Consider the following 72,089-nt stretch of genomic DNA (forward strand, 5'->3'; position numbering starts at 1 on the left):
GGAACGTGAAGATTGAAGTTTGGCTAGAAAGGCTCTCGATCTCGCGTTCAAGCTCTCCGATCTCCAACACTCAGGAGTTCAGATCTCACAAGCTCTCACACTCAGAACTCTCAGTGCTCAGATCTCTCTCTCAGATGCTCTAAAATCTCAACGTTTCGAAGTGTCGCCCAACGCGGCTAGCACCTCGTTTTATAGCCAAGGAACCTCACTGTGTCCACAGTTCCGGTTATGCATACCGGAACCTTCAATAGTATCGGTTAAAAAAAAAATATTGTAGTATGCGATTTTTGCCACATTTTGGGAGTATGAAACATTCAAATTAGAGAGGATCTCTTGCTATGTGAGTAAGTGTAGATATGACCTGATTTTGGTGTGAGATGTGATATGTATGTTGACCCAGAATTGTCTCCTTGTATGAATGGTGGGAGTTTTCCTGATAAGCTCTTTGAGCGGTGGGAACTGTCCGGATAGGTTTATTATACAAGTTGTGGGAGGCAACTCTACTAGGAGTTAAAGGACGAGGTAAGATAAACTTACCTCGACTTGTTCTGGTAAGCTTAATTTTCGAGGACGAAAATTTCCGTTGTTGGGGAGAATGTAAGGACCGAATTTTTTAAAAAAAAAAAAATAAAAAAAAATGAAATGATTGAAGTGGTAGGAAAGAGCTTCACGTGGGTGACTACCTAACATCAAAAATGGTGCTGCTGTTAGTGGTGGGGGGCTCCATTCTTTCAGCAGCAGAAAAAAAAAATGGGTGGTGGGTCTTCCCACCTTGGAGTGCTTCAACCACTAAGGAACGCCATCATTTTTGATTGGTAGACGTAGCACTGAGGAATGATTGTGGGGAGCACCATTTTCTTCCTCCTTAAAGGTAAAGGCCATGGATTCAAGGGGTATTGGTTCTGAATTTCGGGAAGAGTAGAATTCTTACTGCCATGTCTCTGAGAGGGGTGTTCGGTGCTACATCTAGAGGAGTGAAAGGCTTGCTGCAAATCTGGGAGAGGAAACGTGGAGAGTTGTTGGAGTTTGAAGGAGATCAAATCTTTTGGAGAAAGATCCAAGGAAGTCTTCAAGAGGTAAGGGGAGTTAGATCTTTTGTTTGATTGTTGAAATATGTTGTATTTGATGCAAATCTGGGAAGAAGGGATGAAAATTTGGAGTTTCTGGGTTTCTGGAAATCTGAGTTCGATTCTGCAGAATTCTGTAGAATCGCGCGTTCGTCCCAAATGGCTCGACCAAGTGGTCGGCCAAACAGTATGAGCGTTCGGTCTTGTATTATAATGTACGAACATGTACGTTCGTCCGTGGGCAAAAGTTAATATTGTATACGTTCGTCCTTAAGTATGGAATTGACCGTTCGTCCTTAAGTATTCAATTGAGCGTTCGTCCTTAAGTATTGAATTGAGCGTTCGTCCTGAAGTATTGAATTGAGCGTTCGTCCTTAAGTATTGAATTGAGCGTTCGTCCTTAAGTATTGAATTGAGCGTTCGTCCTTAAGTATTCAATTGAGCGTTCGTCCTTAAGTATTGAATTGAGCGTTCGTCTTTAAGTATTAAATTGAGCGTTCATCCTTAGGTATTGAATTGGGCGTTCGTCCTTAAATATTGAATAGAGCGTTCGTCCTTAAATATTGAATAGAGTGTTCGTCCTGTCGAGTGTAGCATTCGGTCTTATTATGGATTCTTAAAACGGTCGGTTTTGATGTCCTAGTGAAAATAACGTTCGGTCTTAGTAAATTAGTGATTATACGTTCATCCATACCGTATACGTTCGTCCACACAGTGTTTATTCGGCCTCCTCGTATTTGATCTGTATAGCGTTCGTCCCAGTGAGCATCCCTAGGTATAGGCGAGCGTTCGTATTAGTAGCAATCAGTTTTGGAACGTTCGTTCAATAAGTATTGAGAGTTAGATCTTTATAACGTTCGGCCTTATTGTGTTTGGTAAATAACGTTCGTCCAATAGTGTTCAGTGAATAGTACTCGTCCAAATAGTATTTTACAAATATGTTGAATTTTAAGTTCCTTTGCTCTTGGGTTGAATTATGTGTACCAATGTTTGGAATATTGTCTGTGACATGAATTATGTGAAAATATGTAAATGTATGAGATATGTTGGATTTGTTGTGATAATATGGTGGTATCTGATTATTCATAATTGTGGTTAAGGTTTAAAGTAACAATATGATTCATGAACGTAATTCCATGATCCTCAAGGAGAGGATACATGGTGGTGTTTTGGGGTTGTATAGAATGATTACATGGTAGCTCAGTTTTGGGGGTCATCCTGAAACTCCAATGGTCTTTCTTCTCAGGTAGAGAGGATTGAACCATGTGGTGAGGAGTAGCAGGAGGTCCTAGTCTTGGGTGCTTCCATATGATCCAAGGTGAGTGATAACGGATTAACCTCGTGACTGTGGCCGGGCGGTAGTGCCCAAAGTTCCACCAGGCGGTAGTGCTAGAGCGGTAGTGCTCAAGTTCCATAAAGCCACCACGAGTGCAAGACCCGCCATAGCTCGGTAATCATTCTAGTCCGGACGAGTCAGGGTATAAAGTAACAAGTCTTGTGATGTCAGTTTATCATGTTTGGATGACTTCTGTATGTCGTATGGGTGGATGAATGGTGATTTAATGAGTATGCCCTAATTGTTCTTTTATACGAATCTAAGTATGATAACATGAATTAATTGTGCTTTATGTATAACATGCTTTTTATATCTAGCTCACCCTTGCATTGTTTGTGTTGTGTGCTGTATGGATATGTCTCTTTGGCGATGATCATCCACTTGGATAGGAGCAGATGTTGTTGAGAAGATTCCTTTGGGGCAAGAGCTGGAGGTTACTGTTGTTGCGGAGTAGTCTTCTTAGGAATTTCCTGATTGAACACTTGTAGTGTTCAATCCTTTCAACTGTTAAGTTTAAATTCCCGTTTATTTTATTTCCGGATGACTGTAATTTCACAATTAATTACACGTCATACTCCGATTGTTCTCTATATTGGTACGTTAACGTCTTTATTATGTAATATTCGTTATTATATAATCGGGATGTTACAATATAAGCATTCGTCAAAACTAAAATTGTTTGTAAATTTAACATATTAATGCTAACAATTATAACATATGCACCCTTTAACAACTTGTTCTACTTTAAGTTTTATTTCATAAAATCATTTTAAAATAAAAATTAAATACGTGAAACCTAATAAATTTTTCAATTCAATCCCCATTTAAAGAACTAAGGACTGTATAAGATGAATAGCATGTGAATTGAGAAAAAAATTTAGACCTAATTAAATTTTAACTTTTGATTAAGTTTTAAATAAATTATTTATTTTATTTAAAATCAATATTTTATAATTTTAATTAAGTTTTATTATTTCCTCTTATTTAGTTTTAAATTTTTCATAAAAATTTAGATATATTTTATTAAATCTATATTAAAAGATTTTATCTATTAAATATCTAAAATATTTATATCTTGTAATTATATTTTTATCATTAATTAGAGTGGCTTAACCATTTAATTTTAAAAATTCAAAATATAATATCACAAATTTAGACAAGATAAAAACAAATAAAATCTTCCTTATCTATATCTGTATATAATAGTGATATTTATTTTTGTATACACAATTTTTCTTTTCTATTTTACCTTTTATAATATAATATTTTTTAAAAATATAATTATTATCTATTTTTAAAAGTAAAACTATTTTGAAATAGTTTCTTTTTTTTTTTACTATATTTATAGTTTTTACTGTTAATACTAAATTACTTCTTATTATTTTATTATTATTTTATATATTAACTAAATCAATTTATATATATTATTAACTTATAATATAATATAAATATTTAAAAAACACAGATACATACACAATAACACCTATATTTATGTTATTTTTATTAAAAAAATATACTAATTCGTTTTTCAAAATTAAACAATAAACCAAAAATCAAATAATATTGACACAAACAATGTGTAACAAATGTCATTTGGATCACTTTATTTGATAAGTAACAAGATAAAGACTTAATATAAAAATTTTAGATATTTAATAAATGAAAAATTTCAATACACTTAATTAAAAATATTACAAATTTTAAGAAAACTTAAAACTTAAATATCTCATTTAATAAAAGTAAAACTTTTAAAAAATCAATCAAACTAAAATTTTAAATAAAAAAATCAATTAAAATGTTTAAATATATTAATGATTAAAGAAATTGATCTAATTTAGGTAACCCAACCTACACCTAAGCCCAATTCTAAGTCAGAATATTAAGAACAGTAATGTTGAAAGGTGTTTTTGAAGATAATAATCCAAATGTAAGAGAATATTAAAAATCGTAAGAAGGTTCATCAAGCATCATGAAAGAGAAGGACACGTGATGTTGATGTGAGAAAGCCACGAAAGACAAATTTATTAAGGTTGATGCCACTTCACAGATTCGTGGAGGTTTCCAGAAGTGTTCTTAGTTACATATTACAAATAAATATATTAAAAAATGTTTTAATGACATTATTTAAAAATGGATACGAAAAGTTGTTTGTGAGTTATTAAGATGAAAATTTCCTAATTTTTTTTAATGCCGTAATAAGTGGATATTTTGAGTACTACTTAATGCTAATTTTATAATCATGAATGATTCTTTTATATGCTTTAAATTCACTCATACAACTAATTAATAAAGTTTACTACTTAGTAGAAAAACACGTGTGTTTTAACGTTACAGTTTATAAAAGTTTTGCACTTTTTATGACAAAGTGGATAAATATGTCATAATAGTAAAGTATATTATAATATATTTTCTGACCTGACATAATATATTAAATTTACTGTGACATAATTTTCGTTATTAATAATAATAAGTACAATTTATTCTGACGTAAGTCATAATACATGTTATTTCCAAACACTCTATCATATATGTCATATACTAACTTGATTGTTTTTTTTAGCTGTTTGTCTCTTTTTATCATCTATCCATTCGATTTTCTTAAAAATCAACGAACTCAACCAAACAAATAATTTATGAAAATCATTTCATATATTAAATTATCTAATACCATTTTCAATACACAATTTGAAACAAAGAAGCAAACAAACAAAATACTAATCTACACCACTTTTTTTACTGATAATATAGGGCAAACAATATCACTGAAGTTTTATTTAATATATTTTTGAAAATTAATATAAAAACTAATATTAATAATTTTTTATTTACTTTCTTAACCCTTTCACACATCTATACATACTATAATTAATTATTTAATATCACAAAATATAAAATATAATAAAAAATATTTTTATCTTTTTATTATATTAAAAATTATAATAATATACTTTTATATTTTCTTATATTTGTTACAATTTTTTTTATATTTTTTTTTGTAATTATTAAAAGTTAAATAAGAAATAAAAAATTTACTTACAATTCAAAAATAAAAAAATTTTAATCAGTTTTGAAAAGTTCAAAAAATAAAAAAGTTAACTTGATTTACTATTGAAAATTATTAGTTATATTATCTTTATTTTATATTTATCTTTTATCTTTATCTTTTATTTTAGTTTGTTATTATTTGTATTTTGAGCTTAACCCATGTTTATTCTATTATAAATAGAGAATCCTATGTGTATATTTAACACAAGAGAGATTAATATAGTTTTTTCACTATATTTAACATGGTACCTGAGAGCCTAAGATTCTTTGAAGGAAAAAGTTTATGGTGCATTTACCACTAAATCTGTCGCTGCCAACGGCGATGCCATCTACTGCTACCGGCGGCGATGCCATCTACCGCTACCAGCAACGATTCCATTACCGAAGTTTTAGTTTTGATCGACGATCACATGGTTTTGATCGTCTTAGCTAGGCGACTACCATGTCATTAACGACGCCTTCATCGGAGCTCTTACGCGCTTTCAGCGCCTTTTGAAGTTATGGATTTGCTCCCTTTTTTGTCGTGGCATGTCTAGTAGTAATTCAGAGCGTCGAGGTGGCTTGTTTTCTATTTTCAGGTTCATCGTGCGTTGTTTCATGTCCTGTCTCATCTAAGACAGTTATTCAGAGCATCGATGTTGCTCTTTTTCTCTTTTGAGGTGTCTTGATTGAAGAATCTTTGATTTTTATAGTTTCTCTCTCGTGTTCCTCCATGGCTTCTTCCGATGTTGTCTCTTTTGACCTCTCTTTTCTCACCATTCCGTTTGACCCGTCCATATATGTTTTTTTCCCATGAAAAAGATGGTTTTTGTTAGTTTATTTATATCCACTAGTAACATTCCTCAACGGCGATTTGCAAGAAGAGATTTACATGGAGCAACCTCCCAGATTTGTTGCTCAGTGGAGTCTTATGGGTTGGTATTTCATCTTCTATGTCATCTTGTAAATCATTAGTAATTTGGTGTCACTCGAGTTCATAAGTAGATATTTTCACTGAGTCTTTGCGGATTATATTAGTAACATACAATTCTGTATGCACTACCTTGAGGAAGAGTATTATATATATTATCTTTATTTTATATTTATCTTTCATGTTTAGTTAGTTTGTTATTATTTGTATTTTGAGCTTAGCCCGTATTTCTTTTATTATAAATAGAAGATCTTATGTGTATATTTAACACAAGGGAATTTGTCCCATATATATTTTTTCATTATATTCAACAAAAATTATATTTATAATTTTGGAGTTATAGGTAGAAGAAAATGGAGATGTGGGGAAAGCACTCAAATTTCAAAAGACTTGTTTTAGTTTTTTTTAAAATAGATAATCTTAAAATAACTATTAAGAATAATAAAATAATTATCTTAAAAGTTATGGTGGTGCAATTATAAGTTATGTAAGTGCAGGAAGAAAATACGTACTTGAAATTGAAAGTAATTTGGGTGGCCCAAGAGCCTAAACCCAAACACCATTGAAAATAATTTCATTTATTCAACGATAAATCCTATTCATAAAAACGCATAATGTACATTACAAAACTTATAATAAAAATATATTAAATAATAAATCAAGTAACTGTGAACGATCGGTGAGAGATTAGCTCATACTATTTTGCTATTTTTGCAACAAAGTTCTCTAATCGCTAATTTGCATCTAAGTTGCACGACAATAATCCAATTGTTTTGCACGACACTAATCCAATTGTTCATTCACGATATATGAATAAAAAATAAATCTCTCACTGTATACAAATTTTAATTTGATAAGCCATACATTTTTTTTCCTGGATCTATCAAACAACTAAATTTTCTAGTTAAATATGAATTTAAGGATTTACAAAACATTATGATTTCATACTTAAATGGTAGTTATTTAGTTATAAAAATTCTCTCACTAAATTTCCTCGAAAAGTCACTTTATTTTTATAGTGAAAGTGAATGATTATTTATTTAAGCATTTAAAGCATGTCAGTATATGCTAAAAAATTTCATATTGGTCAACAAAAAGCAATGTTTAGAATTTAAAAATTTGAATTTGTGAAGATAGGATTGGTTGGTGAAATGTGGTGCTATGTGTTTGTTGATTTTGTATTGTATGTATGTGTTGATTTTATATGTGAATCTCACTCACAAATGCACAATTATTCAACGGAGATTGCGCGCCGCCTCGATTTCAAAATTTCAACCATTATTATAATATAATAATGTTATTTAATTTATAGAAATAATAATAATGCATTGATGGTATAATTTTTTTATGAATAAAAATATCTCTTCATATATAACAAATTTATTTATAATAACTATTTCAAAAATATTATTGAGACAGTATGTAAAAAATTGTGAGAACAATATTTTATCATTATAATTCAGTCATTTTAAAAAAATTATATACACAATTTTCATAATATAGCATAAAAGGATTAAAAATAAAATTTTACCAAAACAACATACACATACTCGCTTAAAATAAGGTAAACTACACGTAATTTATATCATTATTATTTCATATTCAATTTTTTTTTCAACAATAATGTAACAATCACATAAAATATTATTTTACTATAATACTCTATTTACATTTATTAGTAATAATATTATTTCAATACAATCTTTAATCTTTAATAATCTTTAATGTGTCTACTTATATATAAGAAATTAATTCTAGTTATAACCTAAAACTTTATTATAATAGATTACTTTTATTAATTTTTAGATAATATGAAACTTAAATTTAAATTAGATTTCCAATAATTTTACTAAGTGTGAGTTTCTTCCATATTAATATATTTTTTCTTAAACGAAAATATTCACAATTAAGTGTAAATGTAAGTTTCTTCCATATTAATATATTTTCTTAAATATTCACAACTACAGATATTCATAAAATTGTTGACACACTTACTTAAATCATTTTGTCAAAAAAAAAAAACTTTAGATATAAAGATAATGATATACTCGTATCAATTAATTATCAAATTACACATATCTAATACTTTTTATGAACATCCCGCCGTGTATGGAGAGGATGAGGATATATGTATCTTAGGTTTACGCTAAATTCGTCGACGAAATTGATGAATATTTGATTGTGTTTTTTTTTTCTTTCCAATTTTCCTTCATCATTCAACAAAAGGTACCGTTTATTTTATTATAACACTAATCCAATTCTGATTGCCTTACTCAGTCATAACATGTTTGGTTTAAAAATGATTTTTTGACATTTCCAATGTAACATTTGAAAAGTTTATATATAGTTATAATTTTGATATCTTAAAGAATCCAGTATTAGGAGGCACCACCCACCAAGCAATTCGAGACAGTATTATTCGGTGTTTCTATGTTTGTTTTCTATGTGGTCCCTGTTTTATTTAATGTCTCTACATAGACCATGCTTCATAATTGCTTTCTCAAAACATAATTAAATGCCTATACAGATAACCATACACATATCATGTGATTTTTTTTTTCATAAAGTACGAAGCAAGAGAGTTTCAATACTTTCATTTTATAACTTAGATTCAATTGAGATAAGTAAAATTTGATTAAGGATTGTTTGTTCAAGAGTTGAACTTTAATGATATTCAAACAATCCCATTTTTGGTTAAGAGATTAACTATTTGTACCATTCTCTTGTGTTTTTTCTAAGTTACAAATTTCAAAATTTTCATAAATATTAGTATTTTTAACTTAGTCTCTATTAAATTTTTAAATTCAAAATTCTTATATTTTTTATTAAAGTTTTTTTACTTAGTCTTTTTACTAACTAAATAATCTGATTATTATATTTTTTATTGTTTCACTTATTTGTTTCCGTGTATTAATACATAATTGTCATACTTAAAATACTTTTCACCATATAACTTATAGCATTTAAGGAATTTGTTCTGTCATCAATGTTGGTGAAGGGGAACATATTTGGTATGTAACACATTTTAAATAAAAAACAATAAAAACTACTCTTCTTTCTGCATCAACTTCAGTATATTTTCTATATCAACTATAAAACCTCATATTATTTAAAACGTTACGACGAGTAAACAAAATATTAAAAAAATATATAATCATGTCATATAATTAATTAAAAAATTAAAATGCTTAATAGAAAAAGTACAAAAAGTTTAACCTCCTTTTAATATAATTTTTTTAATTTTAATTTAATTAATTATGATTAATTATTTATACGCTATTTCCTTTTAATGGGAGTGTGTTGTGAATTATGTGCTTTACACATGTAATATGTAGAAACAACTCATATTTTTCTTTGTAATTTTGAATTATTCAATTAAAAAAATATATAATCAACACTCAAATGAGTTAGAAAGAATATAATTCAGATGAAGTAATTATAGAAAGACATAATTTTATAAAATTTATAATAAAATAGTTAAAATCTGAATTTATATATTTAAAATTTAATATTCATTGTTGAAGATTACTAACTTAAAATCCATGTTTTATGCTCTTTTCATGTTTAAAATTTGGTAACAAAATATTTGAGATTTGTCCTTTTCATCTGTCCAACTCAATCTCTTCATACTTTCTTCCAAAGAAGCAAGTTAATTTTCTGTTCTATGCATTTCAAATTTAAAATGATTGAGGTTACAGCGAACACTAACACATAATAACTAAAGGACAATAAAAAAATATCAAAAAATAAATAAATGAGAGAGAAGTGCTAAAATATTAAATTGAATGAATAATGTGCATGAAAAATATACTCTTGGAAATCGAGATTTCATTCGTAAATATTTTCTGGTAATAATATGAGTATGAATGTGTTTGGGTGATTTTTATTTTTATATTTAAAATCAAAAGGCAAAACAAAAATGGTCATAAACTAATATTAGTTTATGTGTATATATAAATTAAAGATAAAAAATTTTAAAATTTTAATTTATTTTTGCATATTATTTATAAATAAATAAAAAATGATTGTTTATGAAGAAACTTGTAGAGATTGATGATTGTGTGTGTACATTGATACTCAGAAATGTAGTGTAGATGCAAAGTTAAGTATATTTGCACATTGATGGAATATCATACTCTCTAACCTTCCATTGTAAGATATTCTCTCCATTTTGCATAATTTTTTTTTTCATGTGCCATTTGCATCTTTCTTTTTTTTTTTTTTTAGCTTTGTTAAGATGAATTTCACAAATTTTGGCTTTTTAGTTGTTTGTTATCTTTTCCTTTGGGGTTAGATAAAGTTTTACAGTGATAAATAGTTACTTATCAAAAAGTGAATTGTTTTTTTTCTTTAGTTACAACCTTTTTAAATATTATGCTTATTTTAAGTACTCTATCTAAATTTTAAAAATAGTTTTCATAAGTATATTTATTATTGGTTGAATAAATTAAATATTAATTAAAATTATCAAATATAATAAATAGAATATTGTTTCTATTATGTCCAATCACATCATTTAGAAATCGAAGTTATTTTTTTTTACTTTTCAACGTGTCTTTTAAAAAAAAATTGTAACGAAATTTTAAACTTTAAAACAAATAATATACAAAACATCCATCTTTTAAATCTTCCACTAAAAATATCAATCATTTTCTTTATACTTAGAATATAGAAATAAGACTTTGATGTAATAAAATAAGAATAACACATGCAAACTTTTTTGTTTTTAAGAGTTTAAATATATAGAAATAGAAAACAATACCAAATTTCAATAAATTGATTAATTAGTTGATGTTCACAATGCACTTTATGGATATACCCACAGAAAAAAAAAACGAGTTGTTTAAACTCACTCCCACAATTTCATTTTGACATGAACAAATATTGATTATTTTCTTAATGTAATATATAATTTTTAGTAAAAATATTACACTTTGAGTTAATTTAGATTAATACGAAAATTCGATATTAACAAAACCATTAAAATAACACACCTAACTATTCATTGAAGAGATTAAGGATGAATAACAAAGAATGTTTGGTACTAAAGAAATGCTTATAAAATGATATAGACATCATCTAACTAACCATAATACACAAAAACAAAGAAAAAGAATGACTATGCAAACTTTAGCTAGTTTATTATATCAATTCTCATGAATCGTTATTTCATATGATATCATTATACATAGAATGAAACTGAACTTTTTATTAACGAAATATGTTGTTTTTGTTGGTATAACTTTGATTAAATTACTAGTTTAAACATTCCTATTTACTCTAGTAATATATAAATATAATAAATCACACTAAAATTTAATGTATTGGCAATACATATATAAATTTTTTATCAACAAAATTATTTACTAATGTGATATCATCACTTAATCACATTTTGTGTATCAATAAGTTAATGTTGGCTATACTATAGATTATTCAATTCAATGTTAAATTTTGTGATGTCCTTTCTAATTACTTATAAAAGTTAAAATTAAGGAATGTTGATTAATGAAAATTAAGACAGAGCAAATGTTGAATTTTTACTTATACCAACATTGATGTTTTATGTAAAGTATTACGAGTAAAAGAATTTAAATGTTAGAATGTTAAATGAATGGCATCACTTACAAAATTGTCTTAAATATTCACTTTTAATAAATTTAGTGTTGAAGTAAATAGTTATATAGTGTTGTGAGATTCATGCAAAAAGGAATTTTTTTATTCATCACCCAAAATAATAAATAGTATTATTATCACAGATTTTGACTTCATATTAAATTAATATATTTTTTAATCAATTTTATTCCATGTTAAAAATAATATTATTAGAAAATATGAACAACCAGCGATTACCGTTATAATTACGAAAAGACACAACTAAGATGCACATGCGAAGAGGTATCAGACAGAAATTTTATTTCTTTTTTGACAGAACCAGAAAGAATTAAAATTGGTAAATACTAATTATTGGGATTTTGGGAAAGATACGCGCATGAAAAAAATAGAATAATATATATTAAAATTATTATATTATATTATTTTTGTTTCTTCAATTTCAACTTCAATTCTTTGGTTTTGAAAGAGGTAGCGGCAATTCCTAGAGAGAGAAAGAGACAAGAAAAAGAGATTGGACATGAGAAGATAACAAGTTCTGCTGACAAATTTTGAAACTTCTCGCATGTTTCCGTTTTCTTCTGCTTCTTCTCCATCTTATTCTTTTAATGACCTGTGACTGAACAAAATGGATTCCTTTTTTGGGTTATAGAGTTGCAGTTTTGAATTTAAGAACAAGGGTAGGTGTCAATGGATTGGGTTTGCTGACCTAATTTTTTGCGGTTGCTTTGGTTTCATCTCCAACACTACTTGGTATGCAATCTATTCACTCTTTTTGTGATTTTGTTTTTAAGTTTTGCTATGCGGTTTAATAATATCCCGTGTTTGATTTATATTTTTTCTATAAAAGAATTTGGTTGGGTTCTGTTTCATTTGAATTCACTTTATTTGTTTTGTTGGGTAGAAGAGGATGTTGTCGAGAACGGAGGCTGGGAAGAAGAGTGGTGGGGGTTCTAGTGCCCCGAAGAAGTTGTTAAAGGATGTTGAAACCATTAACAAAGCGTTGTACTTGGATAGAGGGTCTACAAGGAGTTCAATACCTGGTGCAAATTCTCGATCTAAATTCACTGGGAAATCTCAGTTACCTGATCCCAAATCTAAGTCTAAAACCAGTGTTAATAATAACAATGATGATGGTGTTCAAAAGGATAAGAAGTCCATTTGGAATTGGAGGCCTCTAAGGGCCCTTTCCCACATCCGAAACAAGAGGTTTAATTGTAGTTTTTATCTGCAAGTTCACCTGATTGAAGGGTTGCCTCCAAGTTTTGATAATGCCAGTCTTGCTGTGTACTGGAAAAGGCGTGATGGGGTTCTTGTGACTGGTCCTGCCAAGGTGATTCAGTCTGTGGCTGAATTTGAAGAGAAGTTGACCTACACTTGCTCAGTGTATGGCAGTAGGAGTGGACCTCACCATTCTGCCAAGTATGAAGCAAAGCATTTTTTGCTCTATGCTTCGCTTCTGAGTGCCCAGGAGATGGATTTGGGAAAGCACCGGGTGGATCTGACAAGGTTGCTTCCTCTCACTCTGGAGGAGCTGGAGGAGGAGAAGAGCTCGGGGAAGTGGACTACTAGTTTTCGATTATCGGGAGTGGCTAAGGGTGCTGTGATGAATGTCAGTTTTGGCTACACGGTTGTTGGTGATAATGCTAGTACTACCAGAGACAGCCATAATGCTTCTAACGTATTGAGTTCCAGGCAGAATAGTTTTGCTCTGATGAAACAAGATGTTAAACCCCGACAGTTTGATGGAAGCAGCAGGATGAGGCGAACCACGAGTATGCAGTTATCACCTCGAGCTTCAGATGAGGTAAAGGATCTTCATGAGGTGTTGCCATTGACTAGGTCTGCACTAGCCAGCTCAATAGACATCTTATATAAGAAATTTGATGAAGAAAAGGCTAGTTCTATGCTTAGCGAAGCAGAACTTGATTCGTTCTCCGAAAATCTTGGGTCAATCAAGCCAGATGCATATGCCTCTGATTTTGGAAAAGAAACATTTGACGAGCATGTGAGTAAGGCTGAAGATAAATGTCCAGTGCACGAGGAACCTGAACTTTCAGTGTTTCAAGAAAAACTGGAGATATTTAAACTAGATGACAATCCTTTACCTGATTCTACAAATGAAAACCCTGAACACTTTCAAGGTAATGAATTTTTTGTTGTTGATAAGGGAATAGAACTGTCATCAAATGAACCCGTTATAAGAGAGGAATTCATTAGGAAGGCTCCTGAGGATGCTTCTACAGTTGATACTGCCTATACCCTTGACATATCAGGTACACAAGAACCTTTTGAAGACAGTGTTAAACATGATTTTCTTGATGAGGTAAATGATATTTCTAAGGACCAGGTAGTGGTAGAGGAATTTGCTATGAAAGAGGATGGCTTTGACAGTGATACTAATGAGCTGCTCCTGCAAGAACTAGAATCTGCTTTAAATAGTGTATCAAATTTGGAGAGAGTGGCACTAGAATCTCCAAAAACAGCAGAATTTAAATCTGAACATAAGATGACAAAGTCACATAGCTTGGATGATGTTACAGAATCAGTTGCCAGTGATTTTTTAAGCATGTTAGACTTAGAACGTAGTCGTCCAATGGCCTTGAGTTCTGAAAGTGAACCCGAATCTCCAAGAGAGCTACTTTTAAGACAATTTGAGAAGGAGGCTTTGGACGGGGACTTCTCCTCTTTGTTTGATTTTGAAATGAACCATGATAATGAAGCAGATGGTGGCTATGATGGTTCCGCTGCATCTGAGCAGTGGAACTTTTCTGAAGATGTCAGGTCATCATCCCTTTTGCAAGACCTGCAGGAGGAGCATCTAGCCGAGTCTCAGGATGTGAGAAGCAAACAGAGGGCTCAGACACTAGAAGACTTGGAAACAGAAGCCTTGATGCGTCAATGGGGTTTGAATGAGGAGGCTTTTCATCATTCTCCACCAAAAGATTTTACTGGTTTTGGAAGTCCAATTCCTTTGCCACCTGAAGAGCCTCCTATATTGCCTCCTCTTGATGATGGGTTGGGCCCATTTCTTCAGACAAAAGACGGGGGTTTCCTACGCTCTATGAATCCCTCACTTTTCAAGAATTCTAAAAGTGGTGGGAGTTTAATCATGCAGGTATCCAACCCTGTCGTTGTACCAGCAGAAATGGGTTCCGGGATAATGGAGGTTTTGCAGTGTTTGGCTTCAGTGGGAATTGAAAAGCTCTCAATGCAGGCTAAGGAGTTGATGCCTCTAGAAGATATCACAGGGAAGACAATGCAACAAGTAGCATGGGAAGCCATGCCTGTCTTAGAAGGAGCAGAGAGGTTAGCCTATCCTGTTTGTACCACTGGTGTTGGCTGAGTTTTTAGTAGTCATTCTTAAATGTTTTACTGATTGAATTTTGCTTTGCTTTATGCAGGCAAAGCCATTTGCAGCATAATCCAATAACAAGGCAGGACAGTGCTCATGTGCAAAGGGACTTGAAAGGAATGCCGTCTGTACAAAAGTCTGGCAAGTTTAGTTCAAGAACAGTGGCCAACCAACCAGGATCAGAGTTTGTTTCGGTTGAAGACCTTGCTCCATTGGCTATGGATAAAATTGAAGCACTTTCAATGGAGGGTTTGAGAATACAATCTGGGATGTCAGAAGAGGAGGCACCATCAAACATCATTGCACAGTCCATTGGGGATATTTCGGCTCTGCAGGGCAAGGGTTTTGATATTAGTGGGTCCCTTGGCCTGGATGGAGCTGCTGGTTTGCAGTTGATGGATGTAAAAGATGGCGGTGACAGTGGTGATGGTGTGGATGGGATAATGGGCCTATCATTAACTCTTGATGAATGGATGAGGCTGGATTCCGGTGAGATTGATGATATAGATAATATCAGTGAGCATACTTCCAAACTTCTTGCAGCCCATCATGCCAACTCTTTTGACTTCATTCGTGGGAGTTCCAAGGGAGAGAAGAGACGAGGCAAAAGCAGAAGATGTGGTTTGCTAGGAAACAATTTCACAGTAGCATTAATGGTGCAACTCCGTGACCCTCTGAGAAATTACGAACCGGTTGGAACACCAATGCTTGCTCTTATACAAGTTGAGAGAGAGTTCATGCTTCCAAAGCAAAAGATTTTCAACAGTGTGTCTTTGATGATGAAGAACAATGACGAGGATGATGATGATGATAGGGAAATCCTTGCGAAGGTGGACGTGAAGGACACCAAGAACGAGGAGAATACTTCCGAAGAGGAAGAGGGCATTCCTCAGTTCAGAATCACAGAAGTCCATGTGGCAGGTCTGAAGCCTGAGCCTCAGAAAACGAAGTTCTGGGGCACTTCAAACCAGCAACAGTCTGGTTCTCGCTGGTTGCTTGCAAATGGAATGGGGAAGAACAATAATAACAAACTTCCATTGATGAAGCCAAAGGGTTCATCTAAATCTAATGCTCCAGTTATCTCAAAGGTGCAACCTGGTGACTCCTTGTGGAGCATATCATCTCGTCTTTTTGGCAATCGAGGGAAATCACATGTAAGAAACCCCGATGTCGTTATGCCAAATGACACTATAAGGCTCAGCTGAAGTCCACAACTTAGATTCTTGTTGTCTTTCGGAGTTGTTAATGTCATATCAAGGCATCTGTTTCTGAATGCCTTGTCACTCAAGAACCTGTGCTAAGGGCATTGTTTGGTTTTGTTATAGCAGCATCAACGAAATTGGGCTCATCCTTTAATAATGCAAAGTACTACGAGATACATAGAAAATATGAGGGATTTTGTGTATTTTGCTGTAGGCACAGTTTCCTATTGTAAAGTCAATTGTAACTTGTGCATGCATATGCTGTATTTATGTCCTCAGGAAGCAGTGTTTGTATGTCACATGGGGTAAATTATATTGCAGTCCACAATTAGAGTATTCTTGAAGATAAATGTTGATTTTATTTCAATTGCAAATTTAAGATGCACACTTGTGGTATTGTCCATTTGAGAAAATTGAAAATTAAAAGAGATGTTTGGGACAATCCTTTAGTCTTATGTTTTTTCTTTTTCAATATAATTTATGGTTTTAAAATAATGATTTTATTTTAGATTTCCAATAAAACAGAAATAAATTTTTATATTAATTATATAATTCATGTTAATTACAAACTTAGAAGAACGAAAGAATGTTACAAATTTTAAGATTATTTACTCCTGTAATAAATTAAAAACACGCAGGTGAAAATCAAAACCACAAAAACAAGAGAGTGAGCTAATAAAACAAACAAAATCTAAATTCTAAAATTAGCTCATATCAATCATCCTCTGAACTAACCACTCTAGAGCCTAAACCTCCGCATCTCCACCAATTCAAAAAGAGTTACTTGTCTAGTGGGCTTCAATCGTCTTCTGAATTAACCATTCTAAGAACCTAACATCCACATTCAAGCACACCCAAATATAGTTCAAAAAGTTATCTTCCCAAAGGGATTCAGTCATCCTCTAACTTTGACACACTCTAAGAACATTTAGTTGAGCTACGTGCCAACAGATCTACTTAAAGCTAACCACTTAAAGCTAACCACTTACAGAGTCTGCTCTAAATAGACACCAAAGATCACTCTTAAAAAGTCAACGAGTATCATATTCACGACTTTTCACTAGAGTCTATACACATTAACAACCATGACCATAATAACACATAACAACCAAAAGCATGACATCATCATATTCACATGTATACAAACAAGAAGGCAAGAACCAAAGTCAATAAGCAAGAAAGAAAGTTCTCATCACAACCTAAGATACTCACACACTCTTATACCTATGATACTCAAAATCATGAAAAAAATATTTTTTCATCAAAATATAATATTTCTAAAAAACATTCTATACCAAAATCAATTATCAATTTATCAAATCTCCTATTTCCAATAAACACTATTTTAAACCTAAAAGGATAATAATCAAACCAAAAAAACAAAACCTAATTAGCTTCTTACAAAACATTTTGATAAAAGATACTTGTTAGCTCCCTTTACAACCATATTTTAACCCAAGTAATCATAGACACATACAAACAAGACGACAAATAAGAAAATAAGAATGTCTCCCTGTACTTTTTACTCTTCAATTTTTTTCCTTTTACCCCTTCAAAACTCAATCTTTAAAACTTTATTTCTTCTTTCTTGACTTGCACCGTTTCTATTAAGATTCTCTTCCTAAACTCTTCCCTGTATTTATAAACATAATATCTTTTGAGAAAAGTACAATGTTTTATTCTCCGTTTTAATATCTAACAATAATATATAACATTATCGAAAAATATATTATAATATCTAATAACATATAAAAATATCTCATTACATCTAACATTATCTAATTAAATTGTATCTAAAAATATCTCCACATGATACATCATAATATTTAATAATATCAGATAATATCCTTTTAATTGAATAATTTATTAATAAAATCTTATTTTTTTAAATGTTTTAAATAATTAATAAACCATTTTATATCTTGTCATAATAAAATAAATAGTACATCTTAAATATATATTTCTTGAACGTATATTTCTTAATTATTGTAATTTTGAAGAATCTCACATTATATGTATTAACTAAATAAATTTAATTATTAATTGATACATTAAAATATTTAAAAAGTATTATATTATTATTCAATAATATCTATATATTATAAATTCGATCATTATTCAAAAATTATTTAACATCATTGTAATTAAAAAATATCTGCTGCTAATTAAAAAATAAAAAATAAAATGTAGATTAAATTTAAAGAATAAAATATAAATAATTTGAAGTATCAAAATTTTCTGAAGAATAATATTTACATATTTAAGTTACGTTCTTCTATTTCATCTAAAGAAAATTTAAAAATAGTAAATATCTTTAATTTCCTAAACTATATATTTATAAACAAAATTAAGACGTTACAATAAGTAAACAATTTGAAATAACCTAATAGAATTTTATGGAGAAGCGAGTAAAACACTAGAAATTCAAAGACTTGTCCAAAAAAACTTCACTGGCGAACTTAAATATGAGCATCTTTATTGCAAATTTAGTTACAAAAAAATAAGTCATTTTATTTCAAAAACTTCGTACTTTCTTCTCTCAGTCCCCATAATATACAAAAGCGCACTTATTATATAATTTTAGAATTACTTCATCTAAAACAGAACGATGTAAAATAACTTATTTCAGAATATGTATTTGAAAGTATAATTTCAAATTTATCATAAAGTACTACGTGAAGAGTACATTAATCATTTTATATGTTATAAGAAGGGAAGTAGAAGTAACAAACTGCAAAAGAATATACCCCAGAATCAAACATACTCTTACATGCACCTTAATCGTTCTCGCTGACCCTGCCTCCCCTACTCATTGATGGCCACAACATTGAGCATCAGACTTCTAATACTAATCCTTAGTGTCTTATTCAGAAGGGTAACAAGATCTGGTGCATTGAAAACATTGTTATGAAGCGGAATCCATTAGTCTGGAACAATTTTTTCATGTCATCTTTCATCTGACCAATTCCACTCTTCATTCTGGTGATAGCAAAAGCACTAAATGCACACCTTAAATTTTGTCTGTTAAATTCATAAACTTGGGTCATTTCTCTAAGCTGTAGTGGATAATGCTAGCAGATGCAAAAGAAAAATGAAACATATAACAAGCACAAATGAAGCTGCTGCACATATGTTGTCAGGTACTAAGAACAAACATATCCCAATGCAGGGGAACAGGTCATAGAAGTTCAGAAGCAGAAAACTATCAAATGTTGAATAATTATATCCACATTGAGTTGACTAGACAACACTAGTGAATACCTAGGATGCACCAACAGGGCACAATGCAGAATGCCTAAGGAACTAACAAGTTAGCAGTCCAGCATGATTTACAGGGGTCTGATACCTACCCCATAACACCACTTATATATGATATCAAGGTTTTGCTCTCTTGTTGCTGCATGAGGGGCACTTGTAGTGTTTGATGTGCTCGGCCCGGGCAGGAGTGATTTTCACACACTTCCCATGAAACCACTTCTCGCATATGTCGCAACAAATCCAGAACTCATCGGATGCGTAGTTCTCCCCACAAGCGCCACACAAGGTCTCTCCGTGTTCCTCGTCTACTTCTTCGTCCAATACCTCCTCCTCCTTCACTTCTTGTTTTACATACTTCACAGATTCAGATGCTCGCTGTTTTATTTTGATAGTAATGTGAAATTGACAATTTAGAAAGGAAATAAATTAGCATATAAACACATGTAAAAATGACATTTCAGTTAGGGAATAAATTATATTTAGCATATATTATGATAATAAGACATTTCCTACTTCTATTTAGATCATAAAGTTCAACAGTGACAAAGTAGATAAAATAAACAGTACAATTATGATACTAAAATGATCAACTAAAAAGAAAACTCAAACATGGACAGAGGTAACAGGATGTTTTCTTACTTTTGAACCGGACTTTGATTTGCTGCTGTTGCGGTCTGATGACTTCTCCTTGGCCTGTTTCATTGCAGATCCAGTTACGACCTCGAATATAGTAGGCAGATCATTAATCATAGTGAATAGGCGTTTCCTGCACAAAGAATTACACGTAATCAATGGTCAGGGTACAAATAACAAGTATACTTGCTTTGATGAATTATGTATTCCACCACATACATGTATTATATTGCTAACTAGTCACGAGGGGCATATAAACCCATGCATGTACATGGGGATTTTATTGCCATCTGCTTGTCATGTAAATACATGGAAACAATGCAAAATGCCAAACTCTTTTTTTCAACAAAGAGAAAAACATAGAATCTTAAAGTCAAATTCTTAATACCATTCTTTCCAGATGAGTGCGCACGAAAACATATGCAGAAAAACACAGAATTGTTCATGAAATAGTTAAATAGCCTAAACCATTTTGGCTCAGTATTATAAGCAAAGGAAAGACAGTCAATGACACGGCATAAGAAATGCGTCTTGCTTGTGCTTTTTTCAGCTGCGCTTTTCCTATCGCAATTGCATAAATGAAACATAGCTCTAACCTACAAGCATACGACAGATATGTTAATCTCATGCTGACAATGGTTTGTGTTGATCGAAAATCTTTCCATATAAACTATTCAGGCATCATATTTTATTAAGTCAAACAAATCATCAGAAAATATTAAATACTTCCACAAAAGAAGCATTAGTTCAGAAGTAAAAGGTACTGGCATGCATTCCAAACATGTTATAATCCAATATCAAACAGTTGCATAGAGAATAACGAGATAAAAGATTGGAGAAAAGAACTATTATACCTGTCAGCTTTATCAAAACCAAATCTCGCTCCAAAGTAGAAAGCCACGGACTGTAGCCATGCATCACTGTGAACAGCAACTAAAGATAACCAGTCCTTTTCTTGCATCCCATCCCTAGCAAAGTTTATGCCCAATGCAGGTTCGGGAAGTTCTGGAGGAACTTCTTCAGCTGGCAAATTAACTTCCCATTGTTCATTGGGGAATCCATATAGACATAGGTTCTCCTTTTCTGATGTAAAACAGGAAAACAAAAGCAAAGCATCAATAGATTTTACAATGTAAGCTTCATAGATATTTTAGATACATGCAAGAGTACTAAATGAGAGAATAAAATGAAAAGAAATCCACAATTAATTTTAACTCGAGATAAAAGAGACAACCAAGCTGCAAACAAAGTAAGAAAGAAAACAAAGGAATATAATTAGCAATAGCTATTAAAATCAACACATGTTAGGGGATTAGTCTCACTTGTTGAAAGAAAAACACAGAAATATAAAATCCAGTTCTTCAAATTTTTCATTATCCCAAAGTAATAAATAGAAGTAAACCAAAATCATAAATCACTTCACTCCATATGATTGACTAAAAGTCTGTCAAATATTTAAATGATGAGCGAAACTAAGTAACCAAGTGCACCTAATAAAATAAAACAGAATCGGGAACTTCTACACACTCATACATACAAAAAAAATATGGAAGTGACAAAAAGACAAAACAAGGTTGTTATTTAAATTCAGATCCTGTCTAGAGTTGGAAAAAGGAACAAAGCATATAAAAAGTAAAAAGTAAATACTATCTTTTTATATGAATTTATATAAAAACAATTATACATTGTCATAAGCGGTATCTACACTCTTGGTGGCAGAAGTATAAAATATTTCGGGATTTCAGGAACAACTTAAAGAAAATCGATTAAACATTTGTAACACCCTAGAAATTTCAGTTTAATAATTAAACAAACATTGGTGTTAATAGTATATGTCAGCAATTGTCTATACTAATTTCAAGCAGATACCAAGTTACTTTGTCTGCAATGTTTATTTCTGATAGCTACTCTATGAAAAGTTTAGGACTTAATAGAAATGGTAATAGACTTAGTAAACCAACCTCAGTATAATTAACTTACACTGTTTGATCCTATGTCGCATTCGGTCAGACTACGCAAAATTTACACTATATGGAGGTAATGTAGGTCATACCAAGTTCTAGGTGATTAACACCAATTCCTAGGATAATTACAATCAGGTATCAAGTTAATATGTCTGCAATTTTAATTTGTGATAGTTACTCTATGAAAAGTTTAGGACTCAATACAAACGGTAATGGACTTAGAAAACCAACCTCGGTATAATCAAATTACACTATTTGATCCTAAGACGCATTAGGTCAGACTAAGTATAATTTACACTATATAGAAGTAATATAGATCATACCATGTTCTAGGTGATTAACACCAATTCCTAGGATAATTACAACAAATTTACCAATTGTAGTAAAAGCCGATTATCCATTTTTGGTCTAATCTAGCTCAACCAATTTTGGCTAAAAAATGCAAAACTCAAATTAGCAACAAATGGCATTTCTTATATATGCAACCAAGATCACACCCTTCTACCTTCAGTTAACCAAAACGCCCATTGGCCAAATTTTGTACCCAAATTTTCCTATTGTTTGATGGACATAACAGAAGTGGGGAGCTTGACCTTTCAAGATTCACTTTGACACCAGAAAAAAAATTAAAAAGAAAAATGAATTTGGCAGATGAAGAGGGGATTTTATTGCTCCTTTTACAACCAGGACTTGCAACCTCAGCTTTTTCCTTAAGAGATAAGGTAAGAACGAAAAAGAGGTTGAACCATGCTCTTTTCTATTCTTCAAAACTATACTTTTTAGTTATCCTTAAATTGAACCGGGCTCTCAAATTTAACGCGTATTTGTAAGGCTTTGGCACCACTTGAAGAACTTGAATGAAGTAAAACAGTGTACGTACTTATTACACTGTTACAATTATATTACTGTATTTATAGAGTACAAAGGAGCAGAATACAAAAGGTCAAGGTACTTCCTTAAACCCTAACATAAAAGTTGGGTTCCAATACATTAAAATAATTGTGAGAAATAAAGAAGATTGGGAGAAAATATCCCTTGTGTGTTTAGACTACACATAGGGTAGTTTATTTATATTGTAAGATATGGGCCAATGCCCTTAATACAGAATAGACTAAGCCCAAATAGCAAAGACACACATCTTAACATCTAACACTCCCCCTCAAGCTGGAGCATATAAATCATATGTTCCAAGCTTGTTACAAAGATAATCAATTCTAGGTCCTCGTAAGGATTTAGTGAATATGTCTGCCAACTGGTTGCTTGAGTTAACAAACTCAGTCTTGATATCTCCGGATATGATTTTTTCTCGAATGAAATGACAATCAACTTCAATGTGTTTGGTTCTCTCATGGAAGACAGGGTTAGAGCTAATATGGAGAGCAGCTTGATTATCACATATAAGTATCATGTGAGTGACATCTCCAAATTTCAATTCACTAAGCAATTGTTTAAGCCACACAAGCTCGCAAGTAGCTGATGCCATAGCTCTATATTCTGCTTCTGCACTCGACCTTGCCACAACACTTTGCTTCTTACTTTTCCAAGATATCAAGTTGCTACCAATAGAGACACAATATCCAGAAGTAGACCTCCTATAAGAAGGGGAACCAGCCCAATCAGCATCTGAATAGCAAACGATCTTTGTATCGTTGTTAGGGCCATATAGCAAACCTTTTCCAGGTGATCTTTTAATATACTTCAGTATACGAACAACTGCATCCCAATGGTCTTCACATGGGGAGTTTAGAAATTGACTCACCACACTAACTGCGAAGGAAATGTCAGGACGCGTAACAGTAAGATAGTTTAATTTACCAACTAGTCTTCTGTACCGTTCAGGATCTGAGAAAGGCTCCCCCTGATTTGGTAGGAGTTTGATGTTAGGGTCCATAGGTGTCTCAACAGATTTACAATTCATTAACCCTGTTTCCTCCAAGATGTCTAACGCATACTTCCTCTGAGATATGACAATACCATCATTGGATTGTGCTACTTCAATACCCAAAAAGTACCGGAGTTTGCCAAGATCTTTGGTTTGAAAATGATGACAAAGGTGTTGTTTCATCTGAGAGATGCCAAGATAGTCGCTTCCTGTGAGAACAATATCATCGACATACACTATTAAATAGATACATCTAGCACTCGAGTGGCGATAGAACACTGAATGATCCGCTTCACTGCGAGACATACCAAATTGTTGAACAACACAACTGAATTTACCAAACCAGGCCCGAGGAGACTGTTTTAGGCCATATAAGGATTTGCGAAGACGACATACCAATCCAGATGACTCCCCCTGAGCAACAAAGCCAGGCGGTTGCTCCATATAAATTTCTTCCTGCAAATCACCATTGAGAAAAGCATTTTTGACATCAAGTTGGTAAAGAGGCCATTGTCGAAGAGCGGCCATGGCAATGAACAGGCGAACAGAGGTCATTTTTGCCACTGGAGAAAAAGTATCACCATAATCCAAACCAAAAATCTGTGTGTAGCCTTTGGCAACCAGTCGAGCTTTCAGACGATCAATGGTGCCATCAGGACCAACCTTGATAGCATACACCCACCTGCAACCAACAACAGACTTTCCAGATGGTAATTGGACAAGCTCCCAAGTTCCACTTTCCTGTAAAGCACTTAATTCATCCATCATAGCTTGACGCCAACCAGGATGAGTTAAGGCATCACCCACAGATTTGGGAATTGACACAGAAGAAATGGATGAGAGACAAGTATAAAAAGATGGAGATAATCTGTGGTAATTAAGAACAGTATAATGGGGGGAAGGGTTACGGGTAGAGCGTATACCTTTACGGAGGGCAATAGGCAAGTCAGACTCAGTTGCTGGAGCCGGAGGAGACACATGAGGCGGCACCGGAAGTGAGTCATGAGGGAGACAATTACGGCGACTATAAACCTGAAGGGGTGGAGATGAAGGATGATCCTGTGGTGAATGAGAGTCTAAAGAAGGAGAAGACAAAATGGGTGGAGCATCACCAGGAGGATCACAGATAAGAGGAATATCAACAGTAACAGGGAGAGGTACAGAACTAGAAGATAGATGTGAAAAGTAAAAAGAAGACTCATCAAAAGTGACATCAGCAGAGATAAAATGACGATTGAGGGAAGGGGAAAAACACTTATAGCCCTTTTGTGACCGTGGAAATCCTAAGAAGACACATTTGTGAGACCTAGGAGACAACTTATCAAGACCAGGACTAAAATCATGAACAAAACATGTAGACCCAAAAACTCGAAGAGGTAATGGATGCAGAGGGTCTTGAGGAAATAAGATAGAATGAGGGATTTTGTTCTCTAGGACGGAAGATGGCATGCGGTTGATAAGATAACATGCCGTGAGAACAGCATCACCCCAAAAACGTGAGGGTACTTGACCATGAATGAGAAGGGTACGAGTTGTTTCAATAAGGTGTCTATTCTTGCGCTCAGCCACCCCATTTTGTTGAGGGGTATAAGCACATGAGGTTTGGTGAAGAATGCCATGAGAAGCCATAAAATGTTTAAACTGTTGAGAAAGGTATTCACGGCCATTATCACTGCGTAAAGTGCGAATAGAAACCCCAAACTGAGTTTTTATTTCATTGAAAAAGGTTTGAAAAATAGAAAACAACTCAGAACGATTCTTCATGAGAAACAACCAAGTACATCTGGAATAGTCATCAATAAAGGTAACAAAATACTGAAATCCTAAAGTTGACTTAACACGACTAGGTCCCCAAATATCAGAATGAACCAATGAAAAGGGGGATGACGCTCGTTGTGAAACACTACGAGGAAAGGAACTACGAGTATGTTTACCTAACTGACAAGACTCACACGACAAACTTGATAATTTGGACAGACTCGGAACAAGTTGCTGCAGTTTGGCAAGACTGGGATGACCTAACTGAGCATGAAGAAGGGATGGTGACTCCATGATTACGCCAGCATGTGGAGAAGGGCTGAGATGATATAGGCCATGAGACTCACATCCTGTGCCAATCATGTGTTTCGAACTCCGGTCCTGCAACCAAACAGAATCTTTGGTAAAAGAAATAACACAATTAAGGGAACGAGTTAGACGACTTACGGACAATAAGTTAAACGGAGACCCAGGGACATAAAGTACATTATCAATGGATATGGATGGAAAAATATGAACAGTACCAATACCACGAGATGAGACTCTAGACCCATCAGCCATCGTTACCGAGGGTAAATTAACCGGACATGACAAGGAAGAAAACAAGGACTTGTTACCAGTGATATGATCGGTGGCGCCTGAGTCAAGGACCCAAGATCCGAGAGAGTGAGTCAGACCAACAAAAGGAGTACCTGTGCGTGTAATAGAAGCAGATGTAGTGGAACTAGAGTGCTGACGGTCCTCATACCATCTGAGAAATTCCTGAAAGAGTAAAGGGTTATTTATGGGATTTGATGTAGGATGGTCTGCAGACGGTGATGGGAGAGGTGGATCAGAATTAGCCATTGCTATAGGTCGAGGAGGATGTCCATGAAGCGCATAACATCTATCAATTTTGTGGCCTAGCTTGCCACAGTGGTCACATTTTGGACGTCCTTTACCTGATTGGCGAGACTGACTCCGATCATCAAGTTGGGCAGCCATGGAGAGGGAGAAACCCTAAAAATTCAAAGTGCTCTGATTGACACAACGACCACAGATCCAGAAAGAGGGCAAGGAGGCGATCACGGCGGTGCTGATCGGCGATGGAAAGCTCCGGCGACGCGCCGGCACGCGCGGCGGCAGCGGCGACTCTTGCGGCGGCGCGTGGAGGCGCGTGAGAGGTCCGATCGCCGCGATCTTCGTACGACGGTGGTCGCCCGGCCGAGACGCTTCCGATGGTGTGGTCGCCGGTCGATTCTGGAACTCCGGCGACGGCGGCGGCGGTGGCAGCGGCGGCGACTGCGAGAACAGCAGCAGTGATGGATGCCGGAGACCGTGGAGTTGACTGGAACTATTCCTGTGCTCTAGATACCATGTGAGAAATAAAGAAGATTGGGAGAAAATATCCCTTGTGTGTTTAGACTACACATAGGGTAGTTTATTTATATTGTAAGATATGGGTCAATGCCCTTAATACAGAATAGACTAAGCCCAAATAACAAAGACACACATCTTAACATCTAACAATAATAATAAAGAAATATTACATTTTAACACTCCGCTCATGCTGGAACATATAGATCATATGCATCAAGCTTGGAACATATAAATTAAATTCTAGACCCCCTTAGAGATTTAGTCATAATGTCTACAAGTTGTTCATTAGAGCTTATAAACTCTGTAATAAGATCCTTGGATACTAGTTTCTCTCTAACAAAATGATAACCAATTTCTATATGTTTTGTTCTCTCATGAAACATTGGATTGGAGACAATGTGAAGAGCTACTTGAGTTTAGGGTTTAGGATAAATAGTTAAAACCAATGGAAGTAATACGATTTGGTCCCAAATATCAAAGTGAATAGTAGAAAAAACAGAATTACATCATGTCTCAGACTTTTTAGGATAGGAATGTTTTCCTAACTAACAAGACTCTCAATCTAAGACTTGAATGTGTTTGAGACTTGGAACCATCATCTTCAACTTAGACAAACTTGGGTGGCCCAAACAATCATGCAAAAGTTTTGGGGATAAAGTTGCAAAACAAGAAAATAGGGAGCTAGGTTTTAGGAAATAAAGTCCTTGTGACTCATGTCCTTCTCCAATCAGACGACCTGTACCATCTTCTTGTATAACAAAGAAATTAACCATAAAGGTTACATAACAGCTTAAGGAACAAATCAATTGGCTCAAAGAGATTAAATTGTAAGGACAATGAGGACCGTACAAAACATAATTTAAATTTCGTGAAAGAGATAAGAAACTTTGCCAATTCCTTGAGATGCCACTTTGAATCCATTGGCAACAATAATGGAAATGAGGAATTTTTTGGAGAGGAAATGGAGGAAAATGAAGAAATGTTACTAGAGACATGATATGATGTACTTGAACCAAGAATCCATGCACTATGACCTTCCATAGATTGAGAGATGCATGCAGTTGACACATTTGACATTTAAGAGGATTGGCCAAAATTGGTAGATTTCTCAAACTTGTACCTCAAAAATTCTTTGTAGTCTTAGTAAAAATTTCTAGATTCTGAATTATCAGATTTAGACAAATGAACAACTTTATCTGGAAAACCATGCAAGGAATAACATTTTTCTTAGGTATGGCTCATTCTTACAATATGAGCATTGAGGACACCCACTTCAACCACCACATCCTCCAAAATTGCTCCTAACCCCTCCTCTTCTTCATAGTGGTACCATTGCTAATGTTTCAATAACATCAATTGAATTCTCATCTTTTATCAATGTAGGCACCCGAAGAAGTCTAGTAATTAAGTTATCCATTGAAGGGATTTGATCACCAACTAAAACTTGGTCATGTACATTATCAAAATCTGAGTGTAGACTCAAAATTAAGACCATGTAAAACTTATCAAGTTTTTTGTTGATATCTTCTAATAATCAGCCATAAAGAAATTCTTTAATTCTTCTACTGCAACCTGGGCCTCTCCTATATGAGAAACCATATCATGATTGATTTGTTTGAGTGAGACTACTCTTTGAGTTGCATCTGTTAAGAAGTGGATTTTAGGCCTAACTCAACCCCACAAAACCGGCTTATAAGGTGTGGCTTGCACCCACTTATATATTATAAATTGACCTTATCTCTAACCGATATGAAACTTCCAACACACACTCCTCACGCCGAGGTATAGACATCATCTCGAGCGTGAGACTAGATATTAATGGGTGGTCCAATAACGGCCTGATAGTGGGTGGAACATGCCTAACAAACAACAAATATCGCTAGGATAGGCTCTAACCATAGCTCTGATACCATGTTAAGAAGTGGATTTTAAGCCTAACTCAACCCCACAAAACCGGCTTGTAAAATGAGGTTTGCATCCACTTATATATTGTAAATTGGCCTTATCTCTAGTCGATGTGAGACTTCCAACAGCATCAAAGAGACGTTGTACATCATTAGCAAAAATGTCTTGTGCCCTTTTCCAAAAAGAGAAGCATGCATTATAAGGTCTCAATTTCTAAAACTTCTTGCTCAACAAATTGCCATAAAACAGCACATAATTGAAAATCCAATTTCTACCACTGAGGTTTTTCTTCATCTGGAACACTAGAGACATCTTGTTCAAGATGATTATGGTATCACTTGAGATTAAAACTGATAAAATATATTCTTGAGGGCTTAACAGATTCTTCTCATTATCTTCTATATATATTGAAAACACAAGAGTACATGGAACACAAAGAGTCTACACTAGACCTCTAGGTACAGAACTAGGTATTAATCATTACTGGTCTAGCAGACTAGCCTTAATGATGATATGTAACAGTAATTATTCTAACACTCTCCCTCAAGTTGGAGCACACAGATTGTATGTACCAAGCTTGGAACAAATAAACTCAATCCGAGGTCCCCTTAATGACTTAGTCAACACATCTGCGAGTTGGTCATTTGATCCAACAAACTCGGTATATATTTCTTTTGACAATAACTTTTCCCGAACAAAATGACAATCAATTTCTATGTATTTAGTTCTCTCGTGAAACACTGGATTTGATGCAATGTGAAGAGCAGCTTGGTTATCACAATATAACTTCATACTCTGGATGTCACAGAAACTAAGCTCTTGAAGGAACTGCTTCACCCATATAAGTTCACATGTTAGTGACGCCATTGCCCTATATTCAGCTTCAGCTATTGATCGAGCCACTACATTTTGTTTCTTACTTTTCCATGAGATAATGTTTCCTCCAAGGAAAACACAATATCCAGTAGTAGATTGTCTATCAATAGGAGAACCTACCCAATCGGCATCACAATATCCTGATACCTGAAGGCTTCCTTTTTCTTCATATAACAGCCCTTGCCCGGGAGCCTTTTTCACTTACCTTAGAATGCGAATGATAGCATTCCAATGGCCAACACATGGAGATTGCATGAACTGACTAACCACTCCAACTGCAAAAGATAGTTTCGGCCTTGTAATAGTGAAATAGATTAGTTTTCCTACTAGCCTCCTATATCTCTCCGGGTCGGAGAATAACTCACCTTCTTCTATTGTTAATTTTTTATTTGGGTTCATAGGACTGTCAACCGGTCTACAATCAATCATGCCTGTTTCTTGCAAAATATCGAGAGCATACTTCCTTTGGGAGATTACAACTCCATCTTTTAACTGAGCTACTTCAATGCCTAAGAAGTATTTGAGGCTTCCAAGATCCTTGGTTTGGAAATGTCTACACTAGTACTCCTTCAATTGAGATATTCCAGCAATATCATTTCCTGTAATGACTATATCATCAACATATACTATTAAGTAAACACATTTCCCGAGAGACGAATGATAATAAAAGACTGAATGATCTGCTTCACTGCGTTTCAGCCCAAAGTTTTGAACAATGGAGCTGAATTTTCTAAGCCAACCACGTGGTGATTGCTTGAGCCCATATAGAGATCGGTGCAATTTGCAAACCATACCAAACTCCCCCTGAGCAACAAACCCAGGAGGTTGCTCCATATAAACTTCTTCCTCAAGATCACCATGGAGAAAGACATTTTTGATATCCAATTGATGAAGTGGCCAATGACGAATGGTTGCCATTGCGAAGAAAAGACGAATGGTAGTCATCTTGGCCACGGGAGAAAAGGTGTCACAATAATCAAGGCCACAAACCTAAGTGTATCCTTTTGCAAGTAGCCGGGCTTTTAGCCTATCAATGTCACCATTAGGGCCGACTTTAACTGCATATACCCAGCGACAACCAACAACCTTTTTGCCCGGGGGAAGTGGCACAAGCTCCCAAGTATTACTATGATCAAGAGCCTGCATTTCTGCAATCATGGCATGTCGCCATCCAGGATGATCAAGTGCTTCTTTCACATTTTTGGGTATAACCACAGAAGACACCGAGGATAAAAGGGAATAAAAGGAGGGCAACAATCTGTGATAGCTAAGAAAATTATAAATGGGATGAGGGTTTCAAGTGGAACGAGTACCTTTTATGAGAGCAATGGGCCAACCAGAATCATCTTCACCAGGAGGCGTGGCAAGAGGCAGTGAGGGAGAAGAATCTGAAGGAGGAGATCCATCAGTTTCTGGAAGAGGACTACCCATCAGGGTACTGTGTTGGAAGATATCAATATGTGGAGGGGAAGCTTTGGGAGGACCTTGAGCATGACTTGGATTGACTGAGACATTGGAGATATTAGACTCAACCACTGGAAGAGGAAGGACCTGTTGGAGGATATGAACATCTTGAACAAATGGAGAGAAGAAAGGTGTCTATTCAAAGAATGTAACATTGGCCGACATGTACTACTTCTTGGTTTCAGGAGAGTAATATCGGTACCCTTTTTGAAGCCGATAATAGCCTAAAAAGACACATTTGATCGCACGAGTTGAGTTATGCTTAAAATCCACTTTTTAATATCTTCCAATGACAAGTTATCGTTTCAAAATGATGATCCCAAATTAAAGTGTGAATTTTATTAAAAGACTTAAATAACTTCAAACAACTTGGACATAGATTTCAAGACCATAGACTAAAGTACAATATACATGAACATTCATATAGAAACAACTTTCATAACACTTTATGAATGATGATGGAAAGGATCATGCATGTAAAGTTTCAGTCATGTAATTATTATGATGGAAGAGCCCACAAGGGAAGATGTAAATTCAACGAGAGGAATGGCTATGTATTGTGAAATCATTATGGTGAACCTCTATCTTATATTGTGTGTCTAAAGATCCCACAAATCCTGGAAAATTAATCCTATCAAGAGAATTATGTCATTAAAGAAGATATCCTCAAAGCAAAGAATAATTGTAGTCGATAGCCAATAGATGATTGTAAGGTTTCTTTGGCAAGTGTGGTGATGAAAGATCACAAAGCCAACTTGAGAACCACGATAGTAGATACAATTCATCATTGGTAGGTGAGAGCCCACTCTAGTACCCAGGATAGTACACACTCCAAACAATCGTCCAACTTAAATGAAGTAAGTCCACTGAGTTATGGGAGTTTTGAAGTCTTAGTAAGAGCAAGCCCGAGTTAAACTTAAATGAAGTAAGTCCATTGAGTTATGGGAATTTTGGAAGTCTTAGTAAGAGCAAGCCCTAGTTATGATAAGTTAAGAACACAAGCAAATTTTTAAACAACGCAACAAGGAAAAAAAAGAGATTGTGATAACTCCTAGAAACAACGATATGGTTTGTAAGCATGTGAAAAGGTCTTGTGTTTGTGACTTAAGAGTGGGAAACTCTCTCCATACATAACATTTTTCTAAGTCAGATGGTGTACCCATGACCTTGCACGGACACATGGATTAGTGCCTTCGAAGATAGGTGGACACATGAAGCTTTCATCGATTAAGATAATTTTTTGTGGGCCACCTTCGATTTCACAATGTGTCAATGTATGATCCCCATGCCCAACCTAGGACTTGTAATCTACACGATCTACAACACTATACTACCATACCAATGCACTAGTCGAGATAGTCGGTCGACCTATCATATTCTTCTTCATCATTATCTACCGAACTCAACCTCTTTCGAAAGAACTCTAAAATTGTACCTCGTACTCAACTTGCTTCGTAAACCACGTTATTATTGTCCACCCACCATCCCATCTAACCTTAGTAGGGGAAAGCGCTGGGAGAATGGCTCCAACAACAGTAAACTTTGTGGACAACTTAGAAGAGGAGAAATAGGTTCTAATCTTGAAGAAGAATCAAAGATATTAGTCGAGAAATCAGATGATGACACCAAGATTAGAGAAGGCTCTCAAGGTGGTCCAAGAGGAGGATCTCACATATTCTTCCAACGGAGCTTGTTGAGAGACTGTCCAGCATGTATTTGCTTTTGGTATATCTAGGATTCAAAAATTTGTATATTTGGTCATCGCCTCTTAATTACTTCAATATTTGACTTATATAATACAAATCGATGTTTGGTATGAAGAATGAACTTTGGCCAAGCATAACATGTACAATGTCATGTGGGAAATCTTGACGGAAGAGTATTTAGCTAAAATGAATGAATATTAAAACATCACAAAAAGTTATTAGAATATTATATGAATAATAGTGGAGTCCCGTTCTTATATGTTATAACTTGCACAGTATTTTAAATCACAATTAGCTTCTTTACTTATCGTATTGATTCATCAAAATTGAACGTTTTATTTTCAGGAAAAAATATTGAAAACCATTATATGTTCTGGAACTTAGTTTCCCATAAGAGTATTTTTCTCACACAAAAAATACAAAAAACGAAAAAAGGCTGTATAAATAAAAAAAAGGAGGGTGTAAATAGAATCTCCTCCGGGCCCCCAAAAAAACTAATCCAGGTAGTTCAATCAATAAGAGCTCAGAACATAAAATGTAGCTAATACTAAAAGGTCAGAAGAAGCAAAATCATCCAGTTCATTCAGCTTAGTTTTGGGGTCTAGGATGACAAGAACCCCGTCCATAAAAACCGAAGAAAAATGTCTAACAAGTCCACACAGCAAAGCAGCAATGCACCGCACCCAACAAACAGCAATGTTAACAAAAATCACCAAGCACTAAAATTGTGCTTCCTACATGGACATCTATTCAAGCAAAAAAGAGCCACTTGGATTGAACCACCAACTCAATTTAACATTTAAGCAAAACACAAGATCAAAAAGTTCACACAATCACTTCGTAAAAAAAAAAAAGAACACAACTGAAACCACTAAAATTTTTTTAAAAGAAAAAAGGAAAAAAGGTCAGTTTTCATACTCACAGACAATGCAGTTAAGTTAAACGAACAAGTAAGGAACCGTCACCAAATAACGGACACAGTAGGGTTCGAGAAAGAACAATAAAACAGAACGACAATTGGAGAGTGAAAGCAAGCAGAAAGAAGTAAGAGGAGAAGGAGCGTAAGAGATAAGAAAAGGCTAAACCCTAACCAGGATCGCACTGCTGGTAAAACTCCTCAACATCTGTAAAGACAAACAAAGACGCAGTCAAATAGAGTAAGAAACTTCCGTCCTTAGAATTTGAAAACAGAAAAGAAAATTATAGAGAGAGACCAGTGGTAAGGGCTTTGATCATGCCAGCCCTGCGGCCCTTGAAGTCCCGGAAAACCTCTTCGACGGTGCGGGGGTTGTAGTGGCCACCACTGTCCATTGTCGTTGCAGAAGAGCAATGCAGAGAAGAAAATTTGAGAAGAAGAAAAATAGAGAGAAGGTAAATAGGGATAATTTGAAAGGGTGATAAAGGAAGAAGAGGATTAGGATTTGCAGCAGCACAAATAAAAGAGAGGGAAATGAAATAAAGCGCCTATATAGGGTGCAGATTTTATATTACAAAATAAAAGTTAAATTAAATTATTGTATGTTATATTTTGGTTACTAAAAACATAAATTTTTCTTTTTTTATAAGGAGGCATGACGCCATTTTTACAAAAATAGAGTCTTAACTCCTGACAACAACTTTGGTTCGAGACTTCTATTATATTTTGTTTTGTTAAATATGATTTTCTCCTTTATTTAACACTTTTTTAAGTGAAATTTGAATTTAGTTCAAAATTTTAGATTAATTTAATTTTTTATAATTACATAAATTTATTTTTTTAACTAAATTTTAATAAATTTATTTGAATTTTTAAATACATTTTTAATTAATATTGAAAGAAAAATATGTCTTAAAAAATTAAAATGTTATTATGAGATGAGTTTAAAATATTAAATAATCTTAATAAAATTTGATTAAAATAATTAAATTTATACATTATCAAAATTTTAAGAAAAAAATTAATTCTAATTTTTTAAAAATTAAGGAATAAAAATATATTTTACTTTTTTTTAATTTTAACAAAATGGTTACAGAAAAAAAATATATATGTGAAAAATGTACTGAAATCCTCACTTATGTGATTATATAATTCATATACTTTGTTATAAATATGAGTTAACAATCTACTATTACAAGGTAAATCTTATATGTATTTTAGTAACTACGCATTGTTCACTTTTTTTATAATAATAAAAAATAACAAAACTATTACTATTATTATTATAAAATTAAATTAAATAACTTTTATAAATTTATTTTGTTTTTTTTATTTTGTAAGTAGTTTTATAATTAAATTTTAAAAACAATTAAATGAATAAAACTGTTAAATTTAAACCAGCAATAAAATTGATAAAATAATTATTTTAATTTTAAAAAAGCTTTATTTAAAGGATAAAATTAAAAAACAAAGAGAAATCATCTTAATATATAGTATAGATAAGAAATTTATCATTTTTATTTGATATTACAAAATTCTACCTATCTCACTATCAATATATCTGTAAAGTAGAAATCTCATTAAATTTATTATTGTGATACTCCCACAAATTATCCGACAATTGGACACAATTACTACATGCACAAGACATGTATTTATTAAAATAATATTACGATAGTTATTGTTTACAAAAAAAAACTTAAAACATTTTATTTGATACAAAATCTATATATCCAAATACTACATTATTCATTAGTATTACATATCCATCTTCTCAAATCAAAACAAATAATAAGTATGAGGAATAGAAAAATTAATATTAAATGTTTCTGGTGTATAGGGTGAGGAACGATCATCTAAACTAATTTGTTTTGAGTATTTTATCGATCGGGGTTTAACCTGCAAAAAGCACTCTAACGTTCTGATCAGATGTGTCTCAAGAAGGTTCAAAATGTACTGAATTATGTCAAAAAAATGTCTTTATTTATAGAGTCGAGAATAATCAAACCTATTAATTAGCCGTTATCAATCGTTGAGACATGAATTAATCATCCATTAATGACCGTTACCTTGTTAATAAACTTTAAATGACGTCTAAAGTCTATCGTTACCATTCAGTCTTATCCAACGGGTGGTTAACTTTACTTGGTTACACGCCATTTGGTACACTAAACTTACATCCACCCTACCATGTCTAACTAGATTTCAAACAATTAAAATTAAGTTAAAAAAAGGAAAAAAATAATACTTGAGTTACAAGTTTGTCAATGGATAGAGCAAACGGACCACCCGATCCGACCTATCACGGGTTGACCATTTAGTTAGTCAACCCAACCCGACTCATTTATTAGCGAACTGAAAAAATTCAAACTCGACTCGACTCACCATGAGTTGGTGGGTTAAATAGGTTAACCCATTGGCTCACTTAATTTTTTTTTCACCCTCTTCTTCCATAATTTTTATAACAAGTTACTTTCATCAATCTAATTGAAACAATAATAATTGAATTAATTGATATATAAAAGGGATTTGCATAAATAGAACAACGGTTTGAGTTGCAAGTGAGCCGGGTTAAAATTAACTCACATCAAAATTATACATTTTTTCAACTCAACTTTACTTGAACCGGTGGTGAACCAAATTGACTTATAGGTTTCAACCCATTTTGACAACACTAAACAAGATGAACAAAATACACAATTTAAATCATTGTACCGAAAAACATAAGTTGAACGTATAAATATCATAAATAATTTTGATAAAGCATTAGTTGATTGTGATTCTTCCAAAACTAAGTCACATCTAATTTGTCTGTATTAACTGTAAAATGGTTCACTAATCAAAATTATAGTGTTACGACTTTTGATTTACAACAAGTACACAAAGTCAACTTTGGATTATTTATTTATTTATTTTGGTTGACGCAAAGTCACATTTCATCTATTATATCATGTAATATCATGTAGTGTATTGTCTTATGTGCATTTATACGACACTCTGCATGCTTCATATAGTTTTATAATCAAAGTTCATTTAATGTTTTATATAACCTCTCACATGCTTTGTTAAACTTTATCTTTGTATGGTTCGAATAATGCCCTTAGTCTTAAAATCTTTTATACGCGTTTCATTCTTGATAAAATGTTGTACATAACAACACATTATTAAGTATCACTTACTAAATATCTTGCATAATTTTATAGAATCTAGTGCTAATTTAGAAAACCTAGAAGTACGATCACATAGTGTGCTTGAATACAACTTTGATAGTTCATGTATTATCGTCAATTAGTGCATGTTTATATATAAAAAATAAATAAAAAAATAAAAATGTCATCTCATGCTACTAATCCATAATGTAGATTTTTGTTTTCATTCTTTATCATTTTCTCTGGTCCATGACATAATTAGAAACCACTTTTCATTGTGTTTTCTTTGTCAATTTGGTCATTTTGAAGTGGGCTCTTGCTTCTTGCACTCTATCAATTTTCTTTCTGCACCCCATCATAATAGCTTATAGAATTTCCTTTCCAAATGGGTGAGTGTTTAAACAACTAGTACATGTATTTAAATTAATCTAATTTACTTACATTCATTAAAATGTGTTTAGCCCCTTACCAAAAACAGATTCTAATGTAAAGTAAAAAACGAAGCCATAACAACCAACTAAAAATTAAAATTAACATTTTAATTAAATAAAATGTGTATTACTGATAAATAAGTTAACTACTGATTTATTTAAAGACTTTATAGTCGATATAAGAGTGTTCACTAAATATTTCAAAATAACTTTATTTAATAAATTATAGTTCAGAAAATGTAAATTGTTTTAAGTAGGTTATATCTTGGACCTTACGCTCATTTATTTTTTTCGTATTTTAATGCTTTCTCTTATTGTCTTTTAGTTTGTTCAACTTGTCCTTACCTATTTCAATCTCATATACACAAATAGTCATTGTACTATTCTTACTATTTGCTAGGTTGTTTTTTAACTTTTACATTTTTACATTGAAAAGGATTTAACAATATAGATTGAAATAACAAAAATGTTTTACACGATGTTGTTCAGAAATTACGCATAATAAATATTGTAAAAAAATTTAAATCTAAGAGTAGTTTAAATGAAGAAATAGAAAACCTTCCACTTTTCAAAAATAAATAAAAAATTAAATTTATTAATAGTTATTGCCTGAATTATTTGAACGGAATAGTTGCTCAATTAAAAAAGCACACAATTTATAAAACACAAATAAAAATAATAATTTTTTAAAATAAAAGTTAATTATTTTAAAGAAAAATATAAAATCATAAAAATATATGTTTTGATAATACAAATTTTATTTGTGACAAAAACTATATAATTATATTTTTGTTATGATTTTACATTTTTCAACTTATCTATTGAATAATAAATTAGTTTATTAGTTTAAAATTTATAAATAAAAAACTTATCAAGCTAATCCATAATATATTAAATAAGTTTTCAAAGAAAATACTATAAGACACTCACAATTGACTGTAACTTTTGAATATACTTTATTTATTATAAGAATATTAAAATGAGCCAACTCAGATAAGTCAATTCATTATTAATTAAATTAAAAGTCATTTTACTCTTTACAAAAATTATAACTCAATTCGACTGTTACATGTGCGGTGGGTTGACTTCATACAACTATTTTATTTTATATATTCAGAATAATAATAATAATAATAATAATAATTGATTCAATTCACTTTTTAATAATTAATAGTGAAACTAAAATGTTAACTAAATTATCTAAATATTATTACAAAGAAAATAGTTAAAAATTAAAATATACAACTTAAACAAATAAACAATATTTTAATATTTAAGAATATCACATCAATTATAAGAAAAAATTTATAAAAATAATTAAAAGACTAATTAAGAATTATTATTGGTAGATTTTCAATTTTATCCAAATCTATTTAATTCACGGATTAAATAAACCGCTTTTAATTCAACCTACATTAAAAAAAATAATAAGTTTTTTCAGACCTAATATATATAATGAGCATGGATGGATAACTCACATGTTAGAATCTCATTTAGACATTTCTAACATTAACATGTTCATGCCTTGTCCAACGCAATTCATGTTATCAATCAATCACTTTGATGTTTCATCGCGTGTGCTTATTCACTCTAATAGTAGCATTGTAATATGTATTTGATTTCTGAACTAAATAAACGTTTTCAAAACTTTTATATGTTATAAGAACTTTTCACTTATCAGGAGTACTGATATAAAAAATACATAATATAAATTCCAAAAAAAAAAGGAAATTAGGAATCCCATGTCCCAACAAAAAAGCAGATTCCTCTTCTCTCTCATACAACACACAAATTTTACGCACACAGGCACAAAAGTCAGTAAACTAAAGTTACAAAACCAAACAACAAAAAGTAAGTAAAACAAACACCAACAGCGCACAATTTCTCTCGCCCCTCGTACCTGGTCTTTTTCCTCGTCCAAACACTCATTAATCTATTTGAACAATCCAAACACACCCTAAACCTTTTCTTCTTTCGGTGTTCTCTGCGGAGAATCTCTGACATAACGGTAGCGGAGGAACGTAACATAATTTCGCAAACTCCATCAGGGAAGGAAAAATGCTCACGTGCATAGCACGTTCCAAGAAACTCGACTCGGCGAGCGACGATCCGAGTTCGCGGGGCGCCAAATCGCTAACGTGTCAGCTGAAGGAGATGGCACTGAAGGCTTCGGGATCGTACAAGCAGTGCGGTCCGTGCGCGCCGCCGCAGAGTCGACTGAGTCGCGGTGGCGAGTCCGATTCGGAGTCGTCGCGGCGGCGGTGGGGGAAGGAGATGGAGGCTCGGTTGAAGGGGATTTCGAGCGGCGAGGGGACGCCGAGCTCCAGTGGGAGGAGAATGGTGGTGGTGCTGGAAGAGGAGGCGGAGCCGAAGGAGTGGGTGGCGCAGGTGGAGCCTGGCGTTTTGATCACGTTCGTATCGCTTCCGCGTGGCGGGAACCATCTCAAACGGATTCGGTTCAGGTACGCAATACGCATCTCTTTCAGTTTCACTCTCACTCTGTGTCGTTTTGTTGATTTGGTTGCCGTTTAGAGTTTGGACCTGAAGTGTGGGTTGGTCCATGCTGGACCGAGTCTCTCTGATTCTGTCCAGCGCCCTACTGATTCTGATTGTGATTGTGATACTCTGCTTAGCTTTCGTTATCTCATGCATACCAATGTTAATTAATGCTTCCATTTAATCCAATTAATACGTATTTTTGTTAAAAGTTATCAGAACTTTATGTTATATTTCAAACCTAAGAAACTATTGATTTTAGTTTTTATGTTGTTGTTTGATCTTGATTTTCATCCATGTTGTTTTTTAAAACCAAAAATGAAAATTAATAGGGATGTGTTTACATGGATGATGGTTGGTTTTATTTTATTTTGCCTTTTTAAATAATTGTTTCATGGAATTGAAAAAATATATAATCTTAAATTTAAATTAAGGGTTCTTTTTTTTAGAAGTAAGCTTGTTTTTAAGAAATTAATTTATTTTATATATTTTTGACACCTGATTCACGTTGGTAAAATATAATGTACTATGACATATATTTAGTACCCAGAGATAAATAGAACTTATCATAAAAGAGGAGAAAATTAATAGGAGAACACTGGAAGTCTTTAAAACAAAATGAAAAAAAAGGAACAAGTCTAGATAGATTTGTATATGAATTTTTAACAATATGTAACTAATCATCAGTTCATTTGAATGTGGATGTAATAATGATCTAAATAAATTTTAATTTTTCAACAAAATAGACTGAATTTAATTTCTTAAAATTTATGCATGGTGCGTTAACATTGATGAAATAGATATAAGTTTTGTTTTGTGAGGTCTCCAAATGCTATATTTGTTCTTGATGATGAAGCGAGTGTGATATAAAAGGTCATTTAAGTGGTGTGATGCATGATTTTGCATGAGGTGAGTGATGATCCTCCAAAAACATTTAAGACTATTTATTTTCCGAAAGCAATCAAAATTTTACAACCAGAGACCGACAACGAATCGAAACCTTTGTCTATTTTTGTTTTGGTTAGAAAATGAAACTTGGATTGGAACAGGTATCTAGTTTGACCCCTTTATTTCTGATCATTGTTACTGTTCATGCTCTTCCATATACGAGATTAGTGTCGAAATCTCATGTTTTTTCAACGCCATAAGTGATTAAATTGAATGAATCGTTCTCTGTATATTTGGTGGGTCCATCTTCTCCTGCTATTTCACGCCTTTGCCAAAAGCAATCCATAAAGTGTGGCTTGAGAGTAGATGTGGGTCAGTGTTAATTGTCTTGGGAACCTTTAAAACTGGGTCTTGTCGTTTGGTCGGAAGGAGCTCTTACTCATTATTTTTACGAATTTTACAAGGATGAAAAGGTAAAAAAATATTTTTAAATTTTATACCATTTTTAAGATACGAATATTAAATAATTTTTGTGATACCAAGTTTTTTATATCCAGATAATAAATATATTTTTTCACAAACAATAGTATATATTCTTGTCTTCTCTCTCTCTCCAATAACAGTATCTGTCTTTTGATCTGCAATTTTGCTGGGGAATGCTCCCACATCTTCTTTCACACCATAACTATATACAAGACAAAATGTGAACATCTACTAGGTGGGGACCTAGTAAAGTTGTAGATAGTAGATAGATAGCATAGCTTATAGTGTTGTCCTATTTTTGCCAAACTCGTATTTTTGTCTTTTATCACATCGTGAAATAAAAGCATCAAATGGTAACTTGAGGTGCAATCTCAACCAATGTATAGATAGGCCATAGGGGTGCTGGTGGGTGGGTCAATGCAGAAATGATTTTCTCTCTCTCTCTTTTTGCCCCCACGAATTTTAACTAAGAAATTTAATTAAGAGCATACTTAGGTCTTTAGTTAATATTTAAACCTAATGAAACATTTAAATCATTTCTTTGTTTGGTGCGATTAGTGATGTGGTTGAGACTAAAGTTTGGACCCACCTGCTTTCGATTGCTTAGACAACTTCACTGTAAGGTCAATGTTGGCCTTAGAACAACTTTATTTTCCTCACTGAATGATCGGGTTTGCTTTTAATTATTCATCAGAGAATTCTTTGTCAAAAAGCATCTGCTCGAGTGACCTACCATAATTGAGAACAGTGTCATACACCACTGTCAATTAAATATTTGGTCAACAAACTAACAAAATCATAATATATAGCAGCAAATTGTGACTAGTTTGATGCTTCAATACCATAGTCTCAAGGGGGCCATTCCATTCAATGATGCACTTGGAACAAAACATAATCATATTGGTCGAATAACATCGCCAAAAAAAAAAGACAATGGAGTTGGCCAAATAAAGACAAAACAACAGAAAATAAGAATGTTCAACTTTCGATATTCTGTCATTACTTTTAGATTAATATTGCATTGTTAATTTTCAAAATTCTGATGCTAAGTGTCATAACGCTTCATTCTCAGTTATAGTTCGTATGATAAGATGCCTTAAAAACTGGGACGTGAACTGAATTATGGTTTATTTTTCATGTGTAGTCGCGATATATTTAACAAATGGCAAGCTCAGAGATGGTGGGCAGAGAATTACGACAAGGTGATGGAACTTTACAATGTTCAAAGGCTTAACCGGCAAGCTATCCCTCTTCCAACTCCACCAAGGTCTGAAGACGAGGTATCGTATGAACTTATTGAGCTCCTACACATGTTGTTCACCGTTTTGTAATTGTCTGCATCATGTTACTTCACCCAAATGATTATTTTAGGTACTTTTATTCTACAATGTATACATTTCTTACGTATCTGCATGTATAATAACATGAATCACTTGGGTTAGAACTTAGAATCATTACACACCTACAAGCTCTTAGAATCATTACTGCTCACTTGTCTCCATTTTCTCTTAGTTTACCAAGGCGAAAGTTTTAACTACATTTTTAGTGTTGTTGATTTGTTTCGGTGTGTGGGTTGAACGCAGAGCTCGAAGCGTGAATCAATAGAAGAGATCCCTGTGACACCTCCGCTGAGCAGGGAAAGGCCACCGTGTAATATATTCCGTGGAGGAGGAGGAGGGGTGGCAATGGGGTACTCATCCTCTGATTCGTTCGATCAGCATTCATTGCAATCCCGGCATTACTATGATCCGAGTGGTGTGAACTCAACCCCGAAGGTGTCGACCATTAGTGCTGCTGCGAAGACAGATATCTCATCATCAATGGATGCTGATGCTTCTATCAGAAGTAGCTCATCTAGGGAAGCTGATCGCTCCGGCGATTTATCAATCAGTAATGCCAGTGACCTCGATGCTGAATGGGTCGAGCAGGATGAACCTGGGGTTTACATTACCATCAGAGCTCTCCCTGGTGGCAAAAGGGAGCTCAGACGAGTAAGGTTCAGGTATGACATTTCAGTTGCTGTATTGTGATGTAGAAGTTTATAAAATTTATGTTGGAAATCACACTTCAACTCATATAATGTCAATTTAGAGTATACAGGACAATTTAAAAGATATATATAAATGCAAATATCGTCTTATAAACTAGTTTTATGAAATTGAGTTAGACTTAAAGTTTAGAGTTTAGTTCTTAACATGATATCAAATTCATGAATTATAACCTATCCTAATAAGATTTATAAGTATCACGTTGACTACATATAAAATCAATTTAAAATATATATATATATATATATATATATAAATGTAAATCTTACTTTATAAGTTAATTCTGTGAGGTTGAATTGAATTTAAAGTCTACGATGTGTTTTGTTTGTTACAGTCGAGAAAAGTTTGGGGAGGTGTATGCTAGACTGTGGTGGGAAGAGAACCGTGCCAGAATACATGAACAGTACTTGTGAGATTCATTAAAGGGGTGGTGGTTGTGGAGGTGATCTTTCTTTTTAGTTTTCTTAATTATTGATGATCTATATGTTTTTGCTATATATGTATGTCATCTATTCCAGTTGTTTTCTTTAAACCAGGTAGCAATTGTTTTGTTCCATGCTCATAAGTAATGAGTGTAAATTACATAGATCTTAAATTGGGCACAAAGAATGACTCTACTCTTTTTATCTTGCAACTTCTACATTTATTATAACTGTTCAACTGCAATTTGCCTTCAAAGATACAACATCTTAAGGAAGGTTGAAAAAGCTATTGATAAAAGGTCGTATATTACTATTAGCAGTATCAGAAGAAGAATTGAAGATATGAACACGAGCAATTGTGGGTTTACTCAATTAAATTAGTCCAAAATGATGAAATGCTCTTAAGTAAAGTTGAATTAGTAACTCTATTCTATTAACTAAGAAGGTCTTAATTTACTTTTTGTGACTTCTATTTATATCACATTAAGGTTTCGTATATATACTTTTCTTTTTCAATTCAAGGATCTTATAATAAGATCTCGTTTAATGATAATATTATTTACAGTTCAACTTAAAAATATTTATTATTATGGGATATTCTTTTGAAATAAAGACTACTTTGAAAAAAGAAACATTCCTATGATCTAAGGTTTTATTTATTTGTTTATTATTTATGATCTAATGTTTTATTGTCATGTCAATATTTCGATGCAAAAGACTCAAATCTTAAATTTATGATCTTCTAAAATGACTTCTGCAATGAAGATTTATAAATTTTAAATATAGAACGACTAAAATAATTTGGGCTAAAGTAATAGGTAACAAACTTTCTGGCAAAGATATTGTGATAGACATGAACATATTTTCAGTTCATTGAAGAGTTTGGACTCCTCTATTTTAATTTATCAAAGTAACATTAATAAGCTAAAACATATTTTTAATCCATTAAAACAAATATATTAACATTTATATAACTTTCTTATTTTCAAACCAAACCATTTGATGTGAGATCAAAATCAAAGTTTTTGAAATCTTTTCTACTACTTAGAAAGAGGGTACAAACTGAGTTGAAAACTCTTTTTTGTTATTGTAGGGTGAGGTTTGCATCCACTTATAAATAGGCTCTAACCTGGCTCTAATACCATATTAAAAAGTGAGTTTAAGCCTAACTCAACCCCACAAAATCGGCTTGTAAGGTGAGGTTTACACTCACTAATAAATTATGAATTGGCCTTATCTCGAATCGATGTAGGACTTTCAACAGTCTTTATACTGTCTCTATATAGAGTTTCCAGCTATAGTATAATATATGGTGCTACTCAAAGTGTAATAAAATATTCTAAGGTTCAAGATTTGGTTTCTTGAATTGTTTACTTCATTGTTTTATATTGTCTCTATATAGAGTTTCCAGCTATAGTATAATATATGGTGCTACTCAAAGTGTAATAAAACATTCTAAGGTTCAAGATTTGGTTTCTTGAATTGTTTACTTCATTGTTTTTGTTTGTATGCTTGGAAACAACGTAAAACTTTTAATGTGAACTTAGTTAGTTTGATTGAATAATTAGACGTAGCTCTTAGATAAAAGTGAATCGATATAAAATTTTGTTATCTCTCTTTATTATTGGATTCTTAACATGCTTTGGTTTATTTTCACATATAAATTTGAAAGAAAAAAATATTGAAATTAGAAAACTTATTGAGTTTATTAAAATTGGAGTTAGTACAATTTATTCACTCTCAAACTTAGTCCTTTAAAACTAACATAAATGATAAAGAAAAATGCATAGATTGGATAAATATTTAATTTTAGCTCCCAAGGTCAATAAAGGGAATCTTTATAGATGACAATATATTTTAAAGATTTTATTGAATGGCATATTATTGGTGATGCATGTCATATTTCAAATATCTTAGGAAAGTTGTTAGCTTGTATGGTTTTCATGGAAATATAATGTATATTAGATATTTAATTAAAAGTTTAGGTCACTTTTGGAAGATCTTATAAAAACATTTTGGAAATAAACTTATTTTTATTATCACTTTGTCATCTACAAATTAGTTTTTAAACAAAGCTAAACTTTTTAAGAATCTAAGAAAGTGACAAGAACTTTTTTTCTTATGAAGTTTTCATTTATTAGAGTGATTAAGACAACAATTTATCATTCTTTTGTCAAGGTCATGTATTGAATTCATTGACACACTAGTACAAAAATCGCATACAACGTCATATCAGGAGACGTTAAATTAACGTCAAATTTTGTTAATATACGACGTTAACTTAACGTCGAATTTTGTCAATATTCCACCTTAATCAATTTTGTTATTTTTTTTAATTAATTCTGATCCTTTTTTACAACTCTATGAGACCTGAAAAGCAAAAAAACAACAAATTTCAGTGTTTGGTATTTTATAAAGCATGAACTATAAACGTGTAGTGTAGTATCAACAACAAACAATAATAACCAACAACAAACAAGTTCAATCAAACAACAACAAACAAATTCAACCAAACAACAACAACAAACAAGTTCAACAAAAAAGAACAACAAACAAGTTCAACACATAAGTTCTTCAAAACGAAAACGAAAACTAACCTTCAAAATGTGGGTTCATCGGAATAAAGTCTCGTCACCAGTGAGAGAGAAAGCAGAATGCGCCTATGAAGGAGAAGAACACAAAAATAATCGGTTAAAACAAACAAAAATCATACATAAAGTAGTTAATTAACATGCATTTGTATCAAATGAAAGAAAGATTACATGTGATGCTCGTCAAACTTCGTTCGAGAAAAGTTTGAGAAGAGAAGAGGGTATTGCGCGCTAAGACAAAGTGAATGAATTTTCAATCTCCCGCTCAAATTTTATTGAATTTACTAACCTTTTGACGTCGAATTTAGAGGGCATTCGACGTTTTATATCATTTTACGTCGAATTACAATTCTAAACGACGTTTAATAATTGCATTTATTTACAAAAAAAGCCACCGTTCATTTTTAATGTTGGCTATTCAGTGGTTGAACGTTAAACGCGTGACGTATACGCTATTTTTGTACTAGTGACATCACCTTATGACCTTATACCTCTTCCAAAATTTGACTATATGTTGCATAATGATAGTTTAGAAAATTCACAATTTGCAATGAAATTTGATGTAGGTCTCTCTTGGAGATAGCATGAAAACTTCATGAATGATCACTAATGGTTTTTAACCAAAGACAAAAGTAAACAATAAAACAAGGTAAAATTGAAAATAAAAAATGGTTATGGTAGAAAAGATAAAGAACTCACCAACCTAGTTCACAAACTAAGGGTAGACGCTACAAAAAAAAAAACTCTCAAGGTAAGAACTCATTAAAGAGAATTGAGGTACAAAAAATAAAAGAAAAGGAAACAAATATAGGGGTACAAAAAATAAAAACGGAAAAAGAAAAGGAAAATAACTAGAGAGTGTGAAAAAGACAGTAGAGGATGAAGAACTTGTGTTGTGAGAATGGAAGTTTTAGGAAATAAGATGGTGGTGATGAAGAAATCAGATGGAAGAGAAATAATAAAAGGAATAATTAAATGGACAAAAATTATAAAGAAAAATGGGTGAAGAAATCGAATGAAGAAAATGATTGGAGAAAAATAATAAAAAGAACGAGTGGGATAATTAGATGGAGAAAAATGATACAGAAAAATGGGTGAAAAAATTAGATGGAAAAAATAAAAATAAAAATAATAGAAAATGAGTGAGGTAATTGGATTGAGAAAATGAAAAAAAAAATGATAAAAAAAATGAGTGGGATAAGCCGGGTGGTTAATTGAAATATAGGAAAAGTGTAATTATTAAAAATGTGTTGGGTTTGACAAAGGGGTGTAAACAGTAAAAATATATTGAATTAGTTTACCGTTAAAAAGAAAGAGTAAAAATGAAAAACAAGTGAGATTTCAAAATGGTAAATTCAGGGGTGCAGAAAGTAAAATAATTATTTTTTTAAAGAGAGAGCTAGGCCGACAAAAAGTCCAGCTTTTTTCCTTTCTTTTTTCTTTTCTATTTTCTTTGTATCTCTTTTTGAATAAAGATTTATTTAATTAAATAATTTTTTTTGTTGCTTGTTATATTTTTTCTCTTATCTTGCTACACCTAATTTATTTAAACTTTTTGTAATATGACTTTCACAATACAAAAAATAAAGTGATTCATAACTAACTTGAATTTATATTTGCTTTTTTATGTTTCAATCTTCTCATGTTTGAATTTTATAATGTATTTTACGAACTTTTACTTTTTGTTTACTTGAATGGATATATGAAGAGAGTGATTGAGTGAATTTGAAGATAAATTTTATTGTTGTTTATTTGAATGAATTTGGAGGTAAGTGAGAGTGATTTTGGAAACGTTTGTAAAAATTAGTGTAGTATTTGATTGATGTGATAGATTACAAAAATTTACTTCCAAATTCATTCTTACCTACCTCCAAATCCACTCAAATAAACAACAAAAAGATTTATTTTCATATCCCTTCTCAAATCCATTCCATCATTCTCTCAAAATTCATGAACAAAGCTTAGACTTTGCTACAACTGAAAAAAAAAGTCATATATTATATTTATTTGATAAGACAGTATTATCATATTATATTTGATGAAATAAAATCATATTATAATAAAATAAGATAAGCGTTATATTTTATCTGTTATACACTTCACAAAAATAAAGATAATAAACTCGAATTAAAGAAAAACTATCACGAAATATTAAACTTTATTAAACTATCACAGAGAAACAAATTCCGCTGTTTAAAATTCGCCTCTTTCCAAATTGATTTCGCAAATATTAGAAGAGAAGTCGCTGGCAATACAGCAGAAAAGTTGTGCGGTTATTTCTTAGAAACTGATTAAACAACAACGCAACTGTGGGTCCCACACCGAGTGCGGCACGTGTGGGAAACGGCGGTGATAATCGTTCGTCGATGATTCCTTCATTCAACGCTTACCGCGTAAGCAACCTTCGATCAAAAGCATAATCACCCAATACCAAACCAAGCGCATAACATAACGAGATCGGAGGCTTTTACGTTGTTCTTTCGTCTTTTGCATTTTCCATTGGATCTCTGCTGAGGTTGTTCTTCCCACTCCATAACCATGAGTTTCATCTTCGGAAAGAGAAAAACACCCGCAGGTTTGTAAATCATCGCCTTCTCTGTTTAAAAGTCGAATTCGGTGATTTTTCAAAATGGGGTTGCTATCTTTTGATTACAGAGTTATCACTCGTCATCAAAATCTTTGCTTTTGTAATATTATGTTCAATTGAACAAAGCAGATGCACTGCAAAACTTGTTCGGTCGTTTATGCAAAGTTAAATTCTTTGGATGATTATTTTCCGACCATTTGATTTTATTTTTCTTCTTTCTGTTGTGATTGCTGTATTGCATGTTTAACTACGATCTGTTGTATTTTTTTCTCTAGATTATCTTGTCTCCTTGTTTTGATAAGATTCAGAGATTTCCTTAAGATTTGTACTTTATATTCCTTTTCTTTTCAATTTCAATTAGAATTATGCTTTGCAACTATTGGAATTATGATTTTAGTGATCCACTGGCGGGCACGTGAAGTTGTTTACTTCATTCAAACGGGGTGTCTTTGAGAGGGTTATTGCAAGTATCCAACATGCGTTAACATGTCTTTGATTGATTTGGTCTCATTCAGTAACACTGCATATTGATTTCATAGTACCTGAACATATAGTGTGTGACTTTCAGAACTTCTGCGGGAAAATAAGAGGATGCTGGACAAATCAATTAGAGAAATTGAGCGCGAGCGGCAAGGTTTGCAAACACAAGAGAAGAAATTGATTTTGGAGATAAAGAAAAGTGCTAAACAAGGCCAGATGGTATAGTGATTGTGTCCTAAGTCTATTATTTGTCTAGTTTTTAGTGGTATGTATGGTTAACATATATTTTTGTCAATATGTTAGTTTACCTTTTTTATTATGCAAATCTATAACACATAACGTCTGCTGTTTGGTAAAGGATTTGGAATGGAATTTTCTGCTCTTCCCTAGAAGGAGGAAGAGGCATGAATGTGTTAGCTGTTTTGATGATATTGTTTTTCTAATTCTCACAACTTCCTTGTTCTTTGCTGTGTCTTGTTTGTAACTGATACCTGTGGTTGGGGAAGTTTGTTCTACTTAAATGTTATCACTTGTATTAACCAAATTCACATTGATTTTTGGGATGAAACTTTTGTTCTTGCTGTTTTTTCCACGAGCAACTCCTTCCCTAGCGCTATTGCAGACTCAATGTGATGCCTGTTTCTCTAATGCATTTCCTAATTACTGTTGCAGATCAACTGTGGTGCTTAATTTTTCCATTATTGTTCAAAAATCCATAAGATAAATAAATGGGACTACCATTTTCGTTAATTGGAACTCCACTACATCCTCTTTGGTTGTATTGATAGTAAGTGTTAGTAGAAGCACTCACTTTAGCTATTTAACTTGGTTCTAGGTCGTTGCAGTAGTTACAGCTGTAACAGTCAACTGATAACTGACAGATTGCCAGGCTGGCGATATTGTTATGAATCATCAGTATATAATTACCATAACATCGCTTTAGAACAACATAATAAAATCATTCTGTATCATTTGAGGAAGTCTCCTCTCCTCTCTTCACTTTTTTTTCCCACTCTAGTTTATATCTTTCTGTTTTTACTACTGAATTCTATTATGGTATCACAAACTTGCGAATGATCCTGAGCCATGACCATTGACCACACTTGCAATCTGTTCAACTCAGCTGATCATGGGGCTTTATCATCAACGTTCTCTACTGCTCCATTGATGTTTTCACAATCTGTCTCAGTGACTCGGAAGAGTTTTCTTCTCTTTAAACAGCAAGTTGAAGCTATCATTGCTTGTATCAATGTGTAGTTCATTCAGGAAGTCCACTTTGGAAAAACCTATAAAGCTTACCAGAAACAGGAGCAACAAGATGCACTCATGCATGCCACAGCTCTCTTAAACCCCAATTGGCACTCAGCTGTGCAAGAACTTTCAGCACTTTTTGCCAATAGTACTTGGACTTCAATACCCTTAGACGAAGAAGCTGTATGGTCCAGCCTTCAGGATTTGAAGCAGTTAAAAACTCTCTTGCTTCCAAAGCCTTATTTGGCCTAAAACAGACCTGACTTGAGAGGTTCGCTAACACGCTGCGTAGCCTTGTCAGCTGTGCAAAAATGACTAATCTCCGTTCATATTAACCACTTTCTGCCACTGTGTTTACATCCTAGTCTGTGTTGATGACATTTTCATTACAGGGAATTATTCTATCCTTGTTCAGCAGCTTAAGATTGAGCTTAACTCAGTGTTAGCCCTCACACAATTGGGGAATTTGGATTACTTCATGGGAATTGAAATTAAATATCTCCCCTGTGGTTCCATCTGCTTATCTAAAAGGTAAAATTTGTGATCTATTTGCCAAAGCCAACATGTCAACAGAAAAGGGAATTACGTCTGTCAATCAATACATTGGAAAATGATTGGGAAGATTCTTAGATACTTCCAATGTGTGATCAACCATGGATTACTGTTTCAACCTCCCGATCCCAAGAAAACCCAACTATTGGCCCATTCTATTGGCCTTAGACCCAGATAGCTAAAGATCAACATCCGGGACATGCATATTTTACCTTGGCCCGAATCTGATCTCATGGTGGTCTAAAAAGCAGACCTTGGTTGCTCACTCATGTAGAGGCCAAACGTCATTGACACTACAGCTAAGATCCTATTATTCGGTCTCTTCAAGAACTTCACGTTCCTATTCTAGCACTGCTACCTTCTGTGATAACCTAACTAGGTTCTATGTCACTGGCTCATAATCCAGTACTTCACTCTCGTATCAAACACATTTGGGTGTCTCCTTTGTCAGAGAAATGGTTATCAATATTAGCAGAAGCCTCTGTGTGTCATGTATGTACCCTCTAATGATTGGATTCTAATAATACTTACCAAGCCATAGACAACACCAGATTCCATGGTGAAGAAACAAACTCAATAATGGTTGAGCAATTTTAATTGTTGAGCCCACTTGAGTTTGAGTGGATGCTGATAGAGTAGAAAATCATGGTTTTCTATAGCTTAGGTTCTGCTAGGTAGTTTCCGTAGTCACAGCTGTAAAAGTTAATAAATAATTGACTGATTGCCAGGCTGATTGTTCAGATCAACTAGAATGGCTACATTCATTCTAATTTGCTGGAGGAACACTTGTATATTCCCTTTCTTTTTCTTGTTTATACCGGTTTCTATCTACCACAGATGTCTAATAGCATCATCACATTTATATGGAAATGATTAGCGATTTGATTATTTCAAGATAGTGGAAGTGACTTGCCCTTGATGAATTCAGTTTGGTTTCAATGTTTTTAACCAATAAGATTAGATATTTACCGCAAATCTAGATTTGTCTGTAGTGGCATATATGTATGCCTGTTGTTTATAGTTAACTATTGATTTAACCTTTAAGGTGGGTTGTTCAGGGAGCTGTTAGAGTCATGGCAAAAGATCTGGTTAGAACACGGCATCAGATTGAGAAGTTTTATAAGCTAAAATCTCAGCTCCAAGGTGTATCCCTCCGAATTCAGGTATGTCATTGTGGTGACTGTATCTATTGTTTTGTAATTTTTGTTTCTGTCATGTATTGTTAATATAGGGTAATGGTTCTTCCCCAAGGTCCATGGCATTTTTTTTTCTTGATATATGATTAACTGGCCAACAGTCACAAAATTTTGATTAAAACAGACGTCTTTATGATATTGAAGTGCTAAAAGGTAGTTTCTGTTGTGCTTCACTTTTTCAGACTTTGAAATCAACACAAGCAATGGGTGAGGCTATGAAAGGCGTGACAAAGGCCATGGGGCAAATGAATAGGCAGATGAACTTGCCATCTTTGCAGAAAATCATGCAGGAATTTGAGAGACAGAATGAGAAGATGGAATTGACATCTGAGATGATGGGAGATGCTATAGATGATGCTTTGGAAGGAGAAGAAGATGAAGAAGAAACTGAGGATCTAGTGAACCAAGTTCTTGATGAGATTGGAATTGACATCAACCAAGAGGTATATGATTATGGTTTCCCATTCAACATCTCTTGTCAACTGAAAGTAAATGAATGAAATTCTCTACAACAAAGCCTGATGAGTTGTTTTTGTTTGATATGCAGCTTGTAAATGCACCATCATCAGCTGTTGCTGCCCCAGCTGCAAAGACCAAGGTAGCTCAAGTTGAAACTTCTGGGAATGATGATGGAGGGATAGATAGTGACCTACAGGCAAGGTTAGACAATTTGAGAAAAATGTAGTCTATCCTCTATTCAGGAAACTCCAGTTTTTCTGGGAAAATTGATGCTCATATGTACCATAGTATAATTGAGAAGTTGTGCCAGGATTTGATGAACTCATGATTATAAAATGACGGTTTTTAAAGTAAATAAATTTAATTTTGCTCCCCCTTTGAATTATTTATTTTGAATATGATGGTTTTTTGAATAAATAAACAATACATTTTCGGTTATCAAAATGGATTGTAAATTATCTAGAATTTATCATTTTGCAGAACTTTTAAAATTATCTATTTCTTTTTAACAAATCCAACAAGTTTGACTTGTATAACTTTAACTTTATCACACTCACATTTTTACCACAAAATCATTTGTACAATTCTAAACAAATTTAAAAGTAGAATAAAATTCAAAGTTTATTATTCAACCTTAATAATTCTCTTGGTTCCTTAAACAAGTTAAACTATCAATATTCAAGTATTTTCTAAATAAATAATCACTAAAGTAAAATCCTTACATTTACTTGCTCGGTTAACAGCAACTACATGAAACATTGTTTCAAAGTTTATATCAACTCAATCAAAGTTAATTATACCAAATTCAATTATACAACCATAAACAAACTAATAAATTTTTAAGGTGAACTTATCACACCCAATTTCAATTGTTATAACTTAATCCAACATTCATCATAACTAATACTATTATCGAGTCATAACTTTCACTATCAACAATAACAATTTTCATAACACATGCATAATTGTTCAATCAATTCAACAAAAGTACAAAAATCAACTTAAAAGCATCTTATTAAAATTTCTCCTAAATTCTAATATTTCAATTAAAGGATAAACTTTCGATAATCATGTATCAACTTGAACATTTAAGTGTCATTTAGAGAAGCCAATAATGATATATTTTCCTTCCTGAAAAATTAAATGCTAAAGCTCAAAAAAATCAAAAGGACAAATTGAGAAAACTTCAAGATTCTAAAGATATAAACAACACAACAGAAAACAATCAAACTTCAAACAAAGACTAATCTAATTGAGATAATGACTCTTTTCAATTATCAAAAACAATATTGATATTAAATCCAAATAAATAGAAGAATAAAAAGGGTTTTTCAAAATTACTCTATTTTAATTTTTATATGGTTAAGAATAATATTAAGTTCACAAATTAATAGAGATGAAATTTGATCTTATAAAATATAAAAATTTAGGTGAGAATATTTGAAGAAAAAAGAGAGAAAAATTAGAAAGAGATAAAAGTATGAGATACAATTTAAGAAAAAGAAAGAGGAAGCTTTATGATTTTTTACTCACCTAATATGTTCTCAAAAGTATTTATATTATTTAGTGTGCTACAATTATATCACTAATAATTATGTTTTCTCTTGATCAAATTTAAAATATTAAGATAAAATATAAAATTTTCAAGTTATAACAAAATACAAAAAATTACATATAGACTAAGATCAATTTCACAAAATAAATTAAAAATACCTAAAATTTATTTCATTCTTAATTTGACTATATTAGATACAGATAATATAATAAGTATATATATATATATATATATATATATATATATATATATATATATATATATATATATATATATATATATATGGGTTTGTGTTTATGATTTTTTATGATCAATTTCACAAAATAAATTAAAAATACTTAAAATTTATTTCATTTTTAATTTGATTATATTGTATACAGATAATATAATAAGTATACATGTGTGTGTATAAATATATATATATATAGGTTTGTGTTTATGATTTTTTATGATGGTTTATATTGTTTAACGACAAGTGTTTATGATTTTTTCAATTGGAAATACAGTAGTAGGATGACAAAGAAAAGATTGAAGTGAGATAGATGAAAGAGAAAGGATAAAGAGGAGAGAGAGAGCTGAGTTAGGATTTGAGTTTTTTTTTTTTAGTTTTGAGAATAAAAATTGTTAAAATACCCTTAACCTTAAAAGTTACTAAAATATACCAATAAAAAACAGACGCGTTTTATATATATATATATATATATATATATATATGTATATGCGCGCAATTTCAAAGAATGTTTATCTCAATATTTGTTGGTTCTTCGTTCATTTATGACACTTGGGCTGGTAGGTTCAGAAAATTAATAATGACATAAAGAAATTGAACCTGCAAATTAATGGAAGACGCATCCGTGACTATCACGTATTTGTTTTCTTTTTGTCATTTTGGATCTTTTGACCAAATGAAATTATAAATAAATAATAAAAATACATATATTTATTATATTTATAAAATATTTTAATTCAAAATTAAATGTTTAGAACACTTCTGGCTAATCCTGTCAGTTATAAAATAATGTTAGTAAATATATCGCAATTATTCACTATGGTAAATATATTTATTTTTATTAAAAAATATATTCGTATTTACTTTAAGAAAACACATTTTGAAAAAAAAAATATAATTGGATTCCGTAATGCTCTTTCCGTTCTAAAACTCTTAATGTTTAAAATTATTGTACAATATTTAAAAACATTTAATTTATTGACAAATGTACATTTGATCTAAAATACACTCATTTAATATATGCAATTTTAATTATTAATTAATCTTAATTATAACACAATAAAATATGACAATTATTATATATTTAAGTAAGGATATATAGAAAAAATATAAAAATGTCAAGAATTTGAGAATAAAAGTGAGAAATCGTAAAATAAAAGTTAGATAAGGAAGGAAGTATTTAACAAGAATGTGTATGATGAAAAATAATTATGAGAATACAGAAATCATACATAATATAATACATTTAAATTTTAAGTATGACCTTTTTGTAGAAAAAGTAGAATGAGAGAAATATCTTATTGTAGAGAATCAACTAATTATAAGTAAAACTAATTAATTTAATATGACTCAATATTACTTGTATAAAATCATTGTTTATACATGAAAATTTTCAATACAATAAATTAATCCAAATTTAGTACTGTTTACCATTTTTCATAATTTAAGCATGTGAAAAGAAAATATATTCTTATAATTTATATTATTTATTTCTATCATTTGAATAAACACGTGCCCAAGTTGATAATATGGTAGCATGAGTGGTGTTTGAAAGAAGAAAAAGCAGACTTAGGTGGCGTTTTATGTGACATGAGACGTCGAGAAGGTGTGTCCCTAGTTTCTATGGTGTCATATAGGTGGCTACCATCTCCTACACTATATGTGAAATGTCTTTCTCTTTGCATTTACCAACCAAGAGCCTCATGGAATACACACCTCACGTGTCTATTATCAAAATTCTCTTTTTTCTCTCTCTTTTACCTTCTTCTTCCAAATTTCAGAATTTGAATTAAACCATCAATTTAAAGTAAAATTATGCAACTTAAAATTTAAATAAAATAGCTTATCAAACTTTTCCATCATATTTTAAAGATTTTGATCTATCAAAACAACGACAACATATCAAGTATTTCTATTAAGTGTTTCTTTAATGTTTCAAATCATTTATATTGGTTATTTAAAATAAGAGAATTAATAATTGATTTTTTTAGGGATATTTGTTACAAAAATATAATACCAATAAAACATGAACGTATTTACATAAAATATTGTTATTATTTTTAATATAAAACATTAAGATAATAAATTTATGAGTTTTTTATTTTATAAAATATTTAATTTTTTCATTTTAATTCAAGTTGAATTTAGATTCACACTCAAATTCTCAATATTTTTTTTTGAACAAAAACATTTTCAACTACAAATATCTTAATGGTGACATTCTTATATCATTGTTATATTACAATGAAATACATTTGCTCATAACATCTTGTCAGAAAGACTTTCGATACAAATAATCCTAATATATATGATTCTTTATCTATATTGTACCTCATTTAAGCTTATCATTAGGACGAATCATCCATCCACGCGATACCATTGATAGATCTTTCAAGGAGAGATTATCTTAAAAGATACAACACTAATTAGACACAAGTTTGTCCCACTTAAGAGATTGATACTACATTCAACAAAAAATCTTAAGATAATCAACTTATGGATTTTCTACCTTATGAAATGTTCAACTTTCTTATTTTCATCAGACACAAGAACTTTCATTTAGTAATTTGTTATGCTTGTTGTTTATTTGTTGTAAAATGATCAAGAATACCCTTTTACAAGTTTTTTTCTTTTTTATAAGAAACAAAAATGTAAGAAATCAAGTTAGCCTTTTCAATAAAATTATATTAGTTGTGTATAAAATTAAAATAAGAATTTAAAAAGCTATATAAATTTATTAGTAGGTCAATATATATATATATATATATATATATATATATATATATATATATATATATATATATATATATATATATATTGTTTCTACGGGAGGTTGAGTACCAGGAAGGTCGAGTACTAGGAAGGTCGAGTACCAGGAAGATAATTGAGTCTTTCACTCTCTTTTGTACAGTTTGTTTGTGGTTATCTTTGTTTTGTTCGGTAATTAAAGTCTCTGGTTTGTTCAGAATCTTTTGGACCACATGCAAAAGGTATTCCAATGCTTAAGTGAGAAAAAGTCCAACCACTCAGATATTAAATGCAACAATTAACAATTACTAACTACCTTACTTAAACCCCTATTTATAGAAATTGTAATGAACTTTTACTTATCATCAACCTAATTATGCCTAATCATACCTTAATCACAATTACTAGGCTGATTTATGCAAATATCCTCAGACGACCTTAACAATGTTAGTTGTACTTCTTGTCAACACTCAATTTCGTCCGGGTTGTTTAAATAAAATTTATTTTCACCAACAAAAGGAATAAATATCAAAAATACAAAAAAAAGGGTATATAATAACAAAAATTAAAAAAAAAATAATAATAAAATAATAATAATAAAATAAAATAAAAAAAAATAAATAAATAAAAATGAAACGTTCGTCCTCAACTGAGGGCGTTCGTCCTCTTTCGGAAAACGTTCGTCCTCAACTGAGGGCGTTCGTCCTCTTTCAGAAAACGTTCGTCCTCAATTGAGGGCGTTCGTCCTCTTTCAGTGACCGTTCGTCCTTTCCCACTGTTGCTGAGGTCGTTCGTCCAAAACTGTTCGACCGTTCGTCTTTCCCTACTGTTGCTGAGGTCGTTCGTCCAACTTGTTCAAACGTTCGTCCTTTCCCACTGTTGTTCAATCGTTCGCCCAAACTGTTCAAACGTTCGTCCTTTCCCACTGTTGTTCAACCGTTCGTCCAACTTGTTCAACCGTTCGTCCTTCCCAACTGTTACTGTGGCCGCTCGGCCAAACAGTGACCGTTCGTCATTCCCTACTGTTGCTGCGACCGTCCGTTCTCACCTATTCTTACCTTCAACCGTTCGTCCTCAAGCGTTCATGATTTGACCGATCGTCCATTCAGACCTTTAGGACGTTCGGTCATGCAGAGGGTAAACCGTTCGGTCATAGAGTTTTAATGAACGTTCGGTCCTGGTGTTGCTACTCTCTTTTGAACGCTCGTTCATCCATGATCAGCCTTCAACCATTCTCATTGACGTTCGGTCATGCCGGGAGTCAACCGCTCGTCCTCAGGCGTTCGACAATTCTCACTCTTAGGTGTTCCGTCGTTCAACCATTCAGCCTCTCAGGTAGCGAACGTTCGGTTTTGAATTGTTTATTCTCAGTTGAACGTTCGGTCTTTATTCTCAAGCGAACGTTCGGCCTTTTTGTTGTTGAACGTTCGCTCTTGATGTATTTGTTTTTGAACGTTCGGTCTTGGTGTTTTGAACGATCGGCTTTGTTTGGTTTATTCTCAGTTGAACGTTCGGTCTTGTGTGGTTTAATGTTCGGTCTTGTGTTTCTTTAACATCCGATCTGAGCGTTCGACCTACAGTGTGAACATTTGGTTACAGCGTTCGGCCATGTAATTTGGACGAACGTCCAAAAGTGGTGGCTGCACTTTAAATTTGGTCTGAACTTTCCACCGAGGATTCCCACCTCCAGCTGCCGCTGTCCGCCATTGACCGTCTGAAACCACTCACAGTATGGATTTCTGGCAGCGTTTAAAAAAAAAAAGAAGGGAGAAGAGAATCAATCTGCTGGAGGTCCACCTGAGTTTGTCTCCCACGAGCCCCCATCTGGCACCTGCACTGATTCCGTCTGACATCTGAAACACATGCAACACCCTGGTTTCCACTCAGCACCCAGACGGCGGAGCATTTGTCGGGGGCACATGATCAAGCACCAGGCCTCCAAAGTGAAAGCAGTATGGGTTTCCCGAATAAAAAAGGGAAGAAAGGAGGGAATCATTTGGGGAGAGGCTGACTTTTTGGGTGGTCACCCACGCAGTGCCCGTGGTTCACCCATCTTACACCATGAACAGGGGGAATCACCTAAAACGAGTTTTCATCTGTCAGGGGCACCATATACTACTCACTGGGAACAAAATGAGCATCCTCCACATGGGCACGAAGCCAAGATCATCAGGACCGCTGCATATCCAACTGGAATAGACTACTCTCCACCTCTCACCTGTAACCATTTTCGAAAACTTCCCTCTCACTCCTGACTCCTCACCTCCAATAACGATGATTCATCTCTAAAAAAAAACTAGTGATCATCTCCAGGACCGGTGATCTCTTCATCCTCACCCCTTATACACGACCAACGTTCATCATCAACCCCAACAAACATAACCCATATCCATCCGTCTATCACGCGTCACTTCAAATAACCTGTCACCGCTCAAAAGCATTTGGATTCCCCCCTTCATTCATCAGATACCTACTTCACCATCCAGATTCATCCATGGCCATATCATGACACTCACAGCTACGGCCAACACCCACCATCTTCCTCCACAATATCGGAAACAACAACACCCCTCATTCACCTCGACTGAACGTCTTCCATCATTCATCTCTGAACCAAAGACTCTTCACTCATTACCAACCACAGCGAAACCAGACACGACCATCACTCACCATAGGGGGATCCTCACAAAAAAAAAAACCCAGACAGAAGCTCCAGCTTCATCACTTCTGATATTCCTCTCGAGCATCATCCACATAGCAACTCCAGCTCCATCGCACTCATCTTCATCCAGTAAACTTTCATCCAGCATTGAAAACGCTTTACAACATCCCAGCAAGGATCCAACGGCTAGAGGAGTGCCTGGAAGAGGTGTTGCCAGCAGCACGTTACACCGGTACTGCCAACGACGGAGAGACCCCTACAATACTCCGCATTCAGAGGGAGGAGCACCTTATCGAAAGAGGAAAGCCAGCCACGAAGAGGACCCAGGGCTTAACAAAGATAAACCAAGCTTCAAGAGGTAAGTAATGCAGCCCGTTCCATGTTTTACTGAGTTTGGTTAGTCGTCTTTGAGTGTATCTTTGTCATACTGTTGCTACGTTTGCATGTGGATAAGTTTGCATTTATTAAGTTAAATAGATGTTGTGGGAATGTTCGTACCAATCCATTGTTACCGAACAACCATCTTGACACCCACGGCCACTGCTAACACCCGCGGCCAAGCACCCATACTCGTCCACTCCAGCCCTCCATCTTCATCGTTGCCATACGGCCAATGTCATCATTTCCGTTTCCAATACTGTTCCAATATTGAACCTTTAACCCTCATTCACAGCCAACTTCATCACTTTCATATCCAATACCTCACGTCCATTCTATACCTCTGACCCTTTTTCACTCATCTCCAGCAACCGATGACCACGGCCTAATCCCGAACTTTATTCTCCATCATCCCCATCTTCATCCATACCTCAACATTCACCCGTTACCAGGGAACCACCGTGAATCACACCAAACCTGCAAGAAATACAGGAGGCAACCCCACCCCTCCCTCTACTCACTAGTATTCACTGGAAACCATCAGAAAACACCATTCAACCCAATCTCACCGTCCTCATCATCTCCTTCTACGTTCAACCTCCCTGCCACCACGTCACACATCTTCTTCCTCTCCTCCAACCACGGCAGCTACCATCACCAGCCAACCTTCACCTCCCAACTTCATCTTTCCTTGTGCCCCAATCACGGTGAACAGCATAGCCACCGTAAGCCACCACCGCGAGTCACTACTGGACTGACCCCCCACCTTAGCTCATCTGCAACTCAAACCCACTCCACCTTCACCTCACCACCGCAAGTCACCGTAAGCAACCCCCGAAACCACTTTCTTCACTGTTCCATGCGACAACAGCGCCTCCACAATCAATATAGCAGTCACCACCGCAGCTCACTTCCCTCCGCATGCCATCACCTTCTCGACCCCGCTACCACCGTGAAACCCGTTCATCATTATCACCAAACTCCTTAACTACCGTGACTCCAATCTACTCGTCAACCATTACTTCCCAGTCATCACCCCTGCTGCTCTCTCAATCTCACTAGCGCCAGCTGTCCTCATTACCCTATCAAAACCTCCGTTTGGTTCCTCTATCGGACCAGCTTTTTTTATTATCTTCAACGTCTCCGTCACGACCAGAACAACCACCAAAGCGCATGCAATCCTTCCATCCGCGCCATCCGCATCTCAGGCTTTCCTTCACCTCACGAGAGCACTTTCATTCACGGATCACCGTACCTCTCAAGCTTGCACCGAACACCTCCATCACGCGAGGACAGAAGAAAAGGGGATAAACCAGAAGCAACTAGCGGCGGTCTGCTTGGAGGAGGCGGCGGCCAGAACGGCTCCGACGGGTAGGTGTCTCAGGAGTCTCTCGTTCAGAGGGCAAAATGGAATGCTGATACTGAGTTGAGCTTGGAGGGACCCCTAACGCTTCTTTCTGAGTAAACACTTCGGGCCGAGTCCCCTTGGCACCCCCATTTTTCACCTGCACACCCCATATTTCACTCACGCCCCCCCTGTCAAAAAAAAAGATGATAAAAAACAAAACTTTTCTCTTTGTAACCCCTTGTATAGTAACCTTCATCTCTTTGTTTTTTTTTTATGTATATAGTAAACTTATTTGTGCTGTTTTGCATAACAATTATAAAGATTATAAAAATTGTAAATAATAAAAAATATATATAAAACTTTAAAAAAACATTTAATGTAATAAATCGGTATGAGTACTCGTGCGATCGTACGCATCAGCCTAGTACTTATTGCCCAAATACAATAAAAGAGAAAGCCGTGTGAGTGCTCGTGCGATCGTACGCATCAGCCTAGTACTCATTACGCAAAACAACAAAAGAGAAAGCCGTGTGAGTGCTCGTGCGATCGTACGCATCAGCCTAGTACTCATTACGCAAAACAATAAAAGAGAAAGCCGTGTGAGTGCTCGTGCGATCGTACGCATCAGCCTAGTACTCATTACGCAAAACAATAAAGGAAAAGCCGTGTGGGTGCTCGTGCGATCGTACGCATCAGCCTAGTACTCATTACGCAAAAAATATAAATATCACAACAAAAATATCAAAAAATATAAAAGTCTTCAAAAACTAAAAACATTTACTTTTCGAACACCCAACAATATCGCCTTCCAGAACTACGTGATCCTTGATTCTCCATCAAAAGTGGAGATACGTAGGAGCAAGGCCAGTCCTTGTCAGGCTCACTCTCCCAAAAATCCAAATCATTTTCCAAACAAATTCTCAAACAATTTTCAAACAAATTTCCAAGCAGTTTTCAAATGAACTACGGAACCCTGATTTCTCATTCTGCATGAGAATACGTAGGAGCAAGGTCAATCCTTGTCGGGCCCAAAAAACTAAAAAATATTGTTTGTTTCTTTAGAGTTTTATTTAAAGGGAATGTTCAACACTTTGAAAACCACATCCACATTCGCGCATTTAGTTAAAGGTACTGCCTTAGGGCAGGCGTTGTAGGGTGCTGATACCTTCCCTACACGTAACCGACTCCCGAACCAAGAATCTGGTTCAATTTGACCATGCCTTATCATTTTATGGTTTTTCCGTAGTTTTCCAGAATAAACTATGGTGGCGACTCCAAAATCTCTTTTCAAAATATATTTTAATCTCTTTTATTGGATCGTCGTCCCGTCGCGATTCCGGTTGCGACACTTCTCATCAGTAATTTTGTTGATTGATTGACTTTCAAGGACTCGTCATTGAGGCGGAATGAGATTTCTTAGTTATTGACCTCAATTTCGACTGCTTTCCAATGCTCCTTTCCCAATCGTCTCTTTTTTTTAGTGATCGGTTTGACCTACTAAAAGATGGTTAGGTTGTGAGTGTAACACCCAAATATTTTAAAGGGTATTACTGATAGTAGAGACTAAATTAATTTGATATCTCATATAAACAATCAAACTTTATTTCAATTCCTCCAAAGTACAATATCAAACTTACAAACTTTAAACAATATAGTCTTCAGCACTTAACATAAATTTGAAATTTCAACGTATAAGTCTTACACAACATAATTTTTCCAATACAAATTTATTCCTTTTTTTACAAAAATCCCTTAAAGTTTTTCCCCGCATCTCTCTCATCTATAAGCTTTTTCAACCGCATCTGCAACATTATCTATTCACATATAACATGAGTTATATGATCATAGCACAAACAAATAAGGGTAAGCCAACCATATCATAAAATCATTAAACTTGTAATAAAAATATTTCAATCATGTATTTCTGCAATTGATAAAATATCATTATCCCGATGTCATTAATTCATCATTATCAAAATCATCTTTCTCATTTTCATAAACCTTACAAGTGTACCATGCTTACTCACGAAGCCTTATGGTCAGACCGCTCTCTGCCTGCTTCCTTAAGCCTCACCTGTATACTATGTCTTACTTTCTGAAGCCTTATGGTCAGACCTCTCTCTGCCTGCTTCTATAAAACTTATGAACCATATATTTATGTCAAATCCTTATGGTCATACCACTTTCTGCCTGCTTTCATAAACCTCGGGTGTTACTTGGTTCATATCCAGCTCTCATGGTATAAACCGAACATACTACTCCCAGTAGTAAACATCATTTCATAAGTAATGATTTCTCGTATCCAATCCAACATTTCATAAAATCAACAAATCATACCCTCTTATCCACCTAACTCAATCATGTTCATTCTTTAATTATAAATTGACAATAACCCATTTTGATGTCAATACCCAAAATAAAGTAAACCTATTGCCAGATATCATACTTCATATTATAAACTCATTTTTTTTAACAAGTATAACTCAACATATTTTCACCAATCAAAGGTCATAGATCAGCCAAAATACATCAACATGTCTTAGGAACTACATATTAAAATTTGGGCTCAATGTAGCGGTAAATATATATGAAGTCTTTACCATGATAACTTTATGCATCTACAATCAATTTGTTTTATTTTATTTTCATCCTAGTAGAGACTTTCTTTACCCCAATTGGTCACCGAAGAGGACCCAGATGTTTGAACGCATCAAACTCACCTTCGACACCAGCACATATGACTAGTCACAACTGACTGGACCAGGCCAGGACTGCTCTATGATCAAGGATGTGCCAACTCAGGTTTTTAAGGTTCTCTATCCTACCAACAAAGAAAGGCCCTCAATAATTAACAATTGATTTATTTAAATTATCTACCCTATTCTCTTATGCTCTAAATCTGAAATGCCAAATTTTAATATTTTCACTTCCTCTCACAGCAACCTCAAACAGTATCTATACATCTATTTAATACCCATATACAAGCTATTACAGAACCCTTACTCCAGACCTTCCAACAAGATCAATTTCAGCCAACAAACTCATTCAAAATAGATAAAATTCATCACATCACAACATGTACTATTTTACAGTTTTAGTTATAACATCCAATATAATAAAAGTCATAAAATAGTTTCACAAGAGCACACCAGTTCAACATTCACATGCATATATTTTTATAAAATAAATTCATACAAAAATAATTAGCTCCCCTTTACCATCAAATTAATCTTAATATAAAATTCAGGGGAAATAAGAAGTTGAATCTGGCAGAGCCGGTTAGACAACTTCTCATCCTTCCAAAAATACAATATAAATAAGAAATAAAAAGTATGGGGAAATAAGAAGTTGAATCTGGCAGAGCCGATTAGACAACTTCTAATCCTTCCAAAAATACAATGTAATTAAATAATAAGAACAATAACAGGTCTGGGGAAATAAGAAGTTGAATCTGGCAGAGCCGGTTAGACAACTTCTAATCCTTCTAAAAATAAAACGAATAAGGAAAACAATAAAAAGTATGGGGAAACAAGAAGTTGAATCTGGCAGAGCCGGTTAGACAACTTCTAATCCATCCAAAAATACAAAAATAAACAACTAAAACATACAAATGGCATAACATAATCAACATCATATTTTACAACTATCACACTTGGATCTAAACGTAGAAGCATGTTCTCATTCAAAATTCAAGATCATACAGAAACAAGATACTTCATATTCAAGATTGAAGATCAGACAAGAGCAAAATATTGCATATTCAAGACTCAAGATAATACAAAACGAAATACTCAAGGTTAGCTCCCCTTACCTCTATTACAGACTTAATCTCCTCGTTCTCTGAAAACTTCCAGAATATCCCCTTTGCAACTAGAAATTCTTCCAACTCTCTTCTCTCAAAATTTTCTAAGTTTTTTGGTGTAAATTTTCAGCCTCCCCCCTTGGCTATTTATAGCAAAAAAATTTACTATTCATTTTAACTATTCATTTTTTTTATTCATTTTACTATTACACAAATAATTTTTTATTTACAATTTGATGAATTCTGATCTCTTATGACTCAAAGCTACGTGGAATACTTATCCCTTCCAAAAATATTTTTTTTTTATTATTCACTTTTTACTATTCACAATTTACTATTCACTTTTTACTTTTTTTTTTAATCTAGTATCTGACTTACAAATATTTTCAAGGATCTTACAGTGAGACATCACTCGTGGACTCGTGGATGTATACCAGACTTATCAATAAATGTCTAGGTACGAGTCTTTTTTTTCTTTGAGGATGGACATCATTTGTCGTTCTTGTTCCTTACTAAGATCTATACTAAGGCAACTAGTTTGTCCTTCCAACTTGTTTGTTCTCAACTTTTTGGTTCCTAAAGTTCCATTCTATCATCAATGTTGGTCTGAGGGTTAAGATCGATCATAACCACCTTTGATTGGTCTGAGGGTTAAGACATATGGAGTCACTTTAAGGCAAGGAACATAACATTCTCTAGTCGTCTTCTGATTGGCATGCAAAGTGCATATCTTACCCATATCTAAGAAGAATTTCATTGACATGTGAGGTATGGATACTATGATCTTGAATGTGTTCAAGCACGTTCGACTAAGTAACATATGGTAGGATGTGTTGATCTCAACTAGGAGATATCAAATATGAATTTCTCAACTCTCAACCGATTCTAATTTGTGTTTAAAAACCTAAATTTTCCTTCGTATATACTTGTTCGCCAAAAAATTCGACAATTTACTCGTTATAAAACACATTAAAATCTTTTAATATATCTTAGGCTTTGTTCACTTGAATGAATTTGGGGAGAGTGATTGAATGGATTTGACAGAATTTGAAGGTAGATTTTTTATTGTTTATTTGAGTGGATTTGGAGGTAAGTGAAAATGAATTTAGAAGTAAAGCTTGTGAGAATTAGTGGAGGATTTGATTGGTGTGACAAATTAAAAAATTTACTTTCAAATCCACTTTCACTTACCTCCAAATTCACTCAAATAAATAACAAAAATTTTATCTTCAAATTCTCTCAAATTTATTAAATCACTCTTTCCAAAATTCATTCAAGAAAGTCTTAATGATTTTCAATACAAAATATTGAATAAGCACTCTTATCAATTAACACTTTGCCGATATCGTAATATGCAATCTCAACCGTTATCAATCTGTGATTGTCTAACTGAAATTAAAAACTTTGAAGAAGTCTTTATCTCCGAAGTGGTTGGGAAACATGATTCTCCTCCTTTTCTCAATCAAATATACCGTTTTGAGTGACGATCTCTTCCGAGTGACTGTGAGCGATCCTCCTCCAATAAATTGTCCGGATATTGCATTTATCGTGTCTCTGAATAGACGATCTCTGCTCTGAATTTTACTCCGACTCCTACATCGATATTGCTCTCTCCGCCAAGCATGTGTGGAAGCTGTTTTCCGAGAAATTCAAGGTGGGCTGTTAGTACATTTTAACATTTCTCAGTGGATGAATGATTGAAAGACTTTTGTAAGATATCTGGACACACGCGTCCCGTAGACTGGAGTCCAAGGTCCTCTCAAATCACGGGTAACATTTTCTTAAAAGACCTTTTTAGCCTTTTTCCTTTTCATTGTTCTTCGTTGTTCTCTCATTTTCGTAAGTAAGATTAGTCTATATTATTTATAATTAGAATGTTAAAACTAAACCAAATAAAAAATATCAAAATTTGATTAAAAAATTGAAAATATGTTAACATTCATTTGTTTTATAGATTTGTATGGATTTAATTTTTTCAGCATATCGATTTATGTGTATTTTAAATTTAAATTAAAAAGGTTAAATCCAACTAATTTATACCTATGAAAATACTCATATGTTATAAATCAAAGTTAATTAATATGCTATTATTAATCATATATTTTAATTTGATTATTATTTTGTAAATGTAAAATAACATTTTACATAATTATATTATATTATATATATATATATATATATGAAAGAATAACTAAACACATGTTTTTTTTTTGTTTTTCTTACTTTATTATTCCAAAGTGAATTATTTATATAAAAAATATCTTTAACGAACATGTAAGATTTTTTTCATGTCACTTATTATATTATCAATATGATTTATATTTTTGTATTGATTTGAATATTAAAAAGGTTTTTAGAAGTGTACCTCTATTTGATACTCGACTATTATCCATTATTTGGCTTCTAATTTGAGGATCTCTAGCTAAATTATATAATTTAGCTAAATTCTATAGATCGTCAAAGCGTGAAAGATTATTATATTATTAACATAAAAGTTTTACAACCAAAGGGAGAGGATCTCTCACTTATAATTCCTTTTTTACATTAAGAATTATATTTCTCTTGCTAAAATAATCATTAAAGAAACTTTCTTTTTAAATTTCTAATAATTCATTCAGTGATACCACTTTACATTCACGTAGGAATACATTTATTGTATTTAAATATAATATTATATGTTGAAACTTAATTAATAACCAATAAACACATATGAGAATTTTATCGAAAGTTGGTTTAGTAAGAGGTTTACTTGTATTATATTTATAATATATTTATATTCGTTAATATGAATTTTATATTTAATTATAAGTTTACATAATTTATTTATGAATATGACAGTAATTATATAAAAAAACTACAAGTTTGAAAAATTTACAATTTATTCAAAATGTTTACTAATTTTATAATAATAAAAACTACATAAGTCGATCCAAATTCAACCATAAAACATTAATTTGAATTAATTCGAATTTTATATTACATTAAAATCTAACTAAAATAACTTCCACAGATTAAAATTAACTTATATATACATTAATTTCTAGATAAAATTTCATATGATTTTTACTTTATAACTTATTCATAATTTTGTTTCAGTTTATAGAGAAACCTTGTTTTTCTCTTTCTCCTAAAAATATTTATAGAAAAATCATCCATGACATAAGAATTCCACTTTGATTTCATGGCAAATTGACCCATTGTTTTTTTATCCTCTATTCTCCAACTTCAAACGAATCTAAAGCCACACCTCTATATTCGTTGTAAATTAATAAAAATTCGTGAAAGATGAAAAGAAAAAGAAAACGAAAAAAGAATTTACGTATTCGTTTTCGTTTATGTTACATCGTTTTTGTTCCTTGCGAACATTTTCTTCCAAATAGAGCCAAATTGAAGTTGAAGAGGCTACCACTTCTTATTTTGACTCGTTTGTTTCATTAAGGACAACTGATATAAATGCAGTTCAATAGCTACACGCTAAAATCGATAAATAATTATTCTGAACAGAACTACATTTTAAAGTTAGAAACTGAAATTTTTTTTTTCTATTGAATTTACAATTTTAGTTTTGGATTTTAAAAATCCAAGGATAAATGCATGGATATTATTAATCATAATAATAATAATAACACCTTAACGAAGATATTAATAAGTCGAATTAGAAACAACAACGGAATGAGATGAGTGTTTGTTTGATTATATTCATCTGTGTTAATGATGTAGAAATTAAAACTTATTTTCTTTCATAATATATCATACGAATATGAATTTTTTATATCTATGTATGTTTTTATCTTATAACAAATATATTCACACCCATCTAAATACTCATCAAATACTACCCATTGAGAACTCAATGTAAAATAATACCCATCCTCTCTTTTTTCTTCCTAATGCTAGATAAAAAAAATTGTAATTATATAAATTTAAAAATATAACGTCAAATAAATTAAAAACATCTTATAATTTTGACTTAAATACTAATTCAACCCCTATTTTTGTTGAATTTGATATTTTTTCAAGTCCTATTTTTTTGTCAATTTAATCATTTTTAGTAATGTCATTTAAATAATTAACATCATATTAAACAAAGTGACACAATCAGGTTTATTTGACATATTAAATAAAATGAAGCTCTTCTCCACATTAGATAAAGTAGGTCATACTAGACAAACTATGTGCTCACTATATTGTTAACTATTTAAATGATGTTACACAAAATAATTAAATTGATAAAATTTAAAGTTAGAACATGATTAAAAAAACAAAATTAAAATTAAATTTAATAAACTCAATAAAAATAGGGACTAAATTAGAATTTAAGTCTATCATTTTTAATAATAAGCTTAACAAAGACTAATATATATATATATATATATATATATATATATATATATATATATATATATATATATATATATTATTTATGCTTAATTTAAAAGGTTTAGACATCTATACTTATATTCCATCCAAATATTTTTAGTGAACATCAATAAAAATAGATATTTTTGCAAATAGATTTATTTAACCTTTCTGGTAGGCTGTAGTAAACATTTTCTTATGTCTTGAGTGATGGTGTATAAAATTAAACTTAGGGTTTATAAAATAAATGGTTATGAATTTAAAGTAGTAATATGTTTAGCAATAATGAATAAATGAATTAGGAAAAGATGAATGTTGAAAGATGTGGACTTATGTGGACCAAATCCAATGGTATATGCCCAACCAATCAAACGTACCTACAAAAGCCGCCCTTAAAGCCTTCATTTTTTTCATTTCTCAAATTACGCAATTTACAAGATTTTTTTAAAATATCTCACGTATTTTAAACATATTTTTCACATTAACTAACTAAAAAAACAACATATAATTCAGCAACCTAACCAACAACACATAACTCAATTCCTGTAACTCAAATTCAAACTTTGTGTATGGGAAAAAATAACAAAAAAGATAAATATACTAAATATAGTGAATCAGGTGATGAAGATTAATCATGGAAAAACTTTCTGATTATTATACAAAATTTAAAAGTGATAAAAATTATTATTATTTAAAGAACCAAACTTAATATCAGGGTAAAAGTAAATATAAGGATTAAAGATCAAAGTTTCATTTCAGTACCGATATTAAAGAAGAGAATTTTGTGCTGTGAATAGAAAATATTATTTTTATAAACTAATTAATAATATTTTCATACATGATTATGTGGATTAGTTGTGATAAATATATATAAAAAGTAGAGGGTAAAGTGTATAAAAAATTATAGTATTAATCTCTGAAAAATGGTTTACACATATTGAATGTTGAAGAAATGAAAAGAGGTAAAAATCGATCCTGGGAACTGCTCCGAAGGACTAATGACCCTAATCTGGTGCTGTTCAAGTTGTAGTTCACTCACTCTCACTGACTTCAGTGTCCCACCAAAGGGAAAAAGGACCCACCCACGATAAATTATTAAATAAACCATGAAAGTCCTAATTAATTTTGACATGACATGATATATTTAGTAAAAAATTGAGGTGAAAAATGAACTGAGTGTGGCATGTAATAATTTTTTGTGATCTGAAGAACTACGAGATGCCGCCGGATTCAATGAAGGCATCGATCGGAGAGAGGTGGCCGACGACAACGGGTGTTCTACAAATGGGGCAATCGAAGTGAGAATAGAGCCACATGTCTATGCAAAGAACGTGGAAATAGTGTTTGCACTGTGGAAGCTTCCTCACTTCTTCTCCTTCCTCGTAAACCGATAAGCAAACGGGGCACTCAAAATCTTCCAACTCTTCTTTTTCTTTTGCCACCTCTTCTCTCTTGTACTTGAAGCTCGACAGCAACTGTCTCTGTCGGTTCTCCAAGCTCCTCGTTATCTCCGAAACCCCTTCAATTGTTGTTCCCACACCATTGGGACTCGACCCCGGAGGCTGCGACCGCGAGTGGCTGCGTTTCAGGAGGAAGACGTTGTACACGGCCAGCACTATGGCGGCGGTTCCCACCACCACAAGACCGTAGTACAACATGGGCATGCTGTTGTTGTCGGAAGAGGAAGAGGGTGGAGGAGGAGATGAAACTGTGAAAGGGCTTAGAA

At 32.9% G+C, this 72,089-nt stretch overlaps 5 protein-coding genes across 7 annotated transcripts in view; 3 read left to right on the forward strand and 2 right to left on the reverse strand.

The window, feature by feature from the left end:
• The first annotated feature begins 12,417 nt into the window (after positions 1–12,417).
• Positions 12,418–16,931, forward strand: LOC108331489 (protein PLASTID MOVEMENT IMPAIRED 1-RELATED 1-like). Of its 2 annotated transcripts, none has more exons than XM_052877256.1 (3): positions 12,418–12,724; positions 12,876–15,280; positions 15,376–16,931. In XM_052877256.1, exons 2-3 carry the CDS (start codon positions 12,882–12,884, stop codon positions 16,529–16,531), a joined length of 3,555 nt encoding a protein of 1,184 aa, XP_052733216.1. In that variant the 5' UTR covers positions 12,418–12,724; positions 12,876–12,881; the 3' UTR covers positions 16,532–16,931. The 2 variants fall into 2 exon arrangements, with proteins under 2 accessions (XP_052733216.1, XP_052733217.1); XM_052877257.1 differs by having other exon boundaries at positions 12,879–15,280.
• A 2,234-nt stretch (positions 16,932–19,165) lies between these two features.
• Positions 19,166–34,782, reverse strand: LOC108331488 (PHD finger protein ALFIN-LIKE 4). Of its 2 annotated transcripts, XM_017566195.2 has the most exons (6): positions 34,548–34,782; positions 34,425–34,457; positions 21,274–21,502; positions 20,426–20,552; positions 19,879–20,161; positions 19,166–19,549 (listed from the first exon to the last, which is right to left on the reverse strand). In XM_017566195.2, the coding sequence occupies exons 1-5, from the start codon at positions 34,642–34,644 to the stop codon at positions 19,904–19,906; spliced, it is 744 nt and encodes a 247-aa protein (XP_017421684.1). In that variant the 5' UTR covers positions 34,645–34,782; the 3' UTR covers positions 19,166–19,549; positions 19,879–19,903. The 2 variants fall into 2 exon arrangements, with proteins under 2 accessions (XP_017421684.1, XP_017421683.1); XM_017566194.2 differs by lacking the exon at positions 19,166–19,549 and having other exon boundaries at positions 19,608–20,161.
• Positions 34,783–39,680: 4,898 nt separating this feature from the next.
• LOC108331019 (protein Brevis radix-like 4) lies at positions 39,681–44,397 on the forward strand. Its single transcript, XM_017565630.2, has 4 exons — positions 39,681–40,291; positions 42,841–42,976; positions 43,280–43,698; positions 44,079–44,397. Exons 1-4 carry the CDS (start codon positions 39,888–39,890, stop codon positions 44,155–44,157), a joined length of 1,038 nt encoding a protein of 345 aa, XP_017421119.1. The 5' UTR covers positions 39,681–39,887; the 3' UTR covers positions 44,158–44,397.
• A 4,588-nt stretch (positions 44,398–48,985) lies between these two features.
• On the forward strand, positions 48,986–53,654 carry LOC108331940 (vacuolar protein sorting-associated protein 2 homolog 1). Its single transcript, XM_017566972.2, has 5 exons — positions 48,986–49,332; positions 49,913–50,043; positions 52,686–52,790; positions 53,006–53,266; positions 53,371–53,654. Exons 1-5 carry the CDS (start codon positions 49,296–49,298, stop codon positions 53,506–53,508), a joined length of 672 nt encoding a protein of 223 aa, XP_017422461.1. The 5' UTR covers positions 48,986–49,295; the 3' UTR covers positions 53,509–53,654.
• Positions 53,655–71,253: 17,599 nt separating this feature from the next.
• Positions 71,254–72,089, reverse strand: part of LOC108331297 (RING-H2 finger protein ATL52) — a 990-nt gene continuing 154 nt past the window's right edge. Inside the window, exon 1 of the mRNA XM_017565948.2 lies at positions 71,254–72,089. This exon is cut by the window's right edge and continues 154 nt beyond it. Within this exon, the coding sequence (XP_017421437.1) occupies positions 71,575–72,089 (515 nt within the window). The 3' untranslated portion in view covers positions 71,254–71,574.

This window comes from Vigna angularis, chromosome 4, assembly GCF_016808095.1.
Source record: "Vigna angularis cultivar LongXiaoDou No.4 chromosome 4, ASM1680809v1, whole genome shotgun sequence".
NCBI lineage: Eukaryota > Viridiplantae > Streptophyta > Magnoliopsida > Fabales > Fabaceae > Vigna > Vigna angularis.

Excerpts from the sequence above, each read along its gene's own strand:
- LOC108331489 (XM_052877256.1), top strand. The coding sequence starts at position 12,882 with ATGTTGTCGAGAACGGAGGCTGGGAAGAAGAGTGGTGGGGGTTCTAGT. Across the intron at positions 15,281-15,375 it reads GTCTTAGAAGGAGCAGAGAG|GCAAAGCCATTTGCAGCATA; the intron begins GTTAGCCTATCC and ends TGCTTTATGCAG.
- LOC108331488 (XM_017566195.2), bottom strand. The coding sequence starts at position 34,644 with ATGGACAGTGGTGGCCACTACAACCCCCGCACCGTCGAAGAGGTTTTC. Across the intron at positions 34,458-34,547 it reads GATCAAAGCCCTTACCACTG|ATGTTGAGGAGTTTTACCAG; the intron begins GTCTCTCTCTAT and ends TTGTCTTTACAG. Across the intron at positions 20,162-20,425 it reads AATCAAAGTCCGGTTCAAAA|CGAGCATCTGAATCTGTGAA; the intron begins GTAAGAAAACAT and ends AAAATAAAACAG.
- LOC108331019 (XM_017565630.2), top strand. The coding sequence starts at position 39,888 with ATGCTCACGTGCATAGCACGTTCCAAGAAACTCGACTCGGCGAGCGAC. Across the intron at positions 40,292-42,840 it reads CTCAAACGGATTCGGTTCAG|TCGCGATATATTTAACAAAT; the intron begins GTACGCAATACG and ends TTTCATGTGTAG. Across the intron at positions 43,699-44,078 it reads CTCAGACGAGTAAGGTTCAG|TCGAGAAAAGTTTGGGGAGG; the intron begins GTATGACATTTC and ends TGTTTGTTACAG.
- LOC108331940 (XM_017566972.2), top strand. The coding sequence starts at position 49,296 with ATGAGTTTCATCTTCGGAAAGAGAAAAACACCCGCAG. Across the intron at positions 50,044-52,685 it reads GTGCTAAACAAGGCCAGATG|GGAGCTGTTAGAGTCATGGC; the intron begins GTATAGTGATTG and ends TGGGTTGTTCAG. Across the intron at positions 53,267-53,370 it reads GAATTGACATCAACCAAGAG|CTTGTAAATGCACCATCATC; the intron begins GTATATGATTAT and ends TTTGATATGCAG.